Raw genomic sequence first — 72,089 nt, forward strand, 5'->3', positions numbered from 1 at the left:
TGCCACATGGGAATAACAGGAATGTCAATTATGATGTAGCGATTCTGTCTCTTCATAACAATTGGTTCATTGATCCTGCTGATATTGTAACTTTCTTTGCCTTCATGTCTACTACCATGAGGGACCTAAAAAAACTGGGTGGTATCTAAGTGTTTAGGTTTAGTGGAACTCTAACTCTGTTCACTATTCAGAGTATTGGGAAGCAGACTATCTGGATCCACAGAGCCAAAACTGTAGGAATGGAAATCAGAATCTCCCACATGACTCATTAGGAGTGATGATGAACAGTCTACTACTGCTTTCACCTATTTGATCCACATTCACATGATCTACCTATGAGAGACGTAGAATCATGTAAAGTGTATTGATTTAAGATGTCCACAAAATATTAGAGAACATCAACTCAAACATGACTGGTGGTGTATGCATGCTGGGACCACATCCATGACCTTCAAAACTAATTCCAATAATCTACTGTGGCAGAGGCCATTGGCTGATACAGTTTGCTGCAGAGCCAGTAGATTCCATGGTTATATGCTCAATCTATCATAAAGTAAGTACCTTGGGAGAATATGATGTGATATTCCAGTAAATGAGACACATTTTGAGCCCTTGGGTTGTGATGTTAGACAAAACACTATGGGCAAGAAAGGCAAACCAGAATGGAAATATGTTTCAATCTTACTTTGTAAAACCTCAGAATGAGGGTTTCAATATAATCAACTTGCTTCCAAGTGCTTTGTTTCGCTTCTTACAGGAAAGAATTAAGGGTTCTCTATTGGTTTCTTTTGGCGGCAGATCAGATATATACAGAGGCAATGATTACATCCCTTTGGTGAGTGGGAAATCATGCAACAGCCTTCATTTTTCCCAGCATGGTCTCTCCATTCATGAATCTATCACACAATCACTGCATTGCTTGAGGAGGACACCAGCAGGAGGTTGGTCTCTACCTGATTACCACCCATGCCATCTACTCACTTAGAGTATCTTGTTTTTGTGTACATCAAGGTGTAATACAAAGATCTTCACATTTTATACCTACTCCCAAAGATCCAGCTGTTTGTTTTATTTTACAATCTCTTTGCCCTAAATTTTCAGTCTTTTTTTTCTCTTAATCACTGACAACCAGCCAAGCCATTCACCCCTGAGTTCACATATATTCATAACTGTGTCATTCATTTGTTCATTCAAAAATGATGACCAGGTGTGCTGAAACTCTACCATGAGGAGAATTACCATTTACAACTTTCTTTCAAGGACCATCTTTACATGGTATTATATTGCAGTAGTAGTATAATACAACAGTCTAATCCAACCATGAACCAGGATCTGTTTTGTTTATCTTTTTTGCTTTGTTTCTACCTTCCTCCATTAACTGGATTAGGGAAGCCCCATGAAACCATAAGTATAAGCTAACAGACAGATGCCAGAGCATTTCTGGTGGGTGAAATGGTGGTTGAGACATTTTTTCAAGCTGCTTGACTATAAACAATGAACTTGTTCATTTCTATTCTTAAATAAAACATTCCTTCTGCATAACAGATTAATGCTGGGCCAGCTCAAGCTTATGATTTTGTTCGTTACAGTTCTCAGCTCTGAAGTCTCAGCTCTAGTTAGGTATGGCTACTTTATGTACCATGATCAAACATTTGGTTTCCATTAGAACTCAGTAGCTTTCCAGGAGCTACTTTTCAAATGACATAAAGATCCCTGCTGCACATGGAGTAGCCTTGCACCAAAACTGTAGGAGGCTGCAATGCACAATCACCTACTAGAACTTGCTAGAAGCTGCATATGGTTGCTTAATGTATGGATGACTCTAAATACATGGAATTTGCCAAGTCACATTACCTAACTAATAGGGATCTTTAAGCTACAGTCTTTTCCTGCTGCATCATTCCTTGCTTTGAGCCCTACTCGAAATTAGCAGTCTTGGGTTGAAGCAGTGTTCTCTGGTAAATATGTGCTACTGCTAAAACCTGAAGATGTTTATTAAATGATGTGGCTGTTTCTTAAGGACATCAGAAAAAAAAAAATATTACACAAGGGACTTGATACTGACAAAGTTTTTTTTTTTCCTTCTTTAAATCATAGAATAATTTGGAAAATTATATATAATGGCTTAAATCAAATATATTTTGATGTTTTAGCAATAATGTACCCACTTACCTATATATTTCCTTGACCATTATAACAGGAAATCAATATAGAGCGATAGAACTTCTTCACTCTTACAGTCTACCTTTTCCTTTCTGTAGAGAAGCCCTAAAGATATACTAAATGCTCCTGGAACTCTCACAAAATCTTAACTACCATGAAATATTCATTTCTTCTCCAGTATTCCCCATTTAAGCATGGATACCTTGAGTGTAAAGGTGTCAACCAACCTTCACCTTCCTACTAACCACTTAACAGTATAAAGAGCTACACCTGTGGCTAATCAATCTACAGTAAAAATAATTATGGTCTTCTATCTAAATTATATGTGTGTTTCAATTTAATGTGTAAAAACATTGATATTTTGATTTAAATACTCATGAGAGTAAAATATTAGTATATTTATTCAATAAATATATATTGAGTGCATATTATTTGAAAAACTATGTTAGTTGTAGTAAAGCTTTTTTTTTATTTTAAAGTTCTGTACATTAAGAGGACAAATAAAATTGTTAGGCAAATCTAAACATTTGCATATTTTAATGGAAAGACAAAAGTTATTTACACAAACATCAACAACACGTGCTTTTACTTGTTTTGCAGTAAATTACTATGTGATCAAATACAATGTTTACTCTTTTGCATTAAAATGTTTACATTTATTCTCCACACACACTTTCTTTTCTTAATGAATTAAAGTCTAATACACCGTGTTATTGAGTATTGCCAATTTCCAACTAAACCAGGATGGACATATGACTTCAAATCTATTTTTTCTTCTAAACAGTATTATCATTTAAATCCTAGAGAAGCATCCTCCTTCATTTGCCTCTTATCTCTTGCTAAAATTTTAAAATATGGACCTACAAATATAGGAATAAATAGGCACTACACTACTACTAGAGACTTACATGATGAATCAGTATATGTAGTTCTTTTATGGACTATGGCTGCCTTTACGTTTAAGGGACTGAAAATGTAAATATCTAGAATACTTTTAATGATTCTAAGATACATAGGGTTAAAATTACCAAATCTTAAAATGCCTTTTTGAAGACTAATTAGTCTAAGACAACAAATGACAATTAAAGATAATGTAGAAACAATTTTATCCATATATATACATATGTGAAATGATTTCCTTAAGCTGTGTGATGAAATGACTCAAAACATTTATTTATTAGCATTGCTGTATGAATATGATACCATCCAATTATTATTTTCAGTAATTTTTCTTACATTAGAAATGAATTATTATAGCTATGGTGTTATACAATTTTACTTTTAAAAAATATTCTGCATCTAAAAGATTCGGCATTGAATGTTTTGGTTTATTATAATTAAATGAAATACCCTATCCTGTGAGACCTATGAAGAAAATAAACTAATAACAACAAATAAAAGATGGAAAATAAGATTAATCTCAATTATTCTGATTATAACTGAGCAATGGCTACAACCTATACCGCTCATCTGGAGCAATCTTCTTTGCTATAATTTTTCAGTAATTAAATTGGCATATTTGTACTTCTAAATGTAATCAACATAAATATGTAGAAATGAATCCAGTAGTAAAGTTCATTAATTCCGCACATATTTCCATGTTAAGCACTACATAAGATTCAAAAGACATAGTCCCTGATCTTATGAAGGGTACATCAATGGAGAAGATGTAAAAGTACAATTTTATATTGGAGTATAAAATGTGAAGGAATATAATTATAAACATGAACCATGTATGAGAGAGTAGCATGTATTCAAGTCTACCAAGACTGTCATCTCAAGAAATGTTTACAAAGAAAGGCAATTTAAGACTATAAAATAATGGATGAATTATATTTGCAAGACCACACATGGGGATAGGGGAGTATGCAAAGGCATAGGGGAAATTCACATGGTCCACAGCAAGGGACCGTTGGACTGAAAATAGTTCAATAATATAGGAGTATAAAGCACAAGAAATGGAGCTGCAAGATGTAAAACTGAAGAATTTAGTAAGGTTGTGCTCAAGGGCTGCATCAGCATTTCTCAATAGCTGAAAGTGAACTTTAAAAATGTCTACGTCAAACTGAAACAATGGATGCTAACATTGAATATTTACTAATTTGAACGAACCTCCTTTAAGATCCCCAAATATAACTAATGGGTGATTAATCTACCTTCCTATGGAAAGATGGGGTATATAACCCCTCCTCGTTCATCTGGAAAGTCTTTGTACTTGCTTTGACCAATTGCATATCACAGAAGTGACACTGTGCAAGTTACAGAGCTCAGAACTCAAGACTAGCTCGTTTTTCCTGTTTCTTGAAATACACATTCTTAGAGTTTGAAGCCAACTATCCTGGCTATCCAACTGAAGAGACTGTGTTGAGAGGCCCTGACACTATATGGAGAGGGAGAGGGATCCCACTGAGGTCAGTCTTCTTTAAACCCTACTAAATTGCTAAGTATGTGAGTGAAGCCCTCTTGAACCACCAGACCAGCTCATCTTCCAGATGTGAATCTGGAGGTGGAATGCAATGGTTATTTGATTTAAGTCACTGAATAGGCAATTGGAACAAAGCTATCCCTTTTAATGCAAAATACTGAAAGAATTAACTAAAATCTCTCTCCCTAGTTCTCTTTAATTCATTAATACCTTCTAATTAGGTATAAATCCCTAGCAGTCCACATAAATCCCTTTTATCAAGATTGACAAACACCAGTATCCTTGTTTAATTCAATGGTCATTACTGAATCTCAATGTATTCAAACTTCTGCAGGATTTAATACAGCTATTTACTACACACACACACACACACACACACACACACACACACACACACACATATATATTTTCTTTCTTCCAGGGAAACATATTCATTATTTTTGTCTGTCTCAGTGCCATTTTTCCTCAATTCCCTTTACTTACTTTCTTTTCTTCTTGAAATTCTAGATGATGGAATCCAAAGGCTCAACCACGTCCTCTAGAACTCAGTCAAATACAAGATAAATCATTCCAAAGCTGGAGGGAATCCCAGTTATTTAAAGCTAATGAGGAAGAGTATCTAACTTTTCAGTATAACAATTTGTCAGAGATTTTTTAATAACATATTTTAAACCATGCATTTACGAATAAGTTATTAAACAAGAACTTACAGAGTAGCTACTTCTTGCTAAGAACCTCAGGTGCCAATGATCCTGCAGCAAATTAAACAAAGTCTCTGTCCTCAGGGAGCTGACATTTTAAAGGCAGAGAACAGATGCAGTACTTAATAAATAATACATAGTATGTCAAATAGTAATAAATTCCTTGGAAAAAATAAGTTAATGGTTGGACATGGTGGCTCACGTCTGTAATCCCAGCACTTAGGGAGGCTGAGGCAGATCATCTAAGGTTAGGAGTTCGAGATCAGCCTGGCCAACATGGTGAAAAACTGTCTCTACTAAAAATACAAAAATTAGCTGGACATGATGGTGTGCTCCTCTAATCCAGGCTACAAGAGAGGCTGAAACAGGAGAATCACTTGAACCCGGAGGTGGAGGTTGCAGTGAGCTGAGATAGCACCATTTCACTCCAGCCTAGGTGACAAAATCAAAACTCCATCGCAAAAAAAAGAAGAAAAAAAAAAGAAAAGAAGAGTAGTAGGTTGTTTATGGGGATATTCTATTCTAAGGGCTGATGAAGCATAGACCAAATCAGACTGCTTTAGCACTCTTTAGAGATGTCTTCACATGTGATTAAGTTATGAACCTGAAAGACCGTTTTTTGTTTTGTGTAAATCATATGACAGACTAGTCTATATATAATACATTATATTAATATTATTATTGTTGTTAATTTTAGAAGTCAGCACAAAGCTATTCTTATCAACTTTATTGAGGTATAATTTGCATTTAATAACCCACATCAACTTTGGGTGTACCAGTTGATGAATTTTGACAAAAAATACACACCTGTGAAGAAGCCACCACCACAGTCACCATAGAAATATATCCATTATCCCAGGAATTTCTTTGGAGCCAAGCTCTCTGCTCAATTAGAGTTATCATTAGTTTTCTGATACATTTTCTTCCCCCCATTGACCAGATCTGTTGTGTGCTTACATGTGTATATTATAATAAGTGTGTATAATAAGTAATACATGCATTATTCTCCAACAAAATGGAATACAGTGGAATTTTCACTTCTCATTTCATGCCTTACTTTTCTGGATCTCATTCAGTCACCATTAGATAACTGCTTTTATATATGAATGTGTGTGTGTTTACAGATTGTTTTAGGCATATGCAGGCAAATGCAAATGTATATTCTTATTTTTTGCCGTTTTATATACAAACATATCTTACATATGCTTTTCTATGTCTGTTTTTATTATTTTATAGTGGTATTTCTCATTTTTCTCCATAAGTGTATAGACTCCTCTTTCTTCTTTAGGGCCGTTCAATATTTTTTATATCGCTGTGTGTGATATAATGCCTTTATTCTGCTAATAGACATTTGGGTGGTTTCCAATTCTTTGCTGTTACAAACATTACTGCAATGTCTGACCTTGAGGATTTGTCTACTACATGTGTGCCAAGTGTGTCAAAGGATGAATTTTCAGAAGTGAAATTGCTGGTCTTAGGGTATATTAATTTTTCATATTGACAGATATTGCCAAATATTTCTGCATGTGGCACGTACCAACATACAGTGCTGCCACAAATATATGAGCATAATTCCTTTTCCCCAGGCTTGCCAAAAGAATGCATTTTCAAAATTTTTAATTTTTGCTTAATTCATATGTAGAGTATAATATGCTAGCATAACTTTCATTCACATATTTCTTCTATGTATGAGATTGACGGCTAGAATGAATCATAATTTAGAAAATCAGGAAAAGTAACATTTACTTAATGCGTGAGTTCAGAATGAAAGTCCATTTGTCTTGTTGCTTATACCTGATCAAGACAGTTTATCATCAATGCAATATGCTTAAACCTCAATTAATATTTTTATTTCAAAACAGAGGACAGCTTTTTAAAGTTTGAGAGCATTTACTTATTTATTTTTTAAAGGAAAAAAATAAGAAAACTTTACAATTCAGAAACTGCAGGCAGTGTTCCACCATCTAATGAAATGGGGAGTAACAAAGAAACAGCACAGGGAGAAATCAGTGAAAAGAATGAGTTGAAAAGAAAAGATGGATACAGAAATAGAACTGTAAAGAAATAGGTACTAAGCTAGTCAAAATTGCTAGCAGTAATATAAATACATCTTTATATTTTCTATCTGATAAAATGCAGAAATACTAGGAGGCGAAAAGAAAATACAACTTAGGAAAAGCATTCCATGAGCATCCAACAATACTTAAGATGTAGCTTTGATGTTACAAAATTTTCATCAGGCCATACAAACAAAATTTTAAAATGCCATAATTACACAATTAACAATTAAAAGGCCTGTTCGTAATTTCCCCTTGCCCTCTGTATTTGTGCCTTTACAAAATCAATCTCTTAAATTTAAGAATTTTCCCAATTTACTCTCTGTAGTAACCTTCTCAGTTTAAAACAATGTCATCTATAGTTTCCCTTAATGTACAAATATGTGAATATCATTTATAACGCAGGCCTTCCAGATTTATTTGTCTATGTTAGTTAATTAGTCAAGCTGAAAATCTTCTGTAGAATAATAAAAATTTCATATCCTGGGAGAAGCCTAGAATGTAGATAAAATCCTAGGCTGATGCTTTTGAACCTCTGCAGCAACAGATAGAACAGATGGGAAAACATCCGTCGGCTCCACCACATGGGCACAAGCTGGCAGCTCTTGCTTATCCAAGAGCAGAGGTGAACACAGCAATCAACCTTCAAAAGGCCACAGTATCTTAAGTCTGTCTGCAAGGAAATCTTGAAGTTGTATTGTGAATGTTGTAAAAGTCAAGGTTCTGATGCATTCTCATTGTGCAATACTATTCATGTTTGCTTAAATACACTGGAGACAGGTTAATAGGAAGTTTCACCCTAATGCCAATGCTGAAGTGTTTTTTTTCTCTTTTAAAAATGTTTGACTTTATAAGGTCTAAAACATCTCATGAATTGAGGTTTTTTAAGAAACATTAAATATAACAAATATATATGGCTGTTTTATGACAAAACCAATATTTGTAAAAAATATTCTGCATATATTGTATGTGTAATAGCATGCAGTAGGCATTCTGTAAATACTTGTTAAATTACTCTTAATAAATGGTGTTGAAAACATTATAAACAAAACACTGTGCAGAGAATAATATCACTTCTCTGTAACCCCCTGAATCACACTATATGATGTGCAAAAAGAAATTTCCATCAGAAGAGACTAAGCTGAGCACATGCAATCTGACTGATACTCCAAGCTAATTGACTGGGCAGGCGTGAGGTGTGGGAAGTCTCGGTACCTCACCGGGGTGAACCAAGCCTGTTGTCACTTGTTTCAGGATTTTTGAGAGGTGAACTAAGAGGACAAATTCTACAGGCTGGCTAATTAATGAGTTATAATACTAGTAGAAATGCCCTCCCTCTTCACTCAGTATAAGCTGCCAGCCTTCGTGGCTGTAAAAAAGAAAATGAGATCCAGATTGGCAGAGACCAAAAGGTGAAACTTCAGAGGCAACTCAGGGTCAGAGGGGCAAAAGCAATTGTAATAAAGAGTTCCAGGTGGCAGAATAAAGGGCAGTCTCAGAAGGTCACAACAGAAAATTCTAAGTGGTTCTCACAGAAAATAGACCTGCCATCCACAGCATTCCCAGGAAGGTGGGGGGCAGTTATGGGACTTGAATGTCAACTGACACTCAGTAAGACACAGGCCTGGAGCTTATTTTTCTTTCTTTCTAGCAAAATTATTACCCATTTTTGTCTTAACACTCTGCTGTATCTCAGGGACAGAATAACCATAAAAGGATGGCATAGATACTTGCAGAGTTTGATAAAGTTCAGACTTTACCAAATAAGAAATCTGATAAAGTTCACACTTTATTAAATTAGCCAATTTGCAATTTTTTGAAGAAACTAGAACTCATGTTAAGCTTTCTGTACAAGGTCAGCTTGATTTTTCTCCTCTGTAATGTGTGATGCCATATACAGTTAATAAAGTCTTCAGATGGAGTCACAGGAAGTTAGAAGCTCCTTATCAACTTCTGGACACAGCATGCATGTACACATACACACACATACACATATGCACACACACAGGCACACACAACATATGTATCCAAACCTCCCAACCCCCCACACACAGCAGACTTGCTCTTATTTGCATAAGACAATTGCATACAGCTCATTTTAATGTATATATTTCTCTCCCTGATGAAATTCTACCTCTAGCTATGTGAGTAATCAGCAGGAAAAACTTTAGTACTTGGCTTTTCAAATTCACCATTTATGTCACCAGCACTCTGAAGATATATTTTTTAAAACTTGAAGCTATTTCTTGGGTGTCTTATCATGACATATTTGTTAATACTGATAGCTATCCTTCCACGAAAATTATCAACCAATGTATAAGACTGCATTTACTAAGCATCCTTTATTATGTTTTTCTTATTGAAATGTATCACAATTTTAGACGGCTTCATATTAGCAACATTAATAAGTAGATCAACAATAAATAAATGTGCTGCTTTTAAATTTAACTTCAGGATTACATTTCCTTCCCAACTTTTGGAGGATTGACTGGCAGATTCTAAGGTTATTAAACAGTCGTTCATCTAAACAACCTTAAAATGCATACTAAGAAGTGTTCTGAATAAGTTTAGAACACTACAACTTGATTTTTCTAACAGCAAATGAACAAAATGTGATCCAGTAAAACATATTTATCAAATGTATTTATTCCTTAAATAAACACTGTTAAATGAGGTCGGGATACATCTGTGAAAAACAAAGATCTTTGCTGTCCAGAAGTTAACCATGAGGAAGACATAATAAACAGAAAGCAAGTTGTATGTATGGGTTAAGAAGATAAATATTATAGAATGAAAACAAAGAATAAGGGGTGCTGGAAGGTTACTGGTGAAGACTGAGTGCCAAGTTAGAGTATTCACCATGTTGGTCATGGTAGCTCACATTAAAATGGTGAGAGCTGATCATACACTTAAAGGAGGGGAGAGAGTTAGCCAAATAGACAGGGCTTTTTCTTTTCACCTTTATAAATCATGCTTTCAACATATAATTAGCAGAAGTCTAGAGGTAGCAGAAAAATATATTTATTTTTAAAGTATTACAGTTATTTTATGTAAAAGCTAACAGGTATATGGAATTGTTCATGTATATTTAGCTATAAAATAAAATGCATTTTGATTATGCTAAATTGGTGGTAACAGAAAATCATGCTAAATTAGAGGTAACAGAAAATATAGGGCTCTATTATCTGTTACTCCTTCTGTTCCAACCTTAAAAAATTTATAATGTAATGGAAAATGTAATCAAATTATTCCCTTTAATTTCATGGTTGCCTAATTACTCTGAGCAGAAACCAAGCAACAGTTTACAGGGCATGAATATATTTAAATTAGTTCCTATTTATGAAGTAACTAAATGCCTGTGCCTTCTATTATTAATTAGGATATTTACATTTCTAATTATAATTTGTTGGGAAATATATTTAGTGTACTGCTTTACTAATAATTTATTAGAGTATTATGGAATATACACATATGACTATATAAATCACATATTTGGTAAAATACATTGATATTCAATCGTTTTGAAATGGGCACAAATTAAGTTTATTTTCCACCAAATTTACTATTTATTATCAGCCTCACTAACATAGAAATAAAAAATTAAAATATCTTCATTTCTCAACTTAGAGAAAAAATTTAGTTTATGCCATATAAACTTTTCCTTATATAATTCCAAGAAGTATTAGATTCTTACTTCAGAAAAATTAATATAACTGAATATATTTTACTTTATCCTCTCTCTTCTGCAATTTTTTACTTAATTCAGGTGGGACAACCAAAAATATTATCAAGAATCTACTGTGTATCATTTGATATGTGTTACCTCATTTAATTTACAAAATAGTTTAAGGAAATGTAATTTCTGGATTTTTATTTTATAGACAGACAACAACAAAGGTTGATTAAATGTAATGTAAAATGAGGGTAAAACATGGATTGTGAGTGGTAACATGGAGGTTGTTGATGTCTGTGAAAATTTTCAGCATCTTAGTGTTTTTTCATTAATTTAATATTCTTAATGTTAAAAATCTTAGATTTTTTCCTAATTTGCTTAACATGCTTAAAAACCATACATAAACTATTAAAGTTATATTTTAATTTTCTCATGGAAATGAGAGACACATGTTAATTCTATTGTTGATAGTTTTTTAAATTTATTTGATTTTAATGAGATTTTTTAGTTTCATAATTAAAGACAAAATAATAATAACAGTAAATATTGGCATTTTGCAAGAAGTCACTGCTTTGCTTTTTACCATGAGGAACACTTGATGAATTGACTTTATTCCCTCACAAATCATACATGACTCTCCCATGCAAAGCTATAACAGGTGGAGATATGATCAAGGTATCTCAAGCAATGTGAGGATCTGTGCATGGAGATGTGAGATTTCAGAAAATGAGAGAAAACCGTCTCAGCTACACAGGTAGGACTTCCAAAGACATGTCTCTCTTGCCATGTTTTCTTTTCCTTTTTCTGATCCCCCAATCAGGAGTCTGTGTCCTTAACCTTTTTCCAGTTCTCTGCCATTTTAATGAGTGAGTTCCTCTAAATCATTGCTTCTACTGCTTTTCCTTTCTGCAACAGATTCACAGCATGATATGGTTTGGCTGTGTCCCACCCAAATCTCATCTTGAATTTTAGCTTCCATAATTCCCATGTGTAGTGGGAGAGACCTGGTAGGAGGTAACTGAATCATAGATATGGGACTTTCCCATGCTGTTCTTGTGATAGTGAATAAGTCTCCACAAGATCTGATGTCGTTTCTAACGGGAGTTTCCCTGCATCCACTTTCTTGCCCACCACCGTGTAAGATGCGCCTTTCTCCCCCTTTGCCTTCTGTCATGATTGTAAGGCCTCCCTAGCCATTTGGAATTGTGAGTCCATTAAACTTCTTTTTCTTTATAAATTACCCAATTTCGAGTATGCCCTTATTAGCAGTGTGAAAATGAACTAATACACAGCATTACTCAAAGTTGGTTTACAGTTCCCTTATACCTCATGTTCAGACTCCCAAAGGAGCCAGAAAACTGCAAATCAAAAGGCACCATCCCTGTTAACTAGTCCTTTCTTTGGAAGCTGACTCAAAATCTAGTGCTCAGACACCAATATTCAGTCCCTGCAGTTGCGAGCAGTCTGGTGAGGGCCATGTGAACAGTGTAGAGACCTGGGCTTGCAGAACTTGGGATCATTTTACTAGGAAGGGGGCTGGAGGCTGTGGTAGGATTTGAATGCTCAGATATTCTTCTCCCAAGGATACTGAATCACATTTCCTGATTCTAGGTATTTTCCAAGCTATAGAAACCTGTTTCCAACTATCATTCAAGAATTGCCAATGCAATTAAGAAATGGCAGTTTTAAATTCATTCATTTACTTATTTATTCATTGATTTTACTGAAGAGATGCGTTGTATCTTTGATCCTATGCCTGCAAGAGTGATTTGGTGTTTTCCAGGTAGCAAATGGGGAAAGGGAATTCCAATCAGTGGGGTCAGCATATGTGCCTTTGGAAGAAGGCTGAGAAGTTCTGCTAGGCTTAGATGTGAGTGATGTGCATATAACAGGGATTATACAAGATTTCCTAGGGAGATCCTGTATAAAATGACAGGCCAAGATTGTTTAACCTCACTGGCACTTCATTTCCTTTGTGTAAAATGAGTTGCTTGAAACGGTTGTTTCCTGAGACATATTTATTCTGTGTGAGTCTCATTCATTCACCTCACGTCTTCTCTGACTGGAAGTTTCTTTCACTGTCCAGATCTAGCTTCAAAACAGAACAGAACATTATGAGTTATTTCGAGCTAGTTGGTAGAGTCTCAGCCTTTCAGGAACAGTAATGGTTCCAAGACTCCTCCCACTCCTACAAGCAGCAATTTGTAAGTAACAGTTTTGCTGAAAGTCTGTGTTCTTTATGTTTCCCTGAATCCTTGCATCCTTTAAAAGACTGATCCAAACACATCTGGAAAGTGTTGGCCTTTTCCTTTATCAAAACTGCATTTTCTTATTTGCACTTTCTATATTATTGTAAAAATATGTGACCCTATCAGCCTTGGATTGGTAAACCATTCATTTGGTGTTAGAGATAGGCACATGTGTAATGAAGGCCCCACTATTCCACTGAAAATCTTTGTGTCTAAGGGCAAGTAATTAAATATCTATGGACACCATTCCTGAAACAAAATATAATCATGTCATTAATCATACCTAGTGATTAATTCAGTAGGTATGAGGGAAAGGATTCTAACATCAAGGGGACAGAAAATGAACTATTATTTTTCAAACAGGTAAAAACAGAAGAAAAAAATACAGAAAAAAAAGAAAGGAAGAAACGACTCACTGGCAATACGGCTGGCATCATTCTCCACAGCAGGACAAATCATAGTAAGCATATACTCAGAATAATTCAATTTCCTAATTAATTTTTTTAAAAGCAAGTCAAAGGAAGAAATGATTTGTTTCCTACATTTAAGAATAACTGATATTCTTAAAGTGGTTCTAATGGGACTGCTGGGATCACCCTGTTTTGTTTTTGTTTTCAAATCTTAATTATTACTGTCATCTTACAAGCTGAAAACACTGTAGCTAAATATTAGAGTGAGGTATATGAATTCATTAATAATAAGTAATTCAACCTCAACTTTCAATGTGATTTTTAATTTCTAGGAACCTTTCTGAAGCACCCTATAATTTCAAGTAATTTTTTACATCTAGATCTCAAAGTAACATTTCCCGGATCTGGTCATAATTACTTCTGCTTAAAATTGCCTGTGTAGAGACTCACTGTGTAGTTTCTACAGAACCCACTGAAAATATAAACAACTAAAAAACACTTATATTTTCCTACAGCAATGACTTTAAAAAATCATTTACAGTAAATGTATAACTAAAAATACTTTACCTGCACTTGTGTGGGAATTGGCATTGCTAGCATGCAAATACTCTTGCAATATTAGTTTTCTTTCTTTATATTTTACACTACAGAAAGATCTCTTGCTGATATTTGTTAGTAAGTCAATCTTTCTTCCAAACATCAAGAGATGACCTTTTATGACCCAAAGATTTATCAAGTCAGCAGTCTATTCCCTGGGGCCAGCATCTTCAGCCTCTTCCTCTGCCAGTCACATCTGTTGAAGGACTTTGCTAAATCCCATGAGAAAATGGACTAATCTACTTGCTTCAAAGAACAAGGATGACATCTTTACTGGCTATATTTTGTCTAGAGAGGAAAGGAGTTAATAAAGGATGAAATATTTTATCAGGTTTTGAAGATTTGATGCACTGTAATTACAATAAAAGATACAGAGTGTAGTAGTTATTAAGCAGCTACTCTGAGAAGATAAGCCTTTATTATGGGGGAAAAATAGAGAAACATATTACAATGAACTAAATGAGATAATCATACTTAAAAAGATCACTCCCTTTTATAAGTTCATTTTTTTTTTCTGATATGTGACTGTGACATTCTGTAATAATTAATTTCTAGCCTCTTGTTTTGATAATGTAAAAGTCCGAGTGCACCTGCAATTAAGCCCAATTATTTTTGACTTCTAAGGTTGTCCCTATAAATGATGGCTGGTAAAAACATTACAGAGGCGGCTTGTCAAAGACTCCTTGAAAACTACGCAGTGTAAAGACTAGGCAATTATCATCAGTGCTAGTTTTTAGATGAGAAAAGACAGTTACAGCCAGAGCAATAGCATTCAAAATGAGTTCCCAAGTTAAGGAGGGGTACCGGTAACCCTCGGGGTTAACCAGATTTACAGAGGATGCTGCTCGGTTACCTAATGAGAGGCGGCTTGAACGTGGCAGTTTTGCTGTGGTTCTTAGGGAAACCACTTCTTTTCTTTTATTCTTCAGGTCAGTAAAATAAACAGAAATCTGGACTGTTTCATGTCTATATGTTAACCAATTTTCATTATCCTTTTTCTCATGCTTTTAAATAATTGTGCTTAATTGGACTGTGGAGTTTTGCAATTTCTAGGGAATAGTATTTTATGGCATGGTTCTGAGCTTAAACAACAAATACAGTCCCTTTTTCTTTGAGGAGTAAAAGGAAGCTTTTCCCAAATGAATTGTCCATTTGTATTGGAAAATCCACTATCCCTGAGACAGAAACTACTGCGATAAGTATGGACTGAATAAGTGATCTCAAAGCAAGATTGTTTTTTGTTTATTAGGCTTACTGCCATGTAGAGCTTGTATTTCTCAACTTAATGCTTGCCAGCACAAAAATGTTTCTCTAATGGTTCGTAGCTGACCTAGCATTCTCCATCTTCATGAAATACCTTGTCCCTCCATTGAATCTTCTGTTCCTTCCTTTCTCAGGCTTCTGCTCTTTGTCTTTCTTCAATTGACACAACAATGTCTCTGATTCTTAAGTTGAAAGACAACTTTCCAAAGGCAGCTGGATTTATCCTCATTCTGTTCTTTCCATTTCCTCACTTTATTCGTAATAATAAGCAACTTCATGTTATCAACAAGACTGTATTTTCCCCTTTTGCATTCTGGGCATGCATGACATCATTCCACTTCCCTTCAATTGAGCAAAAAGACTTCTTGTCATTTGGAGAAAAAATGTCAGTGATGATTCTATGCTTCTTGCCCCCACAGAAAGTGTAGAAGACAGTATTTACTCTCCGGTCAAATTTGAAACATTTAATATTGCATTCTCTACCTAATTCCCCACAGGTCACTGTGAGGATAAAACTTCCATAACCACGGGGGAAGGTGAAAGTGTAGTGCTCATAATATTCTAAACACAAGACTTAGCTTTGTCCTAGCTGTGTGCCCCAATTGACTTCTCATGGAATTTTGATTTGTTCCAGATCTGAGCATTGAATTGTATCTTCTTGTTAAAACACTCAGAATAAAAGGCTGCAATGGATGCAAGATGAGAAACCTTCTCAGGCATGAATATTACACTATTTTTGGAGACCTAGGCAACTGCTGCTTCTGAAACTGGCTCTGTGTTCTCTTCAATATCATTAGGTGATATCTAGTGATACTAAAAGATCTCTCCCAAAATGGGGTTGTATGACATTTTGGCAACCAATTCTTTTTTTGCCTGAATGAAAGGCTGAGAGGCACCATTTATAACCTGAACCATTCACTCACTGGGATCCTGCTCGTCACTAATGTTCAAAGTCAGATGCAAAAATAAATAAATAAATAAATAAGTGTGCACACATTTCTAAGACAGCTTCTCTCAATAGTAAATGCTTGAAGAGCTATCTTCATTCTCTGTTATTAAGATTCATTCCAAGCCTAACCCAAGATAAGACATTCATGGTAATGCTCTTATGCTCCTCCACTGACTGCCTCTGCAACATCCTGTTATCAAGTAAATAAAAAAGAGAAGCATCACTTGTTCCATTAGATATGAAATAATTAAATGATTCTGTGGTATATAAGCACTTTAAGCTACTTCCAGAGCTACTTTATGTCAAGACTAAGGCAGATCCAGAAGACTCTATTAAAGTACTTTGGGAATGAGCCACTTTGAGGGAATTCACCAGCATCATAGAATTCATCTTTACTACCAGAATAAGACAACACTGGTACTGTATTTGCAGACAAGGTGACAGGGCTTGGAGAAGTTAGACTGTGATTAGGCTGTAAATGCCTACTGACTGTGCTATTTGATGTTGGAGGCTCATGATGTCCTAAGGCAGCTAATACAGATCTAACTGTAATTTCTTTTCAAAGTCTTGGACACTAGACACAAATCCTAAATCCATGCCCTAGAGGGCAGTCGGAAGGAGATAGAGAGAGCACAGCTTGGCCCCAGGCACGCAGCAGGGACCCTGGGAATCCACGGGTGGCAGTTACCCCTTTCCCAGAACTCTCCTCTACTCAAACTTCAAACGGCCAGCATGAAAGGCATTTGTCGAAGCTCTTGACCGCCATCTCTCTAGGGAAGGGAGCCAGAGGCTGCTCTGGAGCAATCCTTTTTGTTCCTCCACAGACTGATCAGATGGATCCCTTGTATGTGGCGCAGAGGGCCCATATAATCATTGTTTTAAATTGTCATTTGTTTCTTTTATAATTTTTCTCTGTGTCTTTATGAGTTTTACATGTGCATACTTAGAAATACGTAAGTGAAGAAAAAAGTTACGCTTTCAGAAATACACCCAGTAGCAACGAAGTGTCATCCACCAATAAGTGAAATCATTGCATCTGATAACTCACCAATATGTTATAGTGAAATTTGCAGTGTTTAATAAACACCTATTATGTGACTTTTTGCCAGTATTTTCAAATATGTTAATTTATCTTAAAAATTCCTTTAAAAATTGCACACTTTATAGTATTTTGAGTAAACTGTAACTTAGGTATAAAAATATAGAGTTCTGTATTAATTTACACTAGGGCTTTATATATGGTCAGACTCAGTAATAGTAATATTTTTACAACACAATTTATCACATAACATTGATACTTTCACGAATAACACCACTCACTTTGAATAAGAGATACGAAATTAACAAAAGACTCTTCTGAAAGCAGAGTAATGAAAACCCTATGTAGGGAATAAATCCTGTTTATTTCTGCCTCCGATGCCAGTTATAATACATATTTTAGTCTGACCATCTGACTGCAACATCTGTTACCTGTTTTGTTCTGGCTTCTGAAAGCTTTCTTTTCAGTGTGACTGATCCCCACTACGTGTTTTATGATGTACAAGTGGCATAACAGCACATAGCATATGTTCTTCGGTATTGGGCTACATGCCTTTCATGGACCAAGGCTACAAATCTTCTTTTAATTCGTCAAGTAACATAAGGATTCTTCAATAATATAGTCTTTAACACCTCTAAGCCATGCATAGAAACACTTTCTTTGGTTACAAATACAATAAGAAGACCACATTTGTAACCCTTGTCTCCTTGGACCTGGAGAAGAGCAAAAGGACAAAAATAATATTACGTGACAAAGGCAATAACAACAAGGTTCACTTTTATTGTGTATTTGTGAAAAGAGAAAAAATGACGTTAAACCTGAGAAAGAAATCCTGGCAGTTCCAGTTTAGAGAGTATCAACCATGTGTCCTATGGTTTACGTATTTAAGGGAGGAAGTGAGGATGGAAGTGGTGATGTGAGGTATGCCAATCCATGCAGCCAGTAAATGCAGTCTAGGGCTCTCTCATCCTGAATCCCATGTTCTTTCCCTATCTTCATATTGTTGGATTCACATTGTTGTCATTAGATAAGCAACAAAGGTGAGAATAAAAGCAAAGTGTTCAGGGCATCTCAACATCTAACATTCTGTCTTAGTGGGCTGTAAAATGGCCATTCTCAATAATCATTCATTCATTTCCACTATGTCTGTGTATTCTGTTCCTGTCACTATATCCTCTTCTCCTTGGATTTTACCTGTTCTTAGCACATTGCTTGATCTATAGTGTATAAAAGCATCCTTTGTGACTTCAGAGACTGAATATCCAGATGAACATTCAGATGGAAAAAGCCTTGCAGTGACCACCTGCTACTCTTGGAAGAGTCAGGGAGAAGCCAGTTGTCTTGTAAAAAGTCTGGCTATCTTGAAAACACCACGTGGCAAGAAAGCCAAAGTTAGCCCTGTGGAGAGGATGGACTAGTGAGAGAGATGCATGAATCAACCAGTAACTGTTCTAGCTCTTACGCTACAGGCATCAGAGTAGAAACAAAGAAGCCATCTTGAGCATTCCCGCTCTAGCAGACAGCATATAGAGATGAACCAATGTTCCCAGATGAGAGAGAGAACTGAAACCCTAAACATAGAATACAGTTAAGCCATTTCAGCTGCTCACAACCTAATGAACAGCCCCAGCTTAGGACCCAGGGAGGGTATCACAGGGGCAAGACAAGCCTCCCTGTCGTACCCAGCACAAATTTCAGACCAACAAAACTGTATGTGTTATAAAATATTGATGTTTTTAGTCTGGATACAGTAGATCATACCTGTAACATCAGCATGTTAGGAGGCTGAAGTGGGTGTGTCACTTGAGGCCAGGAGTTCGAGATCAGCTTGGCCAACATGGCGAAACCCCAACTCTATTAAAATACAAAAATTGGCTGGACATGGTGGTACATGACTGTAAGCCAAGCTACTCAGGTGGCTGAGGATGAGAATAACTTGAACCCACAATGTGGAGGTTGTAGTGAACCAAGGTCCCACCACTGCACTCCAGCCTGTGCAACAGAAAAAAACTCTCTCTCAAAATAAAAGAAAAGATATTTTAACCAAGTTTTAGGTGTTTGATACAAAGCAAAAGATAATCAAATTAATGATGTTTTGAGGAAGAATGCATACTATGTAAGATGCCATATTTATCATTCACAAATTCTCTAAATCTTTCTTGTATATAATAATAATAAAAGGTCTTTTTATTACTGTTGTTTAAAAATGTGTTACTCTCTTTTGTGAAAAGCATGTTTTTATATACTCAGAAGGAATAAAGAAATAGTATGCACCTGAGAGCAGGTGCATACTATTTCATGTACAAAAGTCGTATTGTAAGTGGGGGCGGTCACAGAAGCCATCTCCAAAAACGACTTTAAGTGTTTTTTGAAATAAAATTCATCATGTTCTTTTGTTTTCTCTGTCTCTAAGGTTATCTTTGAAAGCAGTTACAAAATATCCATACCAAAACATAGACATGGTGTATAGAAACCAGAAGCCATATTTGATTTAGTGGAAATTAAAATGAGCTATGTCCCCTTTCACTATTGCCAGTATTTGCAAAAAGCATTGACATAAAAATTACCCAGAGACTCAGTTTTTTATTTCTATCTGTTCCCTAGACTGTCAAAAATGCTCAAGAATCCTAATCCACACATTTTGATTAGGTTCCAAACCATATGACTTCAGGCAGAAAGATATTTCAGCCCAATTGGAGGCCCTTAGGGAGAGAATGACTGCTCAGCCTGATTTATTCCATGTGCACAGCCACAGGAGCACCATAGCTCAATGAATAAATGTATCTATTTAATGATTCTTACACCAGTTTTAGTAGTCAGAAAACTTGCTGTATTTATAAAAATAAAAACTGCAGTCCTTTTGTTTTGTTTTTCAAAATTAAGTACATGTGAAATGCAAAAAACATAAATATCTTAAGGAACTGAGGTTATTAGCTAAAGATTGCTCCACCTGAGTTGGAAATATAGGTCTTTGGGATACTGAGATCAAAGGTAATCATAATCTGTGAATGATTTAGAAGTACATAAAATTCACCATTAGAAATTAAAACGTGCTCCAATGCCTGGTATACATGTACTTCTTATAATACCATTTAAAGACTATTTCAGGAGAATGAAGCAACACGTAAGTTGAATGTCAAAAACATCTGGAAGATTATGTTTAATTTGATCAATTAAAAGCTTAAAGGTTAGTGCTCTGACCTGTTTACTTAATGATTTTTTTAATGTCTCTTATGAAAGCAGAGGCACTGTAGTTGCAGGACAGAATGGAGTATTTAAATCCTTCTTCTTTATTCTAGAAAGATGAACTGCACATGAAATCACTCATGATAAAACCAGACTATCACGCTATTGTCTGGAGCAGAGGTCTTTCTCTCAGAGGTCTTTACCTCTTTCTGTCAAAAGCAATATAGAAGCCATTTTAGGCTTTAGGGCCATGAGGTCTCTGTCACCATCTCTGCCTTTGTGGTGACCACAGCTATAGACAAGACATAAACTAATAGGCACAGCTGTGTTCTTAGATAGGCTGCCATTTGAGCCCTGGTCTGAAAATTTGGGATTTGGGGGATCTGTCAGATTTACTGTGGAATACATTTAGGGGACCAACTAAGGAAGATTCAGTCACAAAGCTCAGTGATTAGGAATTAGTGGTCAGAAGGAGATACAAGAAAAATAAAGCCTCAGGGGAAAAACTAGAAAATTTAAATGTGATAGAGGGCAATGTACTTATTATGACAGTGGATGAAGGACTCACATAAAGATGCTGTTTCTCTAGTTGCAAATGGAGTATGAAGCTCTAAGGCATAAATACTCCCCAGAAATGTATATCATGACCTAATCTCCCCCCATCTTTTTTATGATCAGAGACCTGAAGCCAAATAGCTATAGTATATTTCATGAAGACACACAGCTAGTCAATTGCAGAGCCTGTTTTTGAAGCCAAATATACTGTCTTCTCAAAGTCATATTCCTTTCATATAATTAGTTCTCCTTTAACATTTCTCAAATGTTTAAATAAAGGTTTGTTCCAAAGCTTTCATACAGATGACAGCCCTATGTAGAAACAGGCTTGTCTGTGCAATTAACATATGTGCTTTTATATTTACATTGGAGTCCATAATGCAGAATATGACACAAATAATGGCTTTTAAACTCCAACAGATTATAAGGCTAGGTCGTCTTTGATATTACTAATAATCTAAATCACTCCTCCGATCTTCATTGTGTTGCTCCACATCTCCAAGGGAGGCCTTCAGGTCTTTTTCCTTGGAGCTAAGAATTGCAACTAAGCTAAGAAATAATTTTAAATCATTTGAATAATATATTGCTATGCAATCCTCATATTGTTATGCTTATTTTACCGATGGAACTTCTTGTGAGGTGGCAGCACACATTAAGTGAACGTCAAAAGTTAACTTCAAATAATGGTGATTACTAGTAGAATGATATCACTGTGCTTAGACTGGCAATGGCCTAGGTTCATCTCACTTTATGATAATAAAATACACGTATATAATTTTTCTATACATATAAATTTTCCATGCCTATACTTTTATAATACATTTATTACGTACATATGTCTTTCTAATGATTATCAGAGATATTCTGAATTTATATCATCCAATAATATATTACATTTGTAAAACAATATTATATAATAATGTAAAATTCCTGTTATTCATTAATGTTAATATAATTTTAAAAATCAGAACCAATTATGCCAATAAATAAAAATTGTAGTAAATAGAGCTTCATAGCTGCGCCAACAAAGGATATTATTTGATATTGGAAAGGCAAGAATATAGAGAAGAGACAAAGAATAAAAGCAAGTCTGACATCAAAACATGGTTGAGATTATCTGACTAGTGAAAAAAAAAGGCACCAAAATAATTAAGTAAAAGTACATTTCCCAAATCAATTTCTTCTCCTGTTTGAAAAAGATAATCTCTATACTGTCAAACTGATATATTTCATAAAATTAAATTCACACAAATATCATGAAAGATGCATGTGCATTCTCTGTCCAAATAATTGAAAGTGCCAAAAGAAGCATGTACCAAAATAAGCAAGCCTCACTGGGTTTACTTATGCAAACTGACATTACAATACTGCCAAGATGACTAAATCCTAGTGTTATCAGAATTCATGAAATGCGACTTGCCTCAAGTGCCTGAGAACTCCTTCTGCAGTTCCCAATTAGATTTTCCTATTTGATGTGGTTGCTTTCTTGGGTGAAATCTAAATTTAAATTATGTCCAATTCACAACATTTTTCTTGTCAAGAAAAATAAATGTTTTGCTAAATGATTATGTCTTCTTGAAAATATTACATTATGTTTTTTATTAATTTAAAATTTATATGATGGATAAATGTAAACATGTTGCAGAACTTAATTGAGATTGTGCTTCTCCAATCTAATTCTGCTCAGCAATATAATACACATCAAACAGTGGATTTTTGATAGAAACAATGAATTTAAATTTGAATTTTCAGGTTATAGTTTCATTTACATTACCCAATGCACAAAATGTTTAAGCTCTTCTTTCTTTTTCAGACATCCACAATATCAATAAAGTTGTCATACATGCACACAACACTTCAGAAACAGAATACACCTGGCATTTGAGCCAGAAAGAGAAATTTCCTTGGGGGCTCTTTTATTGCTTTAACACTAATCTGTGACAAAAGGGTCTTGTCAGATTCTTATTGCATTTAAGAAGCTTTTGGTGAGATTTGTATTGATCTAGAATAAGGCAACTGACAACATTGCAATAAATTTTTACTACTTAGTACTGATCAATATGTGTTTTTCCTCTGAAACTTTTTGCAGGAAATTGCTTTAATTTTTTTCAGATACGACCAAGATGTTGTTAAGTTAATTATATCTTTTTGCTAAGTTGATTATATCTTGTGCAAAAGGTTACAGACATTTAATGAAGAGAAGAGAATCCCTTACACTGTGATCTTCATTTTCCTGGGATCAGTTATAGCTAATATGTATATAATACACAGACACAGAAAAACATACCAGGCAAACACATCAGATAACAGAGAGATTGACAGATAACACAAGGATCTATATACACTGATTTTTAATTGATCATCATATCTATTTATTAATTTTCTTCATGTCACATTAAAATCATAGGTATTGTCAATACATAACACAGTTACTGTTCCTACATATTTGATAAGGAAATGAAACGAATGGATAAATATACTTTCATGTTCTATTCACACATAGATTTTATCACTATCCCTTTTCTTTCATGTGCTTTAAAAATTTAAGGCTTTACCAATACGATGTGTTTTAATAATTGATACTTATTTTCAGAAGCATATTTTGCATTTCTTTCTTGATGTTACTGTAACTTTTCAAATTCACTTCTCTATCGATCATATGCCTGATTGCAAAGATATTTAGGCTAAGGTAAGAGCAGAGCAAAGAAGGAAATAATTTTCTTCAACAGTGGAGTAAAAGCAAATGGAGGAATAGGTATGATTGTAAATTTCACATTTTCACTATGGTATATTTTTAATAGCTATTTCCACTGCATCTATAAACATCTTCCTGGAATTAGTACCTAAAGAATAAATGTCATGTTTTAAAATGATTTTCCTAACTATAAACCTTTAGAAAAACAGTGTTTATGAAATCCTTTTAAATAACTGAAATTTCAACAAAGGAAACCTTATCAAGTGCATTGTATTGTATCACTGTTGTGACATACCAATGGGGAAATCTGCTCCCATGATCCAATTGCCACCCACCAAACCCCACCTCCAAAAGTGGGGATTGCAATTTGAACATGAGATTTGAGTGAAGACACAGTTCCAAACCATGTCATCAAACAAACAAAAGCTGAGAGATTTTATCAACACCAGACCTGTCCTGCAAGAAATGCTCCAGGGAGTTATTTGATCTGATAGAAAAAGATATTAATGAATAATAAGAAATCATCTGCAGGTACAAAGCTCACTAGTCATAATAACTACATGGAAAAATACAGAATATTATAACACTGTAATTGTGCTGTGTACATGATTATTATCTTAAGTAAATCTAAAGAACAAACTGATCAAAAGTAATAACTACAACGACTTTTCAAGACATAGACCATGCAATGAGATATTAAAAGAAACAAATAATTTAAAAGCAGGAAGACAAAGTAAAAGTGTAGAGTTTCCATTACTTTTCTACTTGCTTGTTTGTTAGTTTCTTTATATAATCAGCGTTCTCATCAATTTTTATAATGGTTTATAAGATATTATTTGCAAGCTTAATTGTAAACTCAAATCAAAATCATACAACAAATACACAAAAATAAAAAGAAATAAATTAAAACATACCATCAGAGAAAATCACCTTAATGAAAAGAAACACAGGAAGCAAAGAAAGAAGGTTGAGAAGAAAAAAACAGACAGAAAATAAATAAATAAATGGCAAGAGTAAATCCCTACTTATCTATAATAACATTGAATGTAAATGAGCTAAACTCTCCAATCAAAACACAGAGTGGCTGAAAGACTCAATTGTTTTTTGCCTGCTAGAAGCATACTTTACCTACAAAGACACACAGAGCCTGAAAATAAAGGGATGGAATAAGATATTTCATGCCAATGGAAACTAGAAAGAGTAGGAGTAGCTATTCTTATATAAGACAAAACAGTCTTCAAGACGAAAAACTACAAGCAAGACAAAATAGGCATTATATAATGATAAAGGGGACAATCCAGCAAGAACATATAACAATTTAAAGTATATATATCTGGAGTAGACCACCCAGATATATTAGGCAAATATTAATAGAGCTATAAGGCAGAAATAGATCTCAATACAGTAATAGCTGGAGACTTCAACACCCACTTTCAGCACTGAACAGATCATTCACAAAGAAAATCAAAGAAGAAACATTGGACTTAATCTGTGCTGTAGACCAAATGAACCTAATATATATATTTCCAAAACATTTTATCCAATGGCTACACAATACACATTCTTCTTTTTAGCAGATGAATCATTTTCGAGAATAGATATGGGGGCGGGGTCAAGAAGGCCGACTAGAAACAGCACCAAAGGGAGACTCCCATTGAAAAGAACCATAATAAGCATATGACTTCTCCACTGGCAAGCAAGGTATCAAGGTTCTCTCATCAGAACTGACTAGCAGACTGGCGTGACCCATGGAGAGGAAGGAAAAGCAGTGTGGTGTGGCGGCCCACCTAATAGCCACATGGGGCAGTGGAACCCTACCCCCACAACCAAGGGAGGTTGTGAGTGAGTGTGCTATTCAGCAGGGGAAAACATGCTTTTTCCATAGAACTGTGCAACCCATGGATTGGAAAATCCTACGGTGAACCCATTCCACTGAGGCCTAGCACCCCAACCCTAAAGCCACGCAGATTTTCAACAGCCTCTCAGCTAGAATCTGCTTAAGCCTACCAAGCTGCCAGGAGAAGAGGTGACCAGCACCACAGCTGTGGCTGCCTGCTGTTTGAGAACTTTGAGCTTCTGGGGGAAGGGCAGCAGCCAGCACTGAGACTCACAACTGCCTAACATGCTAAGCCCCCTGGGCAGGGGAAGGGTAGCATTCATCTCTATAGCTCCAGGCTAATTTTTTGTATTTTTAGTGGAGATGGGGTTTCACCATATTGGCCAGGCTGGTCAAGAACTCCAGACCTCAGCTGATCCACTTGCCTCAACCTCCTAAAGTGCTGGGGTTACAGGTGTGAGCCACCGTGCCCAGCAGGTACAATCTTGTATCTGAAAAAACCTAAAGACTCCAAAAGAAAACACTTAGAATGGATAAACTAATTCAGTAAAGTTTCAGGATATAAAATATAAAATCAACTTATAAAAATCAGTAGCATTTTTGTAGACCAATAGCAAAGAATCTGAAAAAGAAATAAAAACGAATTCAATTTACCAGTGTTACTTATTTAATTTTATTTTATATAATACCTATGAATTAACTCTTGCAAAGTGAATGATCTCAGCAATGAAAACTATAAAACGTTGGTGAAAGAAACTGAAGAAGACACAAACAAATGGAAAGATATTCTATGTTAATGAATTGAAAGAATAAATTCTGTTAAAATGCCCATACTACCCAAAGCAATCTGTAGGTTTGATGCAATCACATACCAATGACATTCTTCACATAGATAGAAAAAAAAATTATTATATTTATATGGAAACACAAAAGACCCAGAACAGCAAAGCCATCTCGGGCAAAAAGAACAATGATGAAAGAATCACATTATTTGACTTCACATTTTACTGCAGAGCTACAGTAATCAAAACAGCATGGTACTGGCTTAAAAACAGACACATAGAGCATTGGAACAAAATAGAGAACCCAGGAAGAAATCCATACATCTATTGCAAACTCATTTTCAACAAAGGTGGCAATAACACACATTGGGAAGAAAACAGTCTTCTCAATAAATGGGATTGGAAAAATCTGTTGCAGAACAATGAAAACAATCAACAAAGTGAAGAATCAACTCACAGAATGAAAGTATTTACAAAGCATTTATTTTTTTTTAATTTTATCATAAAGTTTAATTATGGTTCAGAAAAAATTGAGAGAATAACTTTCTCTGAAAAAATATATTGACTCTGTATAGACTGCAGTTATTGCGGGGAGGGACTGGTAGGTTAAATTACCCTATTTACTATTCTGAAAATGATATTAATAAAAAGTCCCATTTCCAGTCTGAGTATAAAGATGCATGTGCCCAAAATGGCTGAGAATAAATACAACAGGAAATTAATTAGAAATTAATAGAAAAGGAATTAATAACCAGAATATATAAGGAGTTCAAACAGCTCTATAAAAAAGAAATCTAACAGTCCAATTAAAAATGTATAAAAAATCTGAAAAGACATTTCTAAAAAGAAGATATACAAATGGCAAAGAGATATATGAAAAGGTGCTCAACATCATTGATCATGGAAGAAATGCAAATCAAAACTACAATGAGATGTCGTCTTATCCTAGTCAAAATGACTTATCTGAAAGACAAGCAATAACAAATGCTAGACAGGATGTGGAGAAAGCAGAACATTTGCACATTCTTTTGGGAATGTAAATTATTACAACTACTATGGAGATCAGTGTGGAGATTCCTCTAAAACTAAAAATAGAACTACCAAAGGATGCAGCAAACTCACTGCTGGGTATACAACCAAAAGAAAGACAATTGATTTATCAAAAAGATATTTGCACTCTCACTATGTACAGTACCCAAGACGTAATGTAAGAGTCTATCCACAGACTAATGAATACAGAAAGTACAGTACATATACTTTTGGCTATAAATAAGAAACATGAGATCCTATCATTAGCAACAACATGAGTGAAACTGGAGGTTATTATGTTCCATAAAATCAGCCATGCACAGAAAGACAAACTTCAGATATTCTCATTTATTTGTGGGAGTTAAAAATTAAAATAACTGAACTCAAGGAGATAGAGAGTAAAATGACAGTTACCAGAGGCTGGGAAGGTATTTGGGGATGAGGAGTGGAGATGGTTAATGGGTACAAAAGGTAGTTAGAATAAATAAGATTTAGTATTTGATAGAGCAATGGGGTGTCTATAGACAACAATAACTTATTGTACATTTTTAAATAACTAAAGCAATATAATTGGATTGTTTGTAACCCAAGGAAAAGATAAATTCTTGAGGGGACTGATACCCTATTTAACATGATATGATTATTGTGCATTGTGTATGCCTGTATCAAATTATCTCATGCACCCAATAAACATATACATTTGCTAATTACCCACAAAAACTAAAAATATAAAAATATTTTTAAAACAGGCTACAAAATGAATCAGGCATTCTTGAAAAGAGAATTAAAATAGTAAGTGAAAATAGAAAAACAATTAGATTGGCAAGTTGGTAGTTTCTCTGGTAATGGAGGACCAATTTGTTTTGGACCATTTCCTTTACTGAAAACAAATAGAGAAGATGAACATGAGCAAATGGTGAATAACTAGCTGTAAATATTGGAGTACTACCCAAGCAACAAACATTTGGGAGGACAAAACCGTGGAGGGACAGAAATACAAGAGAAATGAGTCAAGCTTATGTTACTTCTTTTTTCCCACTAAGCATTTGCCTTTTCCAATCAGCAGCAGACTTTCAACAGAATCACAGGACCAACATTACAATAATTTGGAAACCATTGGAATTTAATTCCCAACAAGGAGAAAGGACTCCAGAACAAGAAATTTTTTCTGTTTTACCACTGTGCGGCATTAGCACCATGATAGACAAATGTATTAATAAACTCAGTAGATAGCCCATAAAAGGCACACATAAATGTATCAGATCTTGACACATGATGTAATTTGCACTGCTTATCAGTGACAAGAGGATATAATAATCAATAAAAGGTCATGGGGAAAATTGTTGCTTTCACATGGATGCACATACAACAATTTTCCAGTCTTCCTCCCTCATAAACTTTGCAACATCAGGCTAATGTAAAATACTTTCTTAATAATGCCACCTTGACCTTTATTGCAATAAACTCTAACTTCCATTAGATATCTTCTTAGATTATTTAAGAATTAGTAGCACATCATATGCAAGGGTGGTAAAATTAGTTACTCACAGATCAGGAAGAAAACTGTGTAAGGCAAAATTTAAAGTATTTTGGAAGACAATATAGAAGTTTATTTTAAGATAATGGATAATAAACACTTCTTAAAATGAAATACAAATATGAAAAACATAAAAACAAAACTGACAAATTTGACAACTTTAAAGTAAAATATGATTAGTCATAAAGAGAACATAAAAGGAGTTTGAGAGACAAGCCACAAATTAGGAGATGTTTGTAACCGAAGTATCCAGATAATGCAAAAAGAGTAAAAAATTAAGTATCCAGATAATGCAAAAAAAATTATCTTTAGTAGAAAGACAGCTCAATAGAATTCATTTATCAAACCTAGGAGCTTTTTGGATGAGTGCTTAGGGTTCTCTAAGTATGAAATCATATCAGTGACAGCTTAACTTCCTCTTTACTGATTTGGATGCCCTGTATTTATTTCTCTTGTCTGATTGCTCTGACTAGGACTTTCAGTACAATGTTAACTAGAAGTGGTAAAAGTAGGCATCCTTGTGTTGTTCCAGTTCTCAGGTGAATGCTTTCAGCTTTTCCCCGTTCTGTATGATGTTGGTTGTGGTTTTGTCACAGATAACTTTTATTACTTTGAGGTATGTCCCTTCTATGCCAATTGTATAGGGAATTTTTATCACAAAGAGATGCTGGATTTTGTCAAATAGGATGCTCCTTTCTGAATCTATTGAGATGATCATATGATTTTTGTGTTTAATTCTGATTATGTAATGTATCACATTTATTGACTTGCCTATGTTAAATCAACCCTGCATCTGTGGTATGAAACCCATTTCATCATGATATATTACCTTTTTGATATGCTGTTGGATTCAGTTAGGTATTACTAGTATTTTGCTGAGCATTTTTGCATCTATATTCATCAGGGATAATAGTCGTCCGTAGTTTTATTTTTTTGTTGTTATGTCCTTTCCTGGTTTTGGTATTAGGTTGATACTGGCTTTACAGAATGATTTAGGGAGGATTCCCTCTTACTTTAACATTTGGAATGGTTTCAATGAAACAAAAAGCTGGAATTTATCCATCTTCTCTTGATTTTCTAGTTTGTGCACATAAAGGTGTCCATAGCATCCTTGAACGATCTTTTGTATTACTATGCTATCAGTTATAATATCTCCCATTGCATTCCAAATTGAGCTTATTTGAATCTTCTCTCTTCTTTTCATGGTTAACTTCACTAATGGTCACCTATTATGTTTATCCTTTTCAAATAGCAAGATTTTTGCTCCAGAATTTTGTTTATTGTTTTCAAATAACATCTTTTTGTTTCATTTCTTTTGTATTTTCTTGTTTCAGTTTCATTTAGTTCTGCTCTGACCTTCGTTATTTGTTTTCTTCTGCTTGGGTTGGGTTTAGTTTGTTCTTTCTCTAGTTCCTTGAGTTGTGACATTTCATCCTCTATCTGTGCTCTTTCAGACTTTTTGGTGTAGGTATTTAATGCTACAGACTTTCCTGTTAGCACTGCTTTTGCTATATCCTGCAGGTTTTGATACATTCTGTCACTATTGTCACTTATTACAAAAATATTTTTAAATTTCCATCTTGATTTAATAGTTAACCCAAAGATCATGCAAAAGCAGATTATTTAATTTCCATATATTTGCATGGTTTTGAGGGTTCTTTCTGGAGTTTATTACCACTTTTATCTCACTGTGGTCTGAGAAGATACTTGATAAAATTTTGATGTTCTTAAATGTATTGAGACTTGTTTTGTGGACTGTCACGTGATCTATCTTGGAGAATGTTCCATGTGCTGAAGAGAAGAATGTATATTCTGCAGTTGTTGGGTAGAAAGAGTTCTGTAAATATCTGTTAAGTCCATTTGTTCTAGGATATAGTGAGTCCATTGTGTCTTCGTTGACTTTCTGTCTTGATGATCTGTCAAGTGTATTAGGGAAGTATTGAAGTCCCCCACAATTATTTTGTTGCTGTCTGTTTCATTTCTTAGGTCTAGTAGTAATTGTTTTATAAATTTGGAAGCTGCAGTGTTAGGAGCATACAGATTTTGGATTGTGATATCTTCCTGTTGGACTATTCCCTTTATAAATATATAATGTGTCCTTCGTTTTCTATTTTTACTGTTGTTACTTTAAAGTCTGTTTTGTCTGATATAAGAACATCTATTCCTGCTCACTTTTGATTTCTATTTGAGTGGAATATCGTTTTCTACCCCTTTGCCTTGAGTTAACGTGTGTCTTTATGTGTTAGGTGAGCCTCTTGAAGACAGCAGATACTTGGTGGTAATTTGTAATTCTGCCATTCTGTATCTTTAAAAAAAGCTTTTATTTTAGGTTTGGAAATACATGTGAATGTTTGTTACATAGGTAAACATGTGTCATGGAAGTTTGTTGTACATATTATTTCATCACTCAGGTATTAATCCTAGTACCCAATAGTTAACTTTTTTTGCTCCTTTCCCTCCTCACCCTCCTCTCCCTTCCTTCCCCTTCAAATAGACCCTAGTGTCTGTTGCTACCTTCTTTGTGTTCATAAGTTACTATCATTTTCCTCCCACTTGTAAGTGAGAACATGCAGTATTTTGTTTTTTGCTTCTGCACTATTTGTTAAGAATAATAACCTACAGTTCCATCCATGTTCCCATAAAAGACATGATCTTGTTATTTTTTATGGCAGCACAGTATTCCTTGGTGTATAGGTACCAAATTTTCTTTAACCAGTCTGTCATTGATGGGCATTAAGGTTGATTCCATACCTTTGTTATTGTGAATAGTGCTGCAGTGAACTATTGTGAACGTGTATCTTTGCAGTAGAACGATTTCTACACCTATGGGAATATAACCAGTAATGGGATTGCTGAGTCCAATGGTAGTTCTGCTTTTAGCTTTATGAGGGATTGCTATAGTGCTTTCCACAATGATTGAAGTATTTTACACTCCCACCAACAGTGTGTAAGTGTTCCTTTTTCTTGACAACCTTGCCAGCATCTATTACTTTTTGATTTTTTTAATAATGGCCATTCTGCGTGATGTGAGATGGTATCTCATCGTGTTTTTGCTTTGCATTTCTCTAATAATTAGTGATATTTAGCTATTTTTCATATGCTCTTGGCCACATGTCTTCCTTGGAGAAGTGTCTATTCATGTCCTTTGCCCACTTTTTAATGGGGTTGTGTGTTTTTCTCTTGTAAATTTGTTTACTTTCCATATAGATGCTGAATATTAGACCATTGCCAGATGCATAGTTTGCAAATATTTTCTCCCATTCTGTAGGTTGTCTGTTTACTCTGTTGATGCTTTCTTTTGCTGTGCAGAAGTTCTTAAGTTTAAATGGATCCCACTTGTCAATTTTTGCTTTTGTTGCAATTGCTTTTGGTGTCTTTTATAAAATATTTGCTCATTTCTATGTCCAGTATAGTAAAGCCTAGGTTGTATTCCAGGTTTTTTATAGTTTTGGGTTTCACATTTAAGTCCTTAATCCATCTTGAGATGATTTTTTTCCTATGGTATAAAGAAGGGCTCAAACTTCAACGTTCTGGATATGGCTAGCCATTATTTATCTTTTAAGTGGAGCATTTAGGCAATTTACATTCAACATTAGAACTGTGATTTGAGGTACTATTCTATTAAATGAATACAGTAAAGTCTCAGGATACAAAATGATGTAAACAAATCAGTAGCACTGTTATACACCAACAACTAGAAAGCTGCCAATAAAATCAAGAACTCAATCCCTTTCACAACAGCTGCAAAGAAATAAAAGACCAAAATACTTAGGAATACACTTAACCAAGGAGGTAAATTGTCTCTACAAGGAAAGCTACAAAACACTCCTGAAATAAATCAAAGATGACACAAACAAATGAAAACACATCCCTTGCTTATGATTGGGTAGAATCAATATTGTGAAATAGACCATATTGCCAAAAACAATCTACGGATTCAATACAATTACCATCAAAATACTGTCATCATTCTTTAGAAAACTAGAAAAGACAATCCAGAAATTCATATGGAACCAAAGAAGAGCCCACATATCCAAGGCAATACTAAGCAAAAAGAACAAATCTGGAGGCATCCCACTACCCAACTTCAAATTATTATGCAAGGCTATAGTTGCCAAAACAGCATGGTACTGGCATAAAAATAGACATGTAGACCAATGGAACAGTACAGAGAACCCAGAAATAAATTTAAAGACATCCACCTGTTCTTCAACAAAGCTTACAAAACATGAAGTGGGGAAAGGACACCCTATTCAAAAAATGGTTCTGGGAAAACTGTCAAGCTACATATAGAAGAATCAAACTGGATTCTCATCTCTCACCTAATACAAAAATCAACTCAAGATGAATCAAAGACTTAAGTCTAAGACCTGAAACCACAAAAATTCCTTCACAGTGAAAGAAATAATGATCAGAGTAAACAACCCACAGAGGGGGATAAAATATTCACAAACTATGCATCTGACAAAGGACTAATATCCAGAATCTATGAGGAACTCAAACAAACCAGCAAGAAGAAGACAAATAATCCTATCAAAACGTAAGTAAATGATATGAATAAATTCTCAAAAAAAGTTATACAGACAGCTAACATATGAAAAAATGCTCAACATCACTAATTACCAGGAAAATGCAAATTAGAGCCACAACGAGATGTGACCATATTCCTGCAAGAATGCTCATAATCAAAATAATAATGGATATTTGTGTGGGTTTGGTGAAAAAGAAACACTTTTAAACTTCTAGTGACAATGTAAACTAATACAATCATTATGGAAAACAGTATGGAGATTCCTTAAAGAAGTAAACATAGCAATCCCACTACTTGTGGAAAAGAAGTCATTATGTAAGTAAGATATATGCACACACATGTTTATTCCACCACAATTTGCAATTGCAAATATATGGGACCAAAAATGCCCATCAACCAATGAGTGGATAAAGAAAAGGTGGTATATATACACCATGCAATGCTGCTCAGCCATAAAACAGAAGGAAATAATGGCATTCACAGCAACCTGGATGTAGTTGGAGATGATTAATCTAAGCAAAGCAACTCAGGAATGGAAAACCAAACATTGCGTGCTTTCACTTATAAGTGGGAGCCAATCCATGAGGGTGCAAAGGCATGGAATGATATAATGGGCATTGGAGACTCAGGGGGAAGTAAAGGAGGAGGATGAGGGACGAATAATTACATATTGGATACAGTATACCCTGCTCGGGCGACAGGTGCACCAAAATTTCAGAAATCCCCACTAAGTACCTTACCCATGTAACAAAAAATGACCTATACTCCCAAACCTATTGAAATACATTTTTTTTTTAAAAAAAAAAACAGACAACTCAATAAAAAGTGCTATCTTTAAGAATGTAAATTGGTACACTGCTTTGGAAATAAAAATATTTTAAAAAACTAGGAAGTGGCTACTAACATTGAAACCACATATGTTCCATGACATAGCTATTCTGTTCTGACTTATGTAGCCAAGAGAAATATGGCTTGGATTCTACATAGGAACAGTAAAGCTTTCAAAAAGACTCTAAAACACCATGAGGCTCTTTTAATAGAAATCTGGGTCTAATTCTGCATGCCCACCTGCATACATGGTGCCAGAAACCAGACACAAGTAATCATACCCCTGCTTCAGGCTGTGTAAACTTCTCTGTCACTGCATTTGCCAGGTAAGCTAATTCTCCTGTGTAAACTTCTCTGTCACTGCATTTGCCAGGTAAGCTAATTCTCCTGTGCTTGGCTGACACAACACTTCTAATTTCAGTGTCCAATTTTTGAGCAGTTGGGTTTGCTTGTTTTTATTACCATGTTAAATATACACATAGTAGAATATCAGTTTCAATGTGCATGTCATAGAAATGTTTTCACAGGTACATTCAAATTAGCAACAGCACCGATAGAAAACAGCACAGGATTCATGAATAGTAGAGTGGATGAAGTCATTGCTGTAATATTCCTGCTGGGAAGTGCTTTGTGGAGGTGAAAACGAGCAAAGTTCAGAGAATGAATCTACTTGAATAAAAATCATAGACAATATACAGAAGAGAATAATAATGATAAAGTCAGACAAATACATGTATTAGGAGTTCTACTCAGTGAATTTGCTCCAAATATTCAAACACTGGCAACATTAAATCATACATTATTTATTTCAAATAAAATTAGGAAAATACCAATTACTTTATAATTTATTTCAAATAAAATTAAGAAAAATACAAATTACTTTGTAATTTTCTTGGAGTAATTGTGGAGTGAGAATGGTGAAAAGCACAATATGTGCCTTGAAACTAAAACTGTGGTTATGTTCTATTTATTGACGTGGGTAGCCTGTCATAAGTGGTCTACATTTGACTGTTTTTCAACTATACAGTCTTTCAAATGTGTGATATATTACACTATAGGAAAAATTTAAACTATGTTAACATTGAATTATGTGATCTATCTGGAATGTGGTTATTCCTGGTGTCAAAGTATCTCCTCTTACTAGAACTATAATTGTATTATAATAGTTTTACATGATGTGATTGAAGTATGTTACATTTAGCAATGTAAACATGAATATTTTTAATCAGTATGTGTTTAAGGAAAAATCAAAATGCACACAAATATTACTTGCATAATTTTTTAAAATCTGATTTTGAAACTTCAAACTCTTTACCAGAAGGAAAGAAAGTGTAACTGAGTTTTATTAAAAAAAAGTAATAAAAATAAAAATAAAAAAATAACAGGCACAAATGAAAGCAACTATCTTAGTTAAAAGGATGTTTTATTTCCTAAAAAATAGACTTACATCTTCTACTAACTAGAACACATTTTTAAATTTGTTGTCCTCTTATAGACAAGCACAGTTTCTCTTTGAGCATAGTTGCTGAAATTAATTATGGAATTTGAATAATGTAATATCTTTAATGTCATGCTTTGCATTCATGGCTTATGTCTGTCACCCTTCCTTTCCAAAAAACCAAAACAGGGAGCTGTACCTCCCTATTTCACCACACAAATATTACAATTGGGAAGGAGTCTTTCACAGAAAAATTGAACACTGTCAATAGTGACTAAATGTGAATTGCAGTTGTTATTAATATCTTTAGAAGTAAAAACTTCGTGGATAATCCATTCAGGGATAAATTGGTTGTGAAATAAACATATTTGAGCAAATACTACTGCAAAAAATACCTCTAAATAAACTGTGAGCTCTTTCAGGTAATGAACTTATTTAATATATTTAAATTCTAAAATCTTTTAGAACAATTTTCTTAACAAGTTACTCTACAACTACATATTGATTAATGAGTTATTCGACTACAGTTCAGCTAATGGATGCTCACAGCACATTCAGATAAAAATCTAATAGTACATGATGAATATAAAACAACTTACTATATAATTCCAATGTCATCTTAATAATACCTGCATAGTTTACAAATCAAATAAGCACGTTTTATTATTTCTTAGGTTCCTTTGATACATAATTCAGTACTAAGCATTTACATGTATTTTGAAGAGAGTTATTCACTTTTAAAAAGTAAAATATTAGTATTACAAGTATGGCCATAGTGTGAAAAAAAAGTTAGAGATGTTTTGATATCACTATAGTGGTATTTGTAAATAAATATAGATTACAAAGAGCCAAATATATAAGAATGGAAACTCATGCTTTAAATTGGATGCAATATCAACTGTTCCTAATTTTGAGAGAGCTAAAATAAAATACTCCAGTAAGACTTAATTTATTTTTCAAGTTTGCAAAACAGACTTAGCAGATAATATGTCAAGGTCATATTATTCTCAAATAATAATAAAATTTTAAAGTATAATTAATTATTTAAAATTACTAATAAAGCCTCTGTAACCACTAATGGAGTGGTTTTTTTTAAGACAGTAGGTATAAAGAACTGAAAATGGCTGCTGAAAACAGCCCTTCTAACCCACACAACTTTCTGGTCTCCCTACAGTCAATTGTATAAAGTGGTAATGACATAACAATAGTTTAATTTATAGAATGTTATGTATTATTGATCTCATGCTACATATTAGCAGCCACAGGTTAATCTGTGACTCCAAAGTAAATTGAGCTTTTAATGTGGTCACAGGACCAGCACATATCGAAATTCATAACCACATTCTAGTTCACAATCACTAAAGCAACCCCCATTTCAGAATAGATAATAGAAGTTAGTTTAAAGGAAAAGAAAGGGTAAGTTTTGATACATTTGTTTGGAGGTCCAGCAGGGAATCTTTTCTTTATCTTTTTCGTCTGTAGCATCTTGTGACTAAGATTGTCCCCATTTGATTTTGAATGTTCTTAACATGTTGCCTGTAAAATGTCACAGTGATATATTTTCCTAGTGTATTATGCACCCATACATTAAAGATAAGGTTCTCTCTTACATATTATTAATTCCAATTTTAAGTAATTTTGGATCCTAATTGCTCATGATTTAGCACTTCTTAGTTGTAAAGTGTGAATATAAAACCTGTAGTATTTGGTGGCCGATTACACCAAAGTACAAGATGAGTTCTCTTTCAGCATTCAGCTTGCTTTCCTGAGCCAATTGATTGTAGATGATCAGAAAAATTAAATATAAAGCATTTGGAAATTCTTGGAAAATTGCTGTCTAAAAGTTGAGAGCTAAGAATAGAATTCACATTCATATTTTATTGCCAAATCTGTGGACCTCTCATTCTTCAGTTGCGCTTTTAGTGAATAGGGGTTTTATAAATGACATTCCAAAATATGTAAACTTATATGATACAGACTACTTAAAGGTGGAAATAATTGGGTATTTGAGAATGATTGTTTTTTCTATTCATATTAAATAAACTTTGAAAATATTTTGAAATGTACAGTATTCTTGGAAATGTTGTGTCTTTTAAAATCATAAACTGCTTTGTGGAAATAAAATCTGCTTCTCTTTCTTGAATAAATTCATCAAGAATACAATATTAATGAATTGTATATTATTGAAATATATTGTATTCTAAATTAATCCATAATATTGTATTGAATATACAATATTATTGGCAACTATCAAAAAAAAACTCAGAAGTTTTGCTGATGGAGACTGAATTGTGTTTCTTTAGGACAACAAACAGTTAATATAAAAAATAACAGAATTTTTTCCTATACGATGCCAATTGGTATCTCCAAAAAGCAAACATATTTTGAATAATATTAATTAAAAACATTTAATTTTAATTTATTTTTCTTTTACATCTAGAAAAATATATAAATTTAGTTCAGCATTTGAGAAAAGCAGAAAAAAATGTTTGATCTTTCTTTTCTTTACTCATTCTGATTTTCAACCATCTTCCTTGAGTGTTTTGATTTTCACTTTGCTTTGTGTGGAAAGACAAAATAATTAATCAGTATTAATATCAGAGGTGATTGGCATTATTTACTTTATACATTTGGAATAAAATATCAATCACAAAAAGCAAAAGTTTGACTATTGCCAGTACAATATGTGTGCATATGTAATATGTATATTATATAATAAAAGGAAGCTATAGAACCAATTTTATAAAATGCAGCACTTATAATTTCAAAAATAAGAAAAAGAAAATGTGCTATTAGACTTCATTGTATTAGTGGCACATTATCATAACCCCACAATTATACCAACACTTTATTAAAGTGTTCTTTCATGACCATATATTATATTTTATGATAATTGTATGTCATTTACAGAGGGAGTTAAATTAATGTTTCTAATAACACCTTTAACCTTCTCTGAGTTAGTTCTTCATGACAAGCAATATAACTATATTTAAATGCATACATTAATTGGTCATCACACTAACTCTTTTGCAGAGTAATAGCTTGAGCAAGCCATTTATATTATTTGTACTGTGTACACTGCAATTATATTTTCAGCATGTTTGAAAAGGAATATTAACGCGGATTTAAATAAGCATTTTACACTAAATTAATTGTAAAATACACAACTACAAATGCTTAGCCATGACATTGCATCTTTAATTCAACCCTGCTTCTCCTATGGGCACACTTTACAGTACTTGTTCAGAGTGAATATGCTGTCTAGTTGCATAGTATAGAAAGAAATGCATGAGATGTAAAGATTTTTTTAATCATAAAATTATTACTTATTCAAGGACTTAATTAAAGATTAATAAATGCTAATGAAATTCTTTTTTATTATTCTTTAAGTTCCGGGGTACATGCAGGCTTGTTACATGGGTATACAGGTGCCATGGTGGTTTGTAGCATCCATCACCCTGTCGTCTACATTAGGTATTTCTCCTAATGCTATCACTCCCCTATCGCCCCACCCTCTTGCTATCTCTTCCCTAGCTCTCCACCCCCCAACAGGCCTCGGTGTGTGAGATGTAAAGATTTTTTAAAAAGGAGAAAGAAAAAAATATCCATAATGCATGAATAATTGGGATATGTGTACTTAGAAATTTGACAATCTTTTCTGCTGAAATGATTTTAACGGAGCTTTGGATAAAGACAAAATACTTAAAATTCTTACATTTCAGTAGATTAGCAAGACATATTTTAACTGCCTCTAAAGGAATTCTAGCTTATTAAATAAATTAGCATAAGGCTTTTTGCAGTCTGCTTTACAGTCTGATGCAGACAGGTGAGACAACTTTGAATTTGAATACAAAAATTAAAGGACATTATTCTACTTCTTGTGAAATTTAGAAAATTGAGTTTGGTAGGGTGAGATGACTAACAGAAATAAAATCATCAAATCTTCAATTAAAAAATTTAAAAATTTAAAAATTCACATATGATCTTAGATAGCTAAGGATTGTGAAAATTTTATTTTGTATAAAAGTACAGTATAAGGAGCACAGAGCAACAAATATTAAATGTGAGATAACTTTTTATTGTGGTCAGGATGAAGTATAATATAAAACAAAAATTGGACTTTTAGGAAAAATACACTTCATTGTTTTGAGTGACAGAAAGATATATCACATTTTAATTAAAATAAATTAATAGAAAATACTCATTAATGATACTAAATAAGTTGAACAAAAAGATTATTTCACAATTTTAGTAATAAAGTATATCATTAGTATAAAAATACTACATTAATATTAAAAAGGACATTTCTTCAAATTTAACATGTCTGACTTAAGGACATTTATTTATTATCTTACAATAAATGGTATATCATGATAAAATCTATGGTATTTGAAATCTAAGTTACTCTTAAGGTCTGAATATTTGTGCCCCCCAACATTCATATGTTGAAATCCTAACTCCTAAGGTGATAGTATTGAAAGGGAAATCTGTGGGAGTTGATTAGGTCATGGGGGCAGAGCCTTCATGAAGAGGATTAGTGAGTACCCTCACCAAAGAGGCTAAAGAACAGGAGCTCTTTCCACCATGTGAGAAGACATCTCTGAATGAGAAAATGAGCCTTCACCAGACACTGAATCACAGTCTTCAGAAATGTGAAAAATAAATTTATCTTGTCTATAATCTACTCAGTTTTGTATTTTGTTTTAGTGTGAACAGACTAAGATGATTACTATGAATAATAAAATAGTTTTATATATATATATATAAAACTATTTTATTATTATATATTTATATATTTATTATATATATATATATATATATACCATGTAAATTAAGCAGGAGAACATTACCCACATTGTGGTTCACCTGTGTCCTTCCATGCAGTCTCCTTCTTCTCCCTTAGTATGACAAACATTAACAAAAAATCCAAGTGTGGAGTTCATAATTTTCCTTCTTCGATTATAGTATTAATATATATTAATATATATATATCTTCAAAACATAGTTTTTTACTGTATGATTTTTAAGTTTATAAAATGTTTTCACAATTTCTGTATTTTTTTAACTTCATAATTTATTTCTGAAATTTGTCTATGTGGCTGCCTATAACAGTTGCAACATAATTTTCACTTCTAAATTACAGTCCAGCTCATGAGTACACACACAAGCTTGTGTGTATTTGCCTATCCACAGACACTTGTTTTACTTTTTTTTTATTATTATGGAATCAAAAAAACCTGCTCCTGATGTTTTCCACATTGCTCCTGACATGCACATTCAAGATCTTCTCTAGGGTTGCACCTCATATTGAAATTTCTGGAAAGTAAGTATATATTGTTTCTATTTTTGAAATAGTGATAAATAACTTTAAAATGAATTTACAAATGTAGATAGATGCCATGAGGGTGTAAATTACCCGTAGCTCTCTATCATTATAAATACTAGGTATTTGCTGATATTTTGTTGCAATTTTTCATATATTAACACATTTGAGCAATCTTATCACTCTTTTTAAAAATTTCTAGTGCAATTGTATCTGCTATTTTCCAGTTCATTCTCAGTGTATTTTGGATAATATTCTTTAGTCAATTACATGAGTTGCAGATATCGTCTCTCCATGTGTGACTAGTCTTCTGCTTACTTCATGTTATCAACTGATAAAGAGTCTAGTAAGACATTTTAATGCTATAAAATTTATCAATATTTTCCATGACAGTTTGTACAGTTCAAATATTATAGATTTACATATTACTTAAAAATATGTCATATTCCAGATATCTTGGTTTAGTGAACCAAGGGCTTGAATATGGTCTAAAAAAACATTTCACAGCACTAGATGACAACTTTACCTATTTGCATTGAAATGTAGCACAGCTATTTTATTTTTTAGTGGATGAATCTTCTTCTGCAAACAATTCCTACAGCGGAAGCAGAAAGACTAGTTTTGGAGAACAGACATTCCTATGTCTTAAATTTTGATTATCCGTAAAGGAACTAAATGTTCTAATAAAAGTGTCCTTTGTACCCTTCAGGAGCTACATACATGTTTAGAGAAGGTCTAATTCAGGCATTTTCCTGTATCTCATTAAGTCTTTGAATGACTGAGTAAAAAATAACTGTTTTATGGGTCTCCTTTGTGAGTGAATTAAGCATTTTGGGGACTATGTATTTTAAGTAATGGATTATGGTTTTGAATTTACTGCAGATATGATTGTTGCAGAACCTTTCATATCTACACCATTTATTAGAATTATTGAAAAATGACACTCATTTTATTGAGTGTAATACAAGAAGAATCCTGAAAAAAAGGATAATAGAGAACTAACATTAAAATAGAAACACTCAGGAGCTTATTAGCTGTCTATAGATAAATAAGTTGCATAAAATAACTTAAAATAAAGAACTTTTGAAACCATTAAGGTGGTAAATACTAATTAAACTAACTAAATAAAGTAAAAAAAAAAAATAATTGAAACAAAGCTAAAATAAAAGTATGTAAAATTTCAAAGAATTGTAAAAGTGATATTTATAGTGATAAACTAAAATATGATAAATATTTTTAAAACTTTAGAGCTAAGAAATTAAGATTAAATTCAAACATACATAAACATTTAAATTACAGAAAGAAACTCAGAAATGAAATCAATATGAACTGGAACTTTTATACACTGCTGGTGAAAATATAATCCAGTACATCTCATCAACTTAGACACACAAGTACTATACAATTCATCAATCCCACTCCTAGATATTTATCCAAGTGAGATGGAAACATATGTCTAGATAACTGGACATATGTTTGGTACAAGACTGTTACAAACTTTGTGTTGGTTTTACTCATAATATTCTTTAACTGGAAAAGGCCTAAATGGCTAACAATAGGTAAATGGTTAAATGAATGGTGGTTTTATTTAAACAATGTATTCATTCCCAGCAACAAAAACTGAACAAACCACTGATACAAGCAGAAACATGATTAATTTCAAAAAATGAATGCTCACCAAGGAAACCAGACACAAAACAAGTTTACTGAATAATTTCATGCATATTAATCTCTAGAAAAGGCAGATAAGTAAGCAGTGACAGAAAGTTGGTAAACAGATGATTGAAGCCATGAATTGTGAAGAGGATAGGAAATTTGCTGCATAAAGGAAAAATGACACTTTTGAGGGAGATGAAAATATGTTATGCCTAAATTCAAATTGCTCTTATGCTTTTGTTGAAAATTATGAACTTGTACGTTCAAAATGGAAGCATTGTGTTGCATGGGAACTAAACCTCAATAGTTGTTTGAGTGTGTTTTGGGCACAAGTGGTTCCCAAAGCCAGATTTTGAGTACCACTTTAAAATTTAAATTTAATTTCATAAGGATTATAGCAATAGAATACCATAATTTTAGGCAAATGAGTATTTTTAAAACAATCTTAGATAGAGCAGAGTCTGGCAAAAGACTTCAGTGAGGACTTGGGCAAACCTACTCTTTAAAGCAATGGTGAAAGTCTTAGGATGTAACTGGACCTGTAAATCTGGAACAGTTTTGGTCTATTTTCCTTTGTGTTATTCTTTACTCACTATCCCACATTAATTCACACTCATTTTATTTAAGTGGATTTTTGACAATTGTATAATATTCGATTGGTGCACAAGTAATTGTGGTTTTTGCCATTACTTTTAACAGCAAAAATATCCTATTTTACTGGCAAAAAATATCCTATTGTACTGAATCAACATTACAATATTATCTTTTTAAAATAATAATGTAAGCCTGGTCAATTGATGACTTAGTTGATAATTATAATGGTAAAGCAGGAGTGCAAAACATGTATAATAAAAAAAGTTATAATAGCAATAGTAGTAGAAGTTAAAATGACTTATTAGTTGATGATGCCAAAATAATGTCATTTTGTAGATTAGGACACTATATGCTGAACTCTTGCTCTGTACTCAGAACTTGGCTAGATATTGTGAAAAAGACATACGAATGAAAAAGCAATAAATAAAATAAACTTATTTCAGGAAATCTCCTGAGCAACACACCAAGAAGCAGTAAAAGGTATGAAACAGTAAATAGTATGGGATAGCATATTATGAAGTACTAAATAGTGTGCTGCCAACTCTACATACAGGAGAAGAACAAAGGAGAAATAATTAAAGAAAATTATCTCTTCTCTGTCTTCAGTCACTCAAAACTCAGACTGTAAATAAAGAAACCTTGTCAATTGTATATTTCTATGTATCTTCCTTGCACTCAATTCCTGTGCAAATTTGCACAATATTAAAATTAAAGAGATGTGATTTTTATTGCATATGCTGCAAAAATGTGTCTGCTGTAGTGGATAGAGTATTGAAAACTACTAAATATTTGGTGAGAAGGTAAGTTATTCTAGGGTTGAATGTTACCTCTAACAGCATTCTTCTTTTATCCAAGAATCTATTAATTTTAAATTTTCTTCTGTTTATAAATTTATCAGGGATAGCTGCAGGACATAACAAACTGAACTTTCTTACATTATACTAAATGTAACCTGTTTGCCATGGTCTTCGTGTTTGTGTTCCCCAAAAATTTATATATTGAAACCCTAACCTGCAAGATTATATCATGAGGAAGATATGGTTTTAGGGAGGTGCTCAGGTCATGAGGGTAGAGCCCTTATAAATGCAAATAGTGTCTTCAAAAAAGAGGCCCCAGAAAGCTCATTCACCGTTGCCACCACGTGAGGTTGCAGCAAGAAGATTCCTTCTGTGAACTGGGCAGCCACCCCTCATCAGACACTGAATCTGCTGGCATCTTGAGCTCGGACTTCTGGCTTCCTCTGTTTTGTATTCTTATCAAGAAACAAAAGGGTGACTATGGTCAATGATAACGTAATTGTATTTTTTTAAGTAACTAAAAGAGTATAATGTGGTTGTTTGTAACTCAAAGGATAAATATTTTAGAGGACGGATACCTCATTCTTTATATGATTATTTTACATTTCATGCCTGTATCGAAACATCTCATGTAACCCATAAGCATATATACCTACTATGTATGAACAAAAATTAAAAATGAAAAAAAACAAAAAATACTTGAGGCTAGGCAATTTATAAAGAAAAGAGGTTTACTTAACTCATGATTCTGCAAGTGAACAAGAAGTATGGTGCCAGCATATTCTCAGCTTCTAGTGAGGGCCTTTGTCTTACGTCAAAACATGGTGCTGTACATCAAAGATGAAGCTAGCATACAGCAAAAGAGACCAAACCCAAAGGACATCCTGGCTTTATAAAAACTCTAGAACTAAGTCATTCCCTTATGAAGCAATCCAGTCTTGTGAGAATGATAACCCATTACCCTGAGAAAGGTGCCTAAGTGATTCATTGGAGGTCTGCCTCCACAACACAAACACCTCCCACTGGGCCCTACCATCCAACGCTGTCACATTGGGGATCAAATTTTAACATGAGACTTGGTGGGAATAAACAGAGCATATCCAAATTATGGAACCATCCTAGCCTCTAAAACTGTGAGAAATAAATTTCTGTTGTTTATAAGCTACCCATTTTTATGATATTTAGTTAAGGGAACTCAATCAGATTAAGGCAATATTTTTGTGTGAATTTCATTTAAATTATCCCGGAATATTATACCCTACTTTACTGAATCAATGTTACACTATTACCTTTTTAAAATAATAACATACCTAGCAAGAGTTCTAGTGTCCTAATCTGCAAAATGACATTGTTTTGGCATCATCAACAAATAAGTCATTTTAATTTCTGCTATTATAACTTTTTTAATACAGATTTTGCACTCTATTGTTTAACATTATATTCATCCACTAAGTCATCATTTGACCAGGCCTATGTTACTATTTTACATTCAATATTCAAGCTTACATTCAATAATGCAAGCTTGGACAATTGATGACTTAATAGAGAAACATAATGGTAAATGAGAGTGTGAAACATAATTAAAAACAAAGTAAGTTATAATAGCAGAAATTAAAATGAATTATTTGTTGATGATAAAGAGAGAGCCAATCTCCAAGCAAGCTGCCACAATAATATTGCTAGCAATTATCATCAATGGAGTACACACTATAAACTAGGTACTCTGCTGGGAACTTTGTGTCATTATAGCAGTAAAATAATGACATGTAATATTATTAATACTAACACTCATAGTAGCAAAAAATCATATAATAATATGATATTTAGTGGTAATGATAGTTCTAATACTTTCCCTATGGTAATACATTTAATTTTTACTATAAGCTTGTATTTTAAGTGCTATTATTACTGCCAGTTTTGTAGATTAGGACACTAAAATACAGAAGGGTTAATCACCTTTCTCAGAGTCACATAAAAAATTAATAATGGAGCTAGATCCATATTCTACTTTCTTCCTTGAGACTTTGTTCTTAACCATTACACTACAAGCCAGAGATGTTGAGAAGTATTTAGAGTATAGCATAGTATTTACAGTTCATGGGCTGTTGGGGAATCTATCCTCTGAGAGGTTAACTCATTTGTACACAAGTCAAAAGTGGTGAGTTAGGACTTGAATCTATGTTTCTCTGACTCAATAATTGTGTTCTTTCTGCTGTGTTATGTTGTGAGACATATACAATATTGAATGAAATGTTAACCTTGTTGTATTTCAAAATATTAATAAATATATTCTGAACTCTTGCTATGTACTTGGAACTCTGCTAGATGTTGTGAAAAAGACATATGAATGAAAAAGTAATAAATAAAATAAACTTATTTCAGGAAATCTCCTGAGCATCAAGTCAAGAAGCAGTAAAAGGTATGAGGCAGTAAATAGTATGGGATAATATATTATGAAGTACTGAATAGAGTGATGCCAACTGTACACATTGGAGAAGAACAGAGGAGAAAGAAATCCACAAGAGACTCAGCAGTCAGGAACGGCATTATAGGCGGCATCAGAATCTAGCTGGACCCAGAAGAATTGTGTAGATGTTGACAGGTGGATAGACAAACCAAGTCCACCCCAGCTGAGGAGGAAAATGGCAAGCAATTTAGGAAAAAAAAAAAACAGTTTTCAGAAACAAGGAGGATTCTTGTTTATTTACGGTAGAATTATAAAAATTAATGAATAAAGAGTAAGACATCTTGAATATGTTACTCAGAGGCAAATAAATGGAAACAAACATTTAGAAGCCAGAAAATAAATTCATTGTATTTATTGCAAAGACTAGAAAATTACTAAGATCTTTGTACACAGAATTTGCACATAGTAATAACTAATAAGTTAAAGCTATATTTAATTATATATTGATTCTGTACAAACTCATGGAGCAACTTCTCTGGTCTCTGTTAGCTACTAATCAAATAAATTTGAAATAGAATGAGGAAAGACTTAATTAGGCTCATTTTCTAACAAATCAAAATATTAGAGAGAGTCGCTGTGTTAAGAAAGTCTTTAGTTGGACCAGTATTAGATTCAGAGTGTTGCGGTTTTCACAAATGTGCATATGTATTTTGTTATCTTCTAATAAATTACTGAAATATGTCCAATCTTAAGAGACTTCATCTAAAAATACCACAATTTGTTTAATATTTGTTTTAAATATTATGTATTACTATCTTTCTCCATTAACTAAACATTTTCCACTAGCTCTTTTTATAGAAAAGTAATTCATCAGACATAGAACACTGAAAAATTCGAGTTTCCTTTGATATTGTGTATACACTGAGGAATAATAACAAACAGATCTAGTTCATTTTTTTCCCTAATGCCATTGCTTTGGTTCCACTGGGACTGTCACTGAAATTATCATTAATTTCTTACCTGGAAACTGAAAGTACAGGAAGGTATCAAACTTGAGTCATTTTAATGAAACTTAGAATCAGATATAAGAAAATGAGTATAGCTTGAGATACAGTTGACTTATTTGTTTCATTCATTAGAGAACTCTGCCAAATAAACATAGTCATAGGATTTCTTTTTCAAATGGTACAGTCGTCCTATTTCAAAGCCTGAGTTTTTAAAGAAGTGCAGCTGTTTCATAAATGCCTATGTCTAGTACCAGACGATATTGTGACCAAATGGACAGATGAGGTAAACCTCTTTACTATCAAGAAAACAATTAGTTGCACATGACCTATAGTTGGTAATGACTTGCTTGTGCAGAGCATCACAAGAATATGTAGAAGGAAAAGGAAGGGCTATTCTGTACCAACGTGAATCATAGTACCAATGATGCCTGCTCAGTTCTAACTCTTGAAAACAGTAGTACCTTCAAGCTACCCATGAAAATACTGGGAAGAGTTTCAAAATTGAGAAGGGTGTTTGCACATGACAGCTGGAGGTTATATAGCTAGTGGGGTTAACCAGGTTCATTGCTAAAGGTGGCCAAGGTCACGTCAATAGGGAAACAAAAGAGGGTTAATTTCAAAGAATGAGCTGTGGACCACAATTAAGTCATCTGTCTTGAAAGATCAGACACAAAGGAGAAATGAAGTGCAATAATAACAGTGAAAAAATGATTTGTAACTATTAAAATAACTTAGGAATATATAGTATACTTTTAAATTTTAATTATGGATATATAATAGTTATACATATGTAGGGGGTATATGTGATATTTTGATATAAGCATACAATGTGTAATGATCAAATCAGTGTAATTAGGGTATCCATCATCTCAAGCCTTTTTATTTCTTTGTATTAGGAACATTACAACTCTGCTCTTTCAGCTATTTTAAAATACAGAGTAAATGATTGCTAGCTACAGTGACCCTTTTGTGTTACTAGACACTAGAAGGATGACTTTAACATCATCCAGACACATAGAACTCCTTTCAGTAACCACATTCTCCTGAACAAACTCTGAAATGCTTTATACAAAAGTCTAGACTCATTGCACAGTCTTTAAGGGGGATGTGGTTAATGAAATAAGTTATTTGCATCTGGATGATATGAAGTAATCCTATGATTCTGACAGAAGGGTTACAGAAATCAATTTCATTGACAGGCCATACAACTGTCATTATATAGTAAGAAATGGACAAATGCATTTCTTTATCTTAAGGACAAGTGTATTCAATGAAAACGAACTTTTCCTGAGAGGTAAGAGGCAGTTTGCCCCAGCTCTATTTAGCAGCATCAGCTTGTTATCAGCAAAGATTACCTCAGAATGACATGCGTGTTCTTCCCATGCTGGCCCGGCAAAGGAACTGTTACTGAATACCAAGAAAGTGCTACTTTCAACGGGACTATCAAATGGAAGTGCTGGTCAATGGAGCTGGCTATTTGGCTAGGGAAATTATAAAAATAAATAGCACAAGTTTATGCGTAGTTTAATAAGTTTAACCTTGGTAGGTGTTGACACTTGCTCTCACTTCAACAGAGTATATCATTAGGAATAACAATAAGTAAGCACATGGAAATAACACAAGCATAGAGTTATTACAGATTGATGTTACCTCTGCCATCGGTAATGCTGTTAAGTCTTGTTAGGAGCAGAAGTAGTCACGTCTAGTCTCATTTAACGTATGCAATTTAAATTGTAGAGAATATCTTTCTTTTATTTATGTAATTATAGACACAAAGTACAATATACATTTTAGGTTTACACATATATGTTATTATTCAAGTTCTTATATCTAAAATTATTATTAAAATTATAATTTTGGGAGGACTTAAGGGGATTTTTGAAGGTAACACTGATAATGTAAATTAGTATTTTTTAAATCTTTAACTTTAGAAAAAAACCCGTGCAAAAGATGCAACTTCAATGTAATGAGAAAAAGAAAATCCATTTGGCAATTTAGGAAGATACAGAGAATGGCACAGATATGAGTTCAAGGACTGCACAGTTTCAGTCTTTTTGCAGGGGCCACATGTGCTGGAGGTTACAGTGCTTAAGCCAGTAACTGACCTAAATGATCTCATCAAACTTCTTTCATTCATTCATTCAGAATATGTAGTTATTTGTACATACCCTGTGCTAAGCCATTCTAGGGACTGGAAGTACAATATTACGCTGCATTCTTGAATGCAGTGAATATTAAATGGAAAACAAATATCAAATAACAGGTGTTATGATGGGAAATGAAGGATAATATGGTAGCGGATTGGTCAGAGAATGTTGTTTTTTTTTTTTTCAGACCATTAAATCTGAGTTAGGATCTGAATAAAATAAAGAAGTGAGGTGGATAATTATCTCCAATGAAGAGTATTCTAAGCAGGGGAAACCAGAAATGCAATGTCTGCAAGCCTGTAAATAACAGACAGCCCCTGCAGCTGTAGTACAATGAGGGAGGGACAGATAGGCAGAAACTGAATTCCCCCCCCACATCATAAAAGTCAGAGACCAAAACATTAACAATCACGTAGTTACAGTAACAGCTATGGATTGAAATGTGATCTCCTCCCAACCACCCCCAAAAAGATATGCTGAAGTATTCTACAATGTGATCTTGTTTGGAAATAGTGGCATTGCAGAATTATTGGTTAAGATGTGGTCATACTGGAGTAGGGAAATCCCCTAACCCATTATGACTGGTGTCCTTATGAGAAGATGGCCATGGGAAGACAGAGACACACACAGGAGGATCTTGCAACACTGATGTCAGAGCTTGGAATTGCGTGGCTGCAAACCATGCAAATTAAGTAACATGAAAGATTACCAGCACACAATCAGAAGCTAGTTATAGGAAAAAAAAAAAAAAAAAAAGAAAAAGATTACCTTACAGGATTCTGAGGATCCTGAGGGAACTTGGACCTATCGACACCTTGATTGCAGATTTCCAGCGTTTAGAACAGACCCATGAGACAATAAATTTCTATTATTTTAGGTCACCCAATTTGTGTTATTTTGTTAAAGCAAACTTAGGAAACTAAGTAGTGGACTTCATTTTTTAGGACAGTTTTAGGTTTACAGGGAAACCAGGTAGAAAGTATGGAGTCACATATATGTACTGTCCCCTTACATGCACAGAGTTTCATACGATCCACATCCTGCATCAGAGTGATACATTTGTCACAATCAATTGACCTATAGTGACACATCACTATCACTCAAAGTTCATAGTTTCCAAAAGAGATCACTTTTGGTGTTGTTTATTCAGGGGTTTGAACAAATATGTAATGACATGTATCCACAATTACAGTATCATAAAGAGTTGTTGTACTGACCTAAAAAGCCTCTGGGCTCCAATTATTCATCCTTCTTTCCTTCCTCACACTTGGAAAACACTGATCTGTTTGATGTCTCCAAAGTTTTGCCTTTTCCAGAAGTTCATATAGTTGGAATCATTCAGTATGTAGCTGTAATGGACTAAATTGTGTCTTGTCAAAATTCAAACATTGAAGCCCTAACACCCAATGTGACTGTATTTGGAAGCAAGTCCTAGGATTATGTGATTGGGCTTAAATAGAGTTATGGGGGGGCACCTAATCATAGAGTTATAAGCAGGTCCTAGGATTATGTAATTGGGCTTAAATAGGGTTATGAGGAGGGGAGACCTAATTCAATATGACTTGTGGGCATAAAAAGAGAAAGATAAACCAGGGATGTGCACACACACAGGAAAGGCTGAGGACATAATGAGAAGGTATGATCTGCAATTCAAGGAGGGAGGCTTCAGGAGAAACTGAACCTGCCAACACCTTTGACTTCCAGCCTCCATAGCTGTGAAATAAACTTGCTATTGAAGCCACCCAGTTTGTGGCATTTTGTTGTGGCAGCCCTAGCAGAACTACAAATGGGGCATCTCTAATCTGAATATGTAAAATCCAAAATGCTTCAAAATCTGAACCTTTTTGAGATCTGACGTGGCACCACAAGTGAAAACTTCCATGCATAAACACTTAACACAAACTTTGTTGCATGCATAAAATGATTTAAATAACCTTTAACAATAACAATAATAAATATTGAATAACATTACTTTCAGCATATAGGTGTAAGGTGTACATGAAATATAAATAAATGTTGTCTTTAGAATTGAGCCTGTTCTCCAAGATAGTTCACCATGTATATGCAAATATTCCCAAATCCAAAAATAACTGAAATCTAAAACATTTCTGGTTTCAAGCATTTAGATAAGGAATACTCAACCTGTAATGGAATGTCATCTTTTCAGATTGGATTATTTCACTTAGAAATATGTTTCAGGTTTTTCTAAGTCTTTTCTTGACTTGAGAATTCATTTCTTTTTAGAACTAAATAGTATTCCACTGTCAGGATGTAACACAGTTCTTCTATTCACTTATCGAAGGATATCTTGGTTGCTTCCAACATTCAAAAGTTTTATAAATAAAGCTGCTAAAAACATTTATGTGCAGGTTTTGTGTGTGTGTGTGGACATAAGTTTCAACCAATTTGCATAAATGCCAAGGAGTGTGATTTCTGGACTGTGCGGTACGTTTAAATTTGTAGGAAACTGCCACCTGTTTCTGAACATGGCTGTACGGTTTGTCACTCTCACCAGAAACTAATAAGATTTCCTGTTTCTCTACATCCTTACCAACATTCGTTCTTGTCGGTGTTTTGAATTTTGCCATTCTAAGTTCAGTAAAATCCATTGTGGTTTTCATTTGCAATTCTCAATTGACTTATAATGTTAAACAACTTTTTATATGCTTATTTGCCATCTGTGCATCATCTTTGGTAAAGTGTTACCTTTGTCTTTTATGTTGTACGTGATGATAATATATGAAGGAATTTTGGAAAGGAAAACATGTCTTAATTCAATCTTAAAGTATCATTTAAACTAATGTATGACAAAGTCACTTGGGTGGAAAGAAGGAAGAGAGTGTCAAAAGAATCAGTACAGAAATTATTTTGCCAACTTGGAAGCTGCTGTTATAGTCCAGATGGCTTGCTCTGTTATGTTAAGCCTGGAAATGAGTAGAAGTGGTAAGGTTTGATATATAAATATAAATATATATTTTACACAGAAAGCTGATCAATTCTAACCATTTTGTATGTACACATACAAACCATAGACACATGCCCACACAGAAATAAAATAGAATTTGTTATTAGATGAGATGTGTCATGTGAGAGAAAGAAAACACTGAAGGATAAATGATGACTAAAATTTTAGTCTAAATAACTGGATGATTTTTGGTGCTATTTACTATGCTGCTAAAAATGCCTGAGCATGTTTAAGAGTAAAAGTAAACATAATTTGTTTGAGATTGGACCCACTTTTTAATTTTTCACCTTCAGTTATTTTTCCTTGGGAAATATGGGTTAAAGATGTACTTGCTTATCATTACTGAGAATTAAAGAGTAACATATAAACTTATGTAATCAATTTCTCATATTGGTTTATAATTTTGTATTCATGATATGGTCATAAAGCATCATTATGATATGGTCATAACACAACTATGAATATTGTTGGTAGAATGAATACTTATTCAGAATAATTCTCCATCACAACGTTTCTCAACAACAGTACTTTTGACATTTGGGGGCCAGATAATTATTGTATTGGGGTGCTGTCTTATACATTGTAGGATGTATAATCTAATTCTAGATTTTTCCAGGCTCGTGATTCAAATTTCCCATATACATATGTATACACACACACACACACACACACACACAGAGGGATATACCATGTTCTTCGTAGTACATTATTAAATATGACTCAATATTTTCCATATTACAGTTTCTGCTTTTTCATACTTCTACTGCTTTAAGCATCATGCTTATTTTATTCTATTTCTCACATCTTCAGTCAAACTTGTCATATATCCAAATTCCTCAGAGAAATATATGATGAATTATACTAAGTGACTCTCTGACAAACAGCAGAATTGTCCACCCAGGATAAAAATTTTTCAACCTTTAGATGGGGTACCCGCCTAGACTGATTCAGGTATGTTTGTTGTGCAGCTTTGTAAGGGCAAAGTATAATGTTTGCATATAGAATTAGTCAGTAACATATGGTAAGATTCAGACTCCTGAGAAGAGGGCAGAGGAAGTGAAAACCACCAAAATTCTATTATCAATAAAAGAAGGTGATCTCTCATAATCAGTTTTATAAGAAAATTCTGCTCAAAATTTAAATAAGTGAAAACTTCTTGAAAAGTTTTAAGCATGCTAATCATAATCAGAAACAAATAGAACATTAGGTAATCATAGTGCTGTATATTGAATATTTTAACAGCTTTGTTGATATCTAATTCACATGCCACGTAATTCTTCCTTCTAAAGTGTATAATTGTGGCCCATTGCAGTGGTTCATGCCTGTAATCCCAGCACTTTGAGAGGCCAAGGTGGGAGGATCACTTGAAGTCAGGAGTTCTAGACCAGCCTGGACTACATAGTAAGACCCTGACTCTACAAAAAATTAAAGTGCACAATTTAGTGTTTTCATTATTTTAAAAAATATACACATGAATTTGAGCAATCTTCGCCATTATTTAATTTTAAAAGATTTTCTTCACCCACAAGAGAAATCCCATACACTTTAGCAGTCACTCCCCATTTTCCACTTTCTCTCATTTTCTGGCAACCTCCGATCTACCTTTTGTTTCTATGAATTTGCCTATTTTGGAAACATAAATGAAAACACAAAAAGTATGGATTTTTGTGACCGGATTATTTCAATCAGTATAATATATACATTATGTTCATATTGTAATATATGTGCTCACTTCATTATTTGTACTGCAAATTATATTCCATTAAATGGATATATCATTTTCATTTATGGTTTCATACATTGATAGACATTTGGGTTTTTACCACCTTTTTATTATTAATAACTGCTACTAATACTTGTTTTCAAATTTTTAAGTGGAAGTATGTTTTCATTACTTTCAAATACATGCCTAGGTATGCAACTGCTTGGTCATATGACAACTCTACATTTCTCTTTTTGAGGAAAGGCCAAAATGTTTTAGAAAGCAGCTGTACCATTTTACAATCTTATCGGAAGTATATGTGTAAAGTATATAGATAAGGGTTCCATTTTCTCCATATCCTTGACAACATTTACTAATGTTTGTCTTTTTTATTCATCCTTTTGAGAGGGAAGCGACATCACATCATCACATCGCCATTTTTGATTTGCACTTCCCTTATTAATAACTAAAGAATTTGAGCATCATTTCATGTCTTCTTTGTTTGTTTTCTTTGATAGATATCCCTTTAGGTCTTTTGTTGAACTTTTGATTGGGTTATTTTTTACTTTCTCTGTTATGTGTACGCATATGTATACATTTCTAATGCATAGCGAGTACAAGTCTCTCATCAGATACATGGTTTACAAACATTGTATCTCATTATGCGAGTTGTCTTTTCATTTATTGTTGGTGTCCTTTGAAGAACATTTTTAAAAACTTTAATGAAATTCTATTTCTCTATTGTTTTCTTTTATTGTTTGAGCTTTGTATTGCCCAGTGTAAGGTTACTATTTATTTCATGTTTTCTTCAAAGAATTTTATAGTTTTATTGATTAAAGTTTGTAATCCAATTTGAGTTAAAATGTTTACATAATAGTAAGCATAGGTCCAAATTTAGTTTTTGTTTATGAAATCTAGTCATCCTAATATCATTTGTTGAATATAGAGAATGGATTTTGGACACCCTTTAAGATGTGAAATATTACTGACTAGTGCATGACATGAAAGAGGAAATGTAACTTTTTTTCGAAATCATCAAGTAAATTTTTGTCAATATGCTTCCAAACATAGTAAAGATACAGGTAAATTAGAAAAGGAAATGGCACAATTTCAACTGAAGTGATAAAAATGACTTAGATATTCGTCTTTGTAAATATTTGTATTACTAATGTTACTTGTATTATCATTAAATATGCTTCTATGAGGAAGGCAACATGAAATATAATGGTAATCTTATGTAGTTCTAAAACAATAACATATACTCAATATTACATTTGGTTTTAAATATAAACAATGATCGTGTTTTAGAACGTACAAAGGCAGATAATATTTAGTTATTTATATATTCACTCATTGATGTATGTTTCACCTAGCTATGCCAGGCACTATGAGGTCTCTGGGGATATAACAATGAACAAAATAGACAGAAATCTCTGTGTAGGAGGCAGAGAATAAGGTAAATAAATAACAGATAAAGAAGTCCATGTAGAAATCTGGGAAAGAGAGAAAACGCAAAGGTACTGAGGTGATAGCATTACTCGCTTGTTAGAAGAACAACATACAGGCCAGTATGGCTAAAATAAAATGAATGAGGGAAAAAGTGAGGCAGTGAGGTCAGAGAGGTAATGGAGAGATCAACTGTGTTGAACCTTGTCAGTTAAGTATTTATTCCAAATGAGAAGTGAAGCCTTTGAAGGATTTTTAGAAGACTCGTCATATGTTATTACTTATGTTTTAAAGAGTTATTCTATATATTGTACTAACATATTTTTATTTATTTGTTTATTTATTTGGTTTTTTGAGATGGACTTTAGCTCTAGTTGCCCAGGCTGGAGTGCAATGGCGCAATCTCAGCTAACTGGCTCACCGCAACATCCGCCTCCTAGGTTCAAGCAATTCTCCTGTCTCAGTCTCCTGAGTAGCTGGGATTATAGGCACCCACCACCGCACCTGGCTAATTTTTGTATTTTTACTAGAGACAGGGTTTTTCCAGGTTGGTCAGGCTGGTCTTGTCTCCCGACCTCAGGTGATCCACCCTCCTCAGCCTCCCAAAGTGCTGGAATTACAGGCATTAGCCACTGTACCCAGCCACTAAAATATTTTTTAAAGTAAGAAATCAAGTTTAATATAAAAATGGAAATATATCTTTGCATGCTTTGAATTATACATGAAAAAGCACCAATATAAAGCTTCAGGTAGTATTTTATACAATATAATGAGTTATAAAAAAATAAAACCCCCAAACTAAATGACTATAAATAACATTAACTTCTTAGATTAATTTGAAAAAACAATTGCATTACATTATTTTGTAATTTATTATTTCAAATAACCTAGGTATAACTAGACTTACCAAATCATGATATCTAGGGTAGGGCCTTGATTTAAGCACATGTCTTTAAAAAATATTCCACCGATGTTTCTGATACACAATATTTATTGAGAACTGTTACAGAAATTTATACCAAGAATTAGCTAGAGTTATTCACTGACAAAATATCCCATGTAATAATACTTCCATGCTGGCACCATTTTAGAAAATCACACATAAAATTTTGGTATAAATCTTTTGCAAAATTATTTGCTGAATTCAGAATATCATTATATCTGTATCCTACTACTCTATTGGCTTAATAGCCATAATGATAATGGAAAGACAATTACTTTGGTTCGATTTGCACCACATGAGTTCATAGTGGTGCCTAGTGATCAAACACCATATTTGTTAAATGCTCACAAACCATCTGCTACATAATCTGTTCTAGAATTTTGCCAAAGACCCATGTCAAGCATTCTGGCTAACTAATATGTAGTTTTACAATCCCCTTATTTCTCATTTTAGAAAATTGCAAAAATATTTATCTTCATTATTTTGGCATTCCATTATCCTCTGTGGTTTCTCTCATTAACTATTGTTCTGAAAGTATATGTGCAAGGGCATTCTGTATTTCTGGATGTGTAGACAAAGAACTTTCTTGCAAATATTATAATCTTTTTGTGTATTGACTTTTTTTCCTAACTGACCATGAGTAATTGAGTATAATTAGTTCTCCAAAATATATTTTCCCAATGTTTGCCATTTGATTACAATTCTTTCTGGAGATGACAAAAGCAATTTAGAGAGAAGCAGGGATATTTTTTGGTCATCAACTGATAATTATACCTTTATTCAATAGGATCTATTTGCTTGCTCTAAGCAATTTATTTCAAATATTTTACCATATTTGTAAAATCAATTCCAATCATTTACTTTCATTACTTATTTATAATGCCAATTAAATCATTTACTCTTTTTAATTTTACATATACTATTTAAATTATAATCTCAAATAATGCCAAATTCTGATGGTGGTTTTTCAGATAACAACCCCAACAGGATCATAGCCATCAAGAAAAATAATAACAATCTTTAATTAATGGTTATTGGATGCCTGATGTATATTTAGCATAATGTCCTAGGGGTTCATAAGTCACTACACTGTGACTGTCAGATTTAGCCTGGGTCTTCCCCTTTATGAAATTTTAGTTGTTTGTTGTTTTGATTTTAGTTTGTTGTTTTGTTTTTCATCAACAAAAACAAAGTAGTTTGTTAGAGATATTTTACATTCAGAGAAAAATCGAGCAGCAAATACAGTTTCTATACACTCCCTTCCCAGTTTTGCTTATTAACATCTTGCATTACATTTCTTAAAACTGATAAACTGATACTGAATCATTCTATTAATTTAACTTTCTAGTTTGATTAGGGTTTACTCATTGTATTGTACATTTTATGGATTTTGAAAAATGTATAATGACATATATTTATCATTATAGTATTATACAGAGTAGTTTCACTGCCCTAAAATCATTTTCTGCACTCCACCTGTTCATTCCTCCCTCTCTTGCCTCAAACCCGTGGACAATTGCGTATCTTTTTACCGCTCCAGTTGTTTTCCGCTTTTCAGAATATCACATAGTTGGAATTGTACAGTTGTAGCATTTTAAGACTGGCTTCTTTCAGTTAGCAACACGCATTTAGTCTTCTTGTGGCATTTAGTCTTCTTGTGGCTAGTTGACTCACTTCTTTTTAGTGGTTAATAGTATTCCAAAGAATGGATGTTGCTTCCAAGTTTTGGCAATTACACATAAAGATACTATGAATACTAATATGGGAGTTTCTGTGTGGATGTAAGTTTTCTACTCATTTTACTAATTTCCAAGAGCAAATTTGCTGAATTTTATATTGAGTATGTTTAGCTTCATAGGAAAGTGCCAAATTGCCTTTCAAAGTGTCTATATAATTTCTTGTTTCTACCACCAATTAAGGAGAAAGTTCTTCTTGTTCACCATTCTTGCCAGTATTTGGTGTTGTATTTTGAATTTTTGATATTGCAATAGGTGTATATAACATCTCATTAGTGCTTTGATTTGCAATTCTTTAATGACATGTTATCTTAGAAATCTTTTCATATGCTTATTTGCTATCTTCATATGTTCTTTGGTGAGGTATCAGCTTGTTTTTTACCAATATTTTACCAATATTTTAATTGGTTTATTTTTTTATTAATATTTATAAGTTCTTAACCTTGGTTATCTGTGCTTTTTTTTTTCCTTTTGCCTTTTCTTATAACTTTTAGAATCAGTTTGTTGATATGCAGAAAAAAAATAGCTCTCTGAAATTTTTATTGGAATTGCAATAAATCTACAGATAAAGTTGTTGAGAAATGACATCTTAACAGTATCAACTATTCCTTCCCTTGCACATGGAATATTTCTTCATTTATTTAGATCTTTGATTTCTCTCATTAGAGTTTTGTCATTTTTCTTATATAGATAGTATGCATATTTTATTGGATTATACCTAAATGTTTCATTTTTTGGTGCTAATATAAATGATTTTTTTTTAAATTATACTTTAAGTTCTGGGGTACATGTGGAGCTCGTGCCGGTTTGTTATATAGGTATACACTTGCCATGGTGGTGGTTTGCTGCATCCATTGCCATGTCATCTACATTAGGTATTTCTCCTAATGCTATCCCTCCCCAATTACCCCACTACCTGTTATTCCTCCCCTAGACCCCTACCAACGTGATGTTCCTCTCCCTTTATCCATGTGTTCTCACTGTTCAGCACCCACTTATGAGTAAGAACATGTGGTATTTGGTTTTCTGTTCTTGTATTTTAATTTAGAACTACATCAGTTCATTATTAGGATATAGAAAACGATTGGCTTTTGTATATTAATCTTATATCCTTCAACCTTTCTATAATCACTCGTTAGTCCCAGAAGTATTGTTTGCAAATTTTTGAAGAAGGTTTTCTGCAGAAGCGATCTTCTCATTTTTTTTTTGTGAACATTTTTTTACTTTGTTGTGATTTTTTATGTTGGTTAATATCAGGTCATAATATTATTTACATCTCCAGTCAATAATCTGTCAAAAAACATATTACATTTTTGCATGCAAATATATAGATGTATATGTACATATATTTTTTAAATACATGTGATAGTTTTGATCCTATTTATAGCAGACAAAAATAATAAATGATATCTCCCCCTTTTTGGTTTTTCTATTGCATTCTTCTTTTGCACTATCTTAATAGATTGTTCTTAAGACATAAAAATGAGTCCTTTCCTACAATAGCCTGGGAAGTTTATACTGATTGTATCAGTTCAGAGTCCTCAAGCAAGAATAAAAACTCTAAATGCTAAGTTGTGTGTTTCCTGTTGTAAATTTGTAATTTGCTCAATAATGTTTTACTCCTGTGTTTTACCTAACAGAAATTTGGGAGATTTTCTCACTGATAGATCTGGCTCTCATTAATAGCTTTAATTCAGAATTTCTCAGCAGATACTCTCTATTGTGTCACCTATAGTGCTATAAATACACTGATATTCAGGTCACTTGAGCGCTCTTTTATTCCAAGATGGGAATTTGATAAATAGGGTTAAATAATGGTCACCTTTGTTCACGTGACCTTTTTTCTTCACCTCATTGTGCCATACAAATATCATGTTCTATGTGAGTAACAACACGAAGAAGGATGAGACTACTGGCCCAGATGTCCATACTCCTGAAAATATTCCTGAAGAAAATTACAATCACTCCTGTATTGACTACATTTCCCACAGTCATAATTTCATACTTTTTTCCTTATCTCATGCCACAGACTCCCAGAGAATGAGGATCCTCTCTATCATGACTCCTAATATTATCTTTTATGTTTGCCTTGAATATCCTCAACTTTCCTGGGATGACTGATAGAAAACTACGTTGCTCTTTTGCTTATACACGACTACCTCTTTTACCAGTTTCAGTTATGTCTCCAAAACCATCTGATATTAGAGATGACTATTTTTAATGTAATTGTTTCTTTATCTAAAATAAAATACTTCATTAGCATCTCTGATGTCCTGGCACTACTGGATATGTTAAGACATTGCTTAAAGAAGCAGTGGGGGCTGGGTGCGGTGGCTCACGCCTAAAATCCCAACACTTTGGGAGGCTGAGGAGGGTGGATCACTTGAGGTCAGGAGTTCGAGACCAGCCTGACCAACACGGAGAAATCCCGTCTTTACGTAAAGTACAAAATCCACTTCCCGGGCGCGGGAGGTTGCGGTGATCCGAGATCGCGCCATTGCACTCCTGCCTGGGCAACAAGAGTGAAACTCCGTCTCAAACAAAAGAAAACGAAACAAAAAAACAAAAAAACAAAACAATGGGATACGGAGTGGTTTCCCAAGCTGGATCTTCATTTATTTTTAAAGTTTCACAAGTACTGTAAGGGAACTGATTGTCTGGAGATACTCATTTTAATAAAGACACACTGTATCACATGACTACTCTGTGACCAAGTGCTAACAAATGTTTATGTTTACACTCAAACAGATACCAGTTGATAAAATGACATTGTCAACATTTTCATACATTAATAAAAATGATATCCTAAAGTCATAATGCCCTTATGTCAAAACATCAACAATCATTTCTCCTGTACTACTTGTGTTGAATTATTTGATCAGTCATTAAAATCATAAAATATATATTTTAAAGCAATAATCAAGAATTGAAATATATTTTTACAGAGTTAAACTTTATGTTTTAAAGCTATTTACTACATTAATTTTTGTTTGATATTAAAATAACAGTTTCACATTCATGGTATGTACTTTTTTGTGCTGATGAAAGAAGTATTGAGAAAATAGCTAAGGTAAACCAAATAAGTAAATTGTGACCCATATTTTAAGATACTGTCGGGATATTTCTGCTACATTTTCAGCCAAAATAGCACCCTACAAAGATGAAAAGACAAATACAAGTACCACCGTAAACTAAGTGAAGATGTTACCCAGAATAATATGCACAAACATGAATGGCTAAGGTAGTGAAGATCAGTGATATTCTGATACCAGGAAGAGAAGAAGTAGCCAAAATTAAATAAGTAAATAAATAAATAAATAAATAAATAATGTAGCTGCAGGTGATTTAGACAAAGTCGGAAGAAAAGAGGTCTCCAAATGGATGAAATAAACCACTCCTTAAAGGAACAATGTTCTATCAGCTGTATAAGAGATGCTAGCCAAAGAGACAGGGCTAAAAGAAGGGACACTGGCAGTCTCATTAAAGTGAGACTATCACTGTGCTAACCCTGGGTGCAAAATTTAAATGGGTACCAAAACATCAGTAGTCAAGATAAACGATATTTTAATGCAGTGTTTTAAAAATATTCAAAATTAATGCAAAAACTCATGATGAACAGAATATCAGATTTTAAGAAAGGAGCAGTAGGCATGACATTCTGCAGAAAAGCTCAGTGAGCAGGGAAGTGAATGGACTATAAGAAGTCCTGCAGTTAATGAGTAAAATTAAAATGGAAATAACCACACACTTCCCAAACCCTTTGTCTTTAGAAGCTATGCCATGAATCAAAGAGGATCCCTGCTTGCCAGGGTCGCTAACCTGATTTCTCCCAGATGCCACCCAGCTGCAAGTAGCTGGTCTTAGACAAATTAGTTTCATTAAAAGATTGTTAATATTATTAATAACAATAATAACCAAAAAAAGACTTGTATTAATATATTATTAGTAAAAAATAAGGAACTCAATACAGAAAAACAAGTAAATATTGTCACAAAACAGATACATATTGGAACCAAATGCATTGCCATAAATTTAAATGAATAAAAATTACAAAAGTGGTAGCAGTATAGATAAAACAGCTCAGGTAAAATACATTAAAACAGCAGAAAGCAAAGACGTGATATGACAAATCTTAGAAAATGCAAGGCAAAATTAAAGACACCACAAAAATAAAATGAAGCAGCACAAATAATATCTAATACTGCTAAAAACCCACTAAAGTTTTAACATTTATGAAAATAGGAAGAACATTACTTAAGAGCATTAAAAATGGAAGAAAAAATATAGGTACAGAAAGTAGAAATGGAAGCTGTAGAACATGTTTAATTTCCCATGGATGAAAATAGGACAAATTTAACATGCCCAGTAAAATATAAAAATAAAACAGATTTTACTTGTCAGACAGTATGGGAAAGGAAGAAATACCACCAGTCCAATAGAAAACAGAAACAGAAATAAAGAAAGAGTAAAGAATAGTATAAGAAATAGAAAACAAAAGAAAATGACAGAAATGAATTTAAACACATTAGTAATTCAATTAATGTAAGTAGACAAAGTTTATTAGTAGAAAGACAGGTTTTATTCTATTGAAATTAAGTACATATAAGTTACATAAAAAAATAATGAACTCATCCCCCAAAGAAAATTATAAAATTAACGGAAAAAGCTATCAAGAAAAGCTAAGTAAACAAAGAAAAATATGCATAACCATTCTAATGTTAAAATAATTTCAAAGAAAAGATATTATCAGGAAATAAAAGGGGATTATATTGTAACAAAAGGAAAAATATCACCAGAAACATGTAACTATTCAAAACCACTGTAATATCAAAGAACAATTTTCATGCCAGAATATATTGTCTACCCACAATGCAAAGTTCTAAAAAAAAAAGAAAAACAAAGTAACTGTATAATTGGAAACTAAGGATAAGAAGGAAAAAAGTCAAATAAATTAACTAAAACATGGTCCGATTTTTGCAACTAATAAAAATGGGCTGTTAGAAAAACTGAGTAAAAAATAAGAAAGGAGAGAGAAAACCACAAATAAAAAAGAAAGAAAATATTTGAAATGAAAAAAGGGACCCAAATACAAGCATAATAGAGAATTTCAATAAGAGAATGCCATGAACAACATTTTGCCAACACTTTCCAAAATTCAGATAACATAAATAGTTGAGTAGTTAAGCATACATTTTCAAAAATTTACCTGATAATAATAGTAAAACTTGGTAGACTCCTGATTATTAAATTAGTGCACTTGATAATAAGCAGTCTACCCACTGACCTTAGTAACCTTTATAACATACACACAAACACCAGGATAAAGTCATTTGTTTGCAATTTTATATTTTGCTTTTTATTTGTTTTTATTAAGTTTTGATGAATATATAAAAATGAATATAAGACAATATATAAAGAAAGCATTTTTTAATGCATGTGTCCATCGTATCCATATTTAAGTCATCTATGATAAGTTGTTGAACCACAGAACATTATCAACAGTTCAGTGGAGGGATACTAAAATTGCTTCACAGCACCGTTAGATTCATTTGTATTGTTGGTCTCTGATTATAGTTGAATGCATATTTAACTTCTTACACACTTTGTTAGTATTTATTCTGAAGGTATTTTAATTTTTAAACTACAAATCGGACAAAACTTTACATTTTCAATTAATAATTTAGATAAGCATCCATTTATTGTGTTAAGTATTCTATGGAGATATCAAACTATAATGTACACTTTTAGTATTTGAAATAAAATTTTATGCATGTCTTTCCCAAGTACATGAGCAAAATTTTGGACATTGATATAAGTAGAAAATCGTGGTATGTAGTAAGAAGGATGAAGCCATTTAATTCTCATGTGCTTACACCATGGGCTCCATTTACTCAGATAGGAGACATGAATTGACACTCTAACCGTTAGTAGAAAAAGCAAATTCTGAAACATGCCATGGTAATGTAGTTGTGTATGTATTGCATTGAAACCATTTACAACACTTTTATTCTTCTAGGATAATGCTGCAAAAATCATTAATAATTTAGAAACGTTGAAAATTTTTCAGAACAAATTCAATTATTCTCAGAATGTCTGTTATGAAGTTGCTATTTTAGTAAGGGCAGAAAGAAACATCCGTATGAATTACATATGATTCTTTCCCCTTTAGGTCTCCCATAGAAAAACCCAGGTATTCTGGAATCTGAAACTTTCAACTTCTTATGTGCAAGTTGCATTTTTAATACTATATATTTTTAACTTTATGGATTTATTTCTCAAAAAGAAGAAATATTAATAATATTAATACATATGTCTTTACAGTTAGTAAGACTTCTCATTATTGGATATGAATTATTTTGCCATTTAATATACATTTTTTTCACAGGTAAGACTATTATTAAATTTTCTTTGTATTAAAATTACTGGAAATGCATGCTAAATAAAAATTGTAAATTTAGGAGCGATATTAGGAAATAATTTATGTAGTCATTCAAATCAGGATAACAACTTTTTACCTAGTAGCAGTGATTGTCAACTGAACAAATATTTTTGAGCATCTTATAAATGACACCAAATTTTTTTAATGTAATTTTTTTCTTCTTTCGGGGACTGAGGCTGTAGGGCATGAAGAAATACAATTACCTTGGAGGTATCATAGGTATTTTATCCTTTAAACTATAGTTGTATGTTTAAAATCTAGGGAAAAATTTTTCATCAGATTAAATTACCTCCTTTTATTGCATATTTCTTTTTGTCGCCCATATTAAACACATTTCAGCCTGAAGCCGAACAGAAATTTCATAAATTCTGTAATAACAGACTCAAAATAAATTTTAGCTAATGTAATGTATCTATAGGAAAAAAAAAATGGCCTATGAGGAAACAAGCTGTTTAAATCTGGGGAAAAAAAATATTTAGAATGTGTTTTTATTAATTAATTTATTTAAAATTTTAGTTTTGTTTCTTGACTAATCATTATTTAAAAATACATAAAGCATATATAATAAAATCAATAGAAATAATACTGAATAAGGCCGGGCACAGTGGCTCACACCTGTAATCCCAGCACTTTAGGAGGCTAACTCAGGTGGATCACCTAAGGCCAGAACTTTAAGTCAGCCTGGTCAGCACGATGAAACCCAGCCTCTACTAAAAATAATTAAAAAAAAAAAAAAAAATTATCCCGGCATGTTGGTGGGTGCCTTTAGTCCCAGCTACTTGGGAACTGAGGCACGAGAATTCCTTGAACCCAGAAGGCAAAGTTGTAGCGAGCCGAGATCACCAATGCACTCCAGCTTGGGCAACAGAGTGAGACCCTGTTTCAAAAAAAAAAAAGAAACAGAAAGAAAGAAAGAAAGGAGAGAGAGAAAGAGAAGAAAAGAAAAAAAGAAAGAGAGAAAAGAAAGAAAGCTAAATAGTTAAATAAATGTAGTTGTAAATTATACTTCTTATAACTTGTCTAATTGCCTTGGAGCAATCTTCTTATATGTAGTAAATAATATTTGCTAAAATCAATAAGAAACAATTTTATTTTGTTAGAATCATTCATATAAATATTTCTACTAACATCAATATAATAACAGAATGGCATGGTAAAAACTGTACAAAAGTATTTGCCTAAATAAAACTGTTTTCTTATCTCCTTCAGTTCTCATTTAATAGGAAACATGAAATGTAGCAGAAACAATTTGGAATACATTTATGAAAGTATAGAGTTAATGTTAGTTTCCCAGATGCAATCTGAATATTCATAGGTGGACAGATAGTTGATTTCCATCCTCCCATTTGGTTTAAATGCCGTTTTTATGTTGACATTTATACCTAGGATTAGTACTCCAAACACCAGACTCATATATTCAATTGCCATGAATCTCTTGTTGGATGCCTCGCTGGTAAATTAAACTGACCATCTGTTTCCCTTCTTTCTCCTGCCTACAATGTGTTTCTATTCCAGCCAACATTATTTCTCATCCACTACTTTCATAACCCTCTACAATCATTTCACTAGAGTTTTTTTCTGATTTTCAAAATGACACTGAAATATATAAGCAAGAAATGAGGCTTTACATTTTTTAAATATATGAAGTCTTATTTTGTACCAAATCATTTGTAATATTTATTTAAATAAATTATGATTTTAAACGATGTGAGATGGAATTGTGTTTACATCTTTATTTAACTATTTTTGATTCAGAAAATAACATGTAGTTGGATTTAAAAAGCATGATTATTCACTGTAGTAATAACAGTATTTTTGTATTATTAGTTTTAAGACACACAATTTACTTAATCTATTATTTCTGATAACCATAACTTTGATGGACATTTCTGACTGTGTATTATGTAGAATCAATGCCACTTAGTGAATTAGTCTTCTTTTCCTTCTCCTTAAATATATATTCCTCTAATAACAAATAAGTGAAGAGAATGATGATTAAATGCTTGTCTTAGTCATCTGAAATCATCACTCTCTCCCATCATCTCTCAATAGGTGAATTTAACACACTTAGGGCATGAATGCTATGTTATCATCATCCCTAATGTATTCTGAATATCTACTAAAGGGCAAGACTCTTTATGGCTGCCTGCTTTAAGGCACTTTCCCATCATGCTTAAATGTAATCCCCTGGAGTGATTATCTGTGAATAATTCAGAAAATTGGACCATGCCTGGGGTTTTAATGCCACACATTGAAATCCAATATGAGTTTCACGGTATTAGAATCAGTGTACGGATCTACTTTAGTGATAACTCCTGAAAAGCATAGATACAGGGAAGAGTCACATTTCTTGCTTGTATTTTCAGTGTCAGGCAAATAGAAATCCATTCTAGAAACTTAAAAATCATACTTGGATAATGCACCTAGATATTCATCAGGAAGAATTAAACTTGAAACAACATGTAAGCATATATAGGGATAAATATATCACTGGCACCAAAAAACTAGCAAACTGATAATGTGTACTTATGTAATTGTATGTACCTATGTAGGTAGAGATGTTTAAATTTGGGGGTATATATATATATATATATATATATATAAATACACCCACATGTTTATCAAATTATTATTACTGTTTGATACTTTCTTGACATAACATGTAATACTAAAATGAAATATCAGGCCAGGCAAAGTGGCTCAAGCATGTAATCCTAGCACTTTGGGAGGCAGAGGTGGGCAGATCATGAGGTCAGGAGTTCGAGACCAGCCTAGCCAATATGGTAAAATCCCGTCTCTACTAAAAACTACCAAAAAAAAAAGAAAAAAAGTAGCCAGGCGTGGTGGCAGACACCTGTAGTCCCAGCTACTGGGGAGGCTGAGACAGCATAATTGCTTGAACGGGGGTGGCAGAAGTTGCAGGAAACCGAGATTATGACACTGCACTCTAGCCTGGGTGACAGATCTCAAAAAAAACAAAAAAGAAATATATTTATTAATCAAAATGGAATGTGACATATTTGTGTTCTTTCCTATTCCTAGTAGTCTTCCTCTAACAATGTTTCCTCACATTTTAAAATGTCCATTTGTAACAAGAGTTCATGATTGTTCTTAATATTATCACTGTGCACAATGGCCCATCTAATCACAAAATCAGGTTGATTACAGATCAATTCATATTAAGTGTCCAGTTCACTAAATTTGAACTAGGAAAGATTCTCCATCAGAATTTGCGAGCTTGCAATTACTACCTAGTTTTAGAAAAGGCAATCCACCATGGGCCTTAATTGTAAATTAAGTTTTGTTGGAACACACCCTCACTTGTTCATTTATATATTGTCTGTGTCTGTTTTTTTCGACAACGGTAGAGTCAAGTAGTGCAATGAAGCCTTACTATCTGATGCCTGGCAAATAAAAGTTTGCTGACCTCTAGTTTAGATTAATATATTCATATATAAATGAATTAATATGTCTAACTAATATTATTAATATATTCAGTATTTGCCTACTTGTGTTCCTTAGTTGCATCTCATGCATATCATTAAATGTTTTAATTATTTCACTGATGTAACTTTATCTGCATGTAACTCATCAAGTTTTATATTATTTATTTCTTGTTTCAAAACAAATGTAAGCTATTTTAAATTTTAGTTTTATACAACTCTAAAGTGCTATATAGTCCTAACAATACATAGAATATAAAGAGTAAAAATGTTCTTTGACATTAAGTCAATTAATAGACATAGTGATCAGAAATTAATAGAGGATTTTAACTTAGTGACAGCTTGCAAGAAATAATCATTCAAATAAAAAAGATTAGAAACTATAGCAAGTGTAAAGTATCTTAAGAGATGATTCAACGCTCTCCCTATTAGCCTTAGCAACATTCTCAGTTGCAGCGAACACTCACGAGGATCCATAAGGACTGAGAAGTTAGAAAAGAGGACTATGCATTATTAGCCACATATGAAATATATTAGCTATGTGGATCTTGTGTTGCTGAGAGAAGAGGGGATATAGTCACATTGGCTACTCCATAAATAGGTATTGTCTTTTGCTAATTCTTGGTTAAAGTATTCTGTCAGAGGAAACAAACAATTAGTAGTCTACTGACTTCACAATCATGGATAAGTAAAGAGAATGGTGCATACATTCGTCGTAAACTGACACTGAAGCAAATAAATTTGGTGCTGACTAAATAACCATCAGGAGATTAGGTTTTCTTCTGTTATTTTAAATAAAATCAAGCATTTCGTGAAAAAAAAAGATATGTAAAAAAATTGATACATCCTAATTTCTTATATAATCCAGCTGTCAGAAAACAGATATACATCAATTCTGAATTGATGTACGAGTTAGCTGTTAAGGAATTTAAGCATATTTTCAGCTTTATAAAAAGTGATCATTACTCTCATCAATAAAATAAAATGTGTAGTCTACCACTACAATCATAGATACTGTGGAAAAAGCCTGACAAAATTTTTCTACTGTAGAAAAATGTTTTAACATTATTTTTATTATACTAGGGAAATGTCATAATATTGTGTCTAAGTTGTAGAATTAGGTTATCAACACAACTGGGAATTTAGAGAAGGAAGAAACCAAGTATTTATGGTATGGGATTATGCATGAATAGTCGTTCACATTTCACTTGAGAAAGCTAAGGCCCACAATGACGTTCAATAACTTGTCACCTAAAGACAAGTGTTTTCATTTAATTCAAAGCCAAATATACCTGGTTTTCAGACACTTTCTCCTTTTTCTTCAAAATGGTTCCCCTTGGTCTGTTGACCTGACTGCCCCATGTAAGTATGAAATTTCATGAATTTTTTTTTTTCCCAGATCACCTTCTTATGAAATATGTAAACAACTTGTTATCAGCGTTGAATGTAGCTGGAAATGTTGTATCACATAACCCATGCTAACATTTCCTTTATTCTTATGTAAAGGCAGAAATGTGTGAAAGAATGGTAATAGAAAGAGTGTCATAAGTAGGTTACATATATAGAGTTCTCAAAACAAAAGATTATAATGTCATCATTTTAGGAAAAGTAAAATCCTGTTGGAGTTGAAAGACGGAACCAATGGCCTGATTTGGATATCAGGCCAAATCAAGCCTGAAGTATGTTAAATGATACATATAAAATCAAATGTATATATTCGATGTATTAAATGGAATGATACATTTGATACATCAAAATGATACATTTATTAATGTCATAATTAAGCAACTAAGTCCTATGTTTGGATGTTTTCATTTTGAAAACCATAAAATATACCTATTTCTAGTCCTTCTCCTTACTCCTTCTGGCATCCCAGCCACATAAATCAGAGCCTCAAAGAAAAGTCAGGACCTGGGAATTGTCATTATTTTTCTTTTCCTTTTTTTTTTAATTTTTTTTTTTATTTTAACAGACAAAGTCTTACCCTCTTGCCCAGCCTGGAGAGCAATGGCATGAGCACAGCTCACTGCAGGCTTTTGACCTCCTGGGTTCAGGTGGTATTGGGTTCAAGCAATCTATCAGGGTACAGGTAAGCTCTCAGCCTGTTTACAGTGTTTACTTGTCGTTCATACGCCAAGTAACTCCTGAGATCTAGATGCATATTCCTTATATTTTCTTTCCATTTCAAATTCTAGAACACACACACACACACACACACAAACACAGGGAAAATATTGGTAGAAAGTATATTATTTTTCTGAATTGTCTGCGTAAAATCGATTAGCACTAAATCATGTTGAAAGAATTGGAAGAGCCTAGGTTTTCTTTTGGGGTTTTTATGGTGTTAGGTCTTCTGTTTTTAATCCATCTGGAGTTAATTTTTGTAGAAGGTATAAGGAAAGGATGCAGTTTTTGAGCTTTCTGCATATGACTAGCCAGTTTTCCCAACACCATTTATTAAATAAAGAATCCTTTCCCCATTGCTTGTTTTTGTCAGGATTGTCAAAGATCAGACTGTTGTAGACTTGTGGCGATACTTCTGAGGCCTTTGTTCTGTTCCATTGGTCTATATCTCTGTTTTGGTACTAGTATCGTGCTGTTTTGATTACTGTAGCTTGTAGTATAGTTTGAAGTTAGGTAGCATGATGCCTTCAGCTTTGTTTTTTTTTTTTTTTGCTTAGGATTCTCTTGGTTATGTGGGCTCTTTTTTGGTTCCATATGAAGTTTAAGGTGTTTTATTTATTCTATTCTGTGAAAAAAGTCAATGGTAGCTTGATGGGGATAACATTGAATCTATAAATTTCTTTGGGCACTATGGCCATTTTCACAATATTGATCCTTCCCAACAATTAGCATGGTATGTTTTTCTATCTGTTTGTATCCTCTCTTATTTCCTTGAGCAGTGGTTTGTAGTTCTTCTTGAAGAGGTCCTTCATATCTCTTTTTAGTTATATTCCTAGGTATTTTATTCTCTTTGTAGCAATTGTGAATGAGAGTTCACTGGTGATTTGGCTCTCTGTAGGCATAGGCAAGGACTTCATGACTAAAACAACAAAAGCAATGGCAACAAAAGCCAAAATAGACAGATGGGATCTATTAAACTAAAGAGCTTCTGCACAGCGAAATAAACTATCATTAGAGGGAACCCACAACCAACAGAATGCGAAAAACTGACAAAGGGCTAATATCCAGAATCTACAAAGAACTTAAACAAATTTACAAGAAAAAAACGAACAACTCCATCAAAAAGTGGGCAAAGGATATGAATAGATACTTTTCAAAAGAAGACATTTATGCTGTCAACAAACATATGAAAAAAAATCTCATCATCACTGGTCATTAGAGAAAGGCAAATCAAAACTATATTGAAATACTATCTCATGTGAGTTAGAATGGCAGTCATTAAAAAATCAGTGGACAACAAATGCTGGAGAGGATGTGGAACAATAGGAATGCTTTTAAACTGTTGGTGGAAGTGTAAATTAATTCAACCATTGTGGAAGACAGTATGGCAATTCCTCAATGATCTAGAACTAGAAT

The sequence above is a fragment of the Aotus nancymaae genome, unplaced genomic scaffold, assembly GCF_030222135.1.
Source record: "Aotus nancymaae isolate 86718 unplaced genomic scaffold, 86718_ANA_hifiasm-v0.15.2.pri h1tg000022l_1, whole genome shotgun sequence".
NCBI lineage: Eukaryota > Metazoa > Chordata > Mammalia > Primates > Aotidae > Aotus > Aotus nancymaae.